Source organism: Arvicanthis niloticus, chromosome 2, assembly GCF_011762505.2.
Source record: "Arvicanthis niloticus isolate mArvNil1 chromosome 2, mArvNil1.pat.X, whole genome shotgun sequence".
Classification (NCBI taxonomy): domain Eukaryota; kingdom Metazoa; phylum Chordata; class Mammalia; order Rodentia; family Muridae; genus Arvicanthis; species Arvicanthis niloticus.
In genome coordinates, this window is record NC_047659.1 from 143,955,709 (window position 1) to 144,027,797 (window position 72,089).

General features: G+C 40.6%; 2 protein-coding genes across 2 annotated transcripts; both read right to left on the reverse strand.

Annotated features, from left to right (window-relative positions):
• Positions 1-14,436: 14,436 nt before the first annotated feature.
• On the reverse strand, positions 14,437-44,158 carry LOC117703660 (uncharacterized). Its single transcript, XM_034495431.2, has 6 exons — positions 41,391-44,158; positions 40,495-40,607; positions 26,567-27,320; positions 20,457-20,583; positions 20,190-20,250; positions 14,437-19,049 (listed from the first exon to the last, which is right to left on the reverse strand). Exons 3-6 carry the CDS (start codon positions 26,567-26,569, stop codon positions 17,921-17,923), a joined length of 1,320 nt encoding a protein of 439 aa, XP_034351322.1. The 5' UTR covers positions 26,570-27,320; positions 40,495-40,607; positions 41,391-44,158; the 3' UTR covers positions 14,437-17,920.
• A 1,495-nt stretch (positions 44,159-45,653) lies between these two features.
• LOC117703661 (uncharacterized) lies at positions 45,654-58,718 on the reverse strand. The gene is made up of 4 exons (XM_034495435.2): positions 58,580-58,718; positions 52,067-52,193; positions 51,799-51,859; positions 45,654-50,637 (listed from the first exon to the last, which is right to left on the reverse strand). Exons 1-4 carry the CDS (start codon positions 58,580-58,582, stop codon positions 49,677-49,679), a joined length of 1,152 nt encoding a protein of 383 aa, XP_034351326.1. The 5' UTR covers positions 58,583-58,718; the 3' UTR covers positions 45,654-49,676.
• Positions 58,719-72,089: the final 13,371 nt, after the last annotated feature.

Here is a 72,089-nt window from a genome sequence, read left to right on the forward strand (position 1 = left end):
TAATTTGTTGTAGTTGAATAAATAATGAGGTCAATTCACAATTATCTTGAATAAGTTCAGCAGTCTCTATGTGTAAAACAACCCTTTCGGCATATTGAGAGTCAGTTACTATATTAAGGGATTCTTGAAAATCTGACAATACCATGAATATTGCATATAATTCAGATTTTTGAACTGACTTATAGGGACTCTCAGCCACCTTACTTATGTCTTCTGATTTATACCCTGCCTTTCCTGATTTACTAGCATCAGTGTAAAATGTAGGGGCTCCAGATATCAGAGTTCCTTTTAAAATGCGAGGGATAATCCAATTAGTTCTTTTTATGAACTGAAGCCACTTGCTTTTAGGATATTTGTTGTTAATCTCTCCCAAAAAGTTACTACATGCTCTTTGCCAATGTTCATCTTATGCCCATAACGAGGTAATTTCTGCATTAGTAAAAGGTACAACAATTTCAGCCGGGTCCATTCCAACTAATTGTCTAAGTCTCATTTTTCCTTTCAGTATTAATTCAGAAACCTTCTCAACGTAGGTTTTTAACCTTTTACTCTGTTTATGAGCTAAAAATATCCACTCTAGGATATAATCTTCTCTCTGCATAAGAATTCCAGTAGGAGAGTGAGTAGAAGGTAAAATAACTAAGATGCAGGCCATTTTTGGATCAATATGATCTAGATGTGTATCCTGCAGTTTTCTTTCTACCAAGGCTAACTCCTTCTCAGCATCAGGAGTCAATTTCCTAGGACTATTTAAATCTTTATCACCTTGTAAGATTTGAAATAAATTACTTAGTTCTTGAGTGGTCAAGCCAATTGCTGGCCGCAGCCAGTTTATATCTCCAAGTAGCTTCTGAAAATCATTTAGGGTTCTTAAGTGGTTTCTTCTAATTTGTACCTTTTGTGGCTTAACCGTTTGTAGACTTATCTTATACCCTAGATAATTAATAGAATCTCCTCTTCGTATTTTTTCGGGGGCTATTTGCAATCCCCAGCAAGGCAAGATTTTCTTTACTTCATTAAACATTTTTTCCACGATATTAATATCTGAATCAGCCAACAAAATATCATCCATATAATGATAAATAATGGATTTGGGAAACCTTTTGCGAATTATCTCCAATGGCTGTTGTACAAAGTATTGACACAAGGTAGGACTATTTACCATTCCTTGTGGTAAGACTTCCCAATGATATCTTTTTACTGGGTGACCTCTTATTGAAGGTAGGTACTGAGAAAGCAAACCTTTCTTTATCACATTCATGTGGAGAAATTGTGAAAAAACAATCTTTCAGATGAATCACTATGATGGGCCATTCCTTAGGCAACAAGGAAGGCAATGTGATAACAGGCTGCAAGGAACCCATAGGCTGAATAATCTTATTAATTGCTCTGAAATCTGTCAACATCCTCCATTTGCCAGATTTCTTTTTGATGACAAATACTGGAGAATTCCAAGGACTGGTAGACTCTTCTATATGCTGAGCCTCCAGCTGCTCCTGAACTAGCTGTTCTAATACCTGTAATTTTTCTTTTGTCATAGACCACTGCTCAATCCAAATGGGTTGATTAGACAACCACTTTAGTGATAATGTTGTTGGTGTCTTGGTAGCAATGGCTCTTTGGGGTAGAGCTAAATTGTCAGCCTCTACCATATGTTGTTTATGAACAGCTTGGACAGTGTGAGACTGCCTTAAATAATGTTTCTTAACAAATTTTAAAATTTTATTAGGAGCCTGATGAATTTCATGATTAAACATTGACACTGAGGGGATATTAATCTGGGTTTTCCACTGTTGTAATAGATCTCTTCCCCAGAAGTTAATGGCTATATCAGCCACGTGTGGCCTCAATTTTCCTAGCTGACCTTCTGGTCCTATACATTTAAGCCATCTGGTGCTTTGTTTTATTTTGGATAAAGTTCCAAGTCCTTGAAACTGGATGTCTACTTTATGAAGTGGACAACTTTCAGGCCAAGAATTTGGAGAAATAACAGTGACATCTGCTCCAGTGTCAACCATCCCCTCAATCTCAATATTATTCACTAGTATTCTTAGTTTTGGTCTTTGATCTTCTATAGAAGTTTGCCAAAATATTTGCTTTTGACTCCCTGTGAGGCCTTCTGAATTGTCTATAAAACCTTCCTCAGCCTTACCTGGTCTTACAACATTTGTTTTTGAAGCAGTGACATTTAATTTTTCTGGGAAAGAGAACTCTCTTTGTTTGGCATTTGGGGCCTTCAAGAGGCCCCCCTGAAAGTTTTTTGGCAGGGTATTTCCCCATTTGTCTGTTGTTGCTCTACAATCCTTAATCAGATGTCGGCCTTTGCCACATCTTTGACAAAGTTCAGAAAGCTTAGGCCCCCATTTAGTATTATTATTTGTCCTGTTGTCGTTTCTGAGATGACCCCATTTACCACAATTAAAACATTTGAAATCCGGGGTCAATTCTAGGTTACTAGTTGCAGCTTTTCCTATAACTGACATATCAGCTGAGTGAGATCCAACATCAGCTGTGTATCTAATCTACTCATCTATTGATGCTGACCTTGACCTCAGTGGTCTGATTACTTTCTTGCATTCAGCAGTTGCATTTTCAAAGGCTAAAGACTCAATTATTGCCCTTCTTGCTACTGAATCTGATATACTCCTTTCAACAACTGGGGTTAGCCTTTGTAAAAAGTCAGGGAAGGTTTCTTTTGGCCCTTGTATGACTTGAGTAAATGGTTCAAGTCTCTTCCAGGATTCTGCAACTTTGTCCCAGGCATTTAAAGCTGACAATCTACACAATGCTAGAGTTTCTTCATCATATACAGCCTGCACCTCTATTTCAGCAAAACGACCTTCACCAAGCAGTTGGTCTATAGAAATCTCTCTTCCTCTGGCTCTATTTTGTCGTGCTATCTCCTCCGCCTCATCTCTCCACCATGCAACCCATTGTAAATTTGCGGCAGGTTCTAATATAGCTCTTGCCATATCTTTCCAGTCTTGGGGAATTATTCTATTTTTAATAGCCCAAGAAGTCAGAATTTGTTTAACAAATGGTGAGTGCATACCAAAATTCGTGACACTTTCCTTAAATTTTCTCAGATCTAACACATCCACAGGTTGCCATTAAAATTCTTCATAACCCTGTGGGTAAACAACGTTCGGAGGTCTTTGTTGTATAGTAACCGGATAGACCAAGGTGTGTTTTCTAATAACTCTTGGTTGATTTTCTCTATTTACTTCTGTCTTAACCTCAGTATTTTCCTCAGCTGAAAATTTAAATTCCTCCCTTAAAGTTTGTATACATGCTTCATATGTTTCTTTATATTGTAATTGTTTCCATTCCTCATTATTTTCTATCTGTTTCTCCATCTGATCTGTGAGCTGTTGTATGCTCTGTTTGATCATCTTTTCTAGCTCCTGTAACTTCTGTTCTAAGCCCTGCTTCCATTCCTCATTATTTTCTATCTGTTTCTCCATCTGATCTGTGAGCTGTTGCATGCTCTGTTCGATCATCTTTTCTAAGGCAAAGAATTTTTTATCTAGAGCTCTGTCTTTTGAGAAGACATAGAATATCAAAAAAAAATAAATATAGCAATACTGATAAATAATAAAGTGTTCCCTAAGTTGATTTCTGTCAAACCATTTGAAATATCATCATATAAAACCCAAAAGATATCCATTGTTTTTGTCATCTTTAAGTATCAAAATATGTTTCTTTTTTATATTAAAAAATAATATAAATATTTTTTAAATATTAAAAAAATGGTCTGGAGCCCTCAATTCACTGTTTCTACCTGAAAACTACCTTGCAGGCAGTTGTGTTTTAGGATCAGCAGTCCCTCCTTACAATTCGTTACTATAACCTTTCTATTTATCTATTTGGCTCTCTTGACTCAGAGCAGCCTGAAATTTACTCCTCGCAACCTTAAAACTTTTTACATCTATTTATCTGTGTCTATTCACCCTTTTTTAAAATTTATTTTTTTAATTTTTTAATTTAAATGACCTACTGGTCTGGCTACAATAACTTTTGTTTTACTGTTGAATTTTTAGAAGACCGTTCTTTCAGTTTTCACAGGGCAGTGAGCAAGCCCAGCTGTAAGCTGAGTGTTGCTACTGACCTTGGCCGTTGGGGAAGTTTTTGTGCTTTGTAACTTTTTGCTATTTGTAGGTCCTCAGACCTATTCAGCTTTCAATACACTTTCATCTCAAGTTAGTTGAGTTCTAAATAATTAGTTGGACTCCAATTTGTTGCGGTAAATCTCTTGCCCATAGGGAGTCCATAGAAGAAAAGACACAAGTCAATAAATATCAAATGAATGTTGTATGCCTAGATTGGGCAGATTTACCATTAAAATACACTATTCCCCGGCTATGAGAGCTCTTAACAACTTGCGATTTCTTAGGTCAAGGTCTTCTATATCTTCCCTCCTTCCAGCAACCACCAACCTCCTAACTCCAACAGCTCTTCTCCTCTTATCCTCTTTCCCTGCCTCTGGCTCCTCCCACTCTTCTTCCACTGCCCAATCACTGGCTGTAGCCTTTATTTAACAAATTTGATTGGACAGAAGGTTTACAAGATTCACTCCTCCTTCACAGCACCTCCCAGGAGTGGAATTACCATGACAACAAGAGGCTAGGGATATCCACCACAGACCAGCTCCATTTGTTGAAGATATTTTCTTTTTTTCCATTGTATTGTTTTGCCTTTTTGAAATCAAACATCAAGTGTACATAGATGTATGTGTTTATTTCTGGGTCCTCAGTTGCTATACAGCAATTTTTTATTACCAATCTAAGGCAGCTGGAGACAGGTACCCTCATTGTCTGGAACCACAGCTTTTGGGAGCCACATTAAGACACAGCATTGCAATATACCCCTAACCCAGGCACACAGGCATGGGTTTTGAACATTCAGATGGATTCACTTTGAAAGAGTGCAGCTGGTACCAGGCTGAGAATCAGCTACAGAAATGCCCAGTCTATTCCAGATACCTTCTAATTAATGATGTTTTATGAAAGCTTTGGATTTGTTTTCATACAAATTGATGGCTAAGGATAATTTTTTGAAATGAAAATGTAATTGTGAAGAAGAAATATATTGTTAACTCCTAAGTCATTTTTCCAGCACCCAGATTTTTTTTCAGAATTCTATATGTACGTACAATGTACCGTGATTATATACAACCTTATTTTTCCAACTACAGCCCCTAGATCTTTCCTACACAGCGATCTCCTAGCTACATCATCTCCTCATCCTCTTTCTCCTCCTCCTTCTCTACCTTCTTCACTTCTTCTCTAGGTACATTTAGCAATGTCTACATCTGCATGTACCTTCATTTGAGGCTGTTTACTGTAGAATGGAACATCTCCCAGTGACCTCATCCTCAAAAAGAACGACTCCTATTTCTGAGCTCCCAATAGCCCCTCATTTGAGAGTGGATTATGAGATAGTAGGTTTTTGCCTGGATTTTCTACACAGCCATTTTTGGCTTAACCCTTTTGCCCCATTCCCCACCCCCTTTGACTTACCCGACTCTCTTCTACCTGCTCTTCTTATTTATTAAGATCCTGTGAATTTGTGCAGTTGTATCTGGATCTTCAATTCAAGAGGATCAGTCTGTGTCTGGTTATGTGTTGGTACCATGCTCATTAGTTTTATTAACACCTCTGTAGCATAATTTGAAATCAGGTAATGTGATGCTCCTGTAATAACACAGAACACAGTGGTAGTTCATAAAACTACAATCATGGGTAGATTATTTATTAATATGTTGCACTAAAATGAAATTTCTATGTGGAGAGCTTTTGGGGCTACTTCTAGGAATTTGGCTGGAATTTGACATTGGGCTAGGACAATCAAGTAAGCTCAAGGCAAATACAGCTGAAGAATATACTGTATTCCTTGTATCTTGGTCATCTTGATAAACCCCTAAACCTAGTGACCACAGGACTTTGTTTATTGCCTTGTTTGGTTACTTTGATAATTGTCTTGTTTCTTCCTTGACTACTGACCATATTCTTTGTATGTACCTAAAAGGCTACAAAAGCACACTAGGGGATGGGGGAGGGACCCCCTGCCTTCAGCTTCAGAACATGTTATAGTGTTGTCTTTTTCTTTTCCAACCTTGCTCCCTCCCTTGAGAACCCATTGACTGACTGAGCTGGTTTGGTCATTTATAGAATCAAAGACAATTTGGAAATAATTTTACTTCACATCTTGTTTCAATCTGGGTACCACCTGCTTCACACACCCAGGAAACACTGAGCAATACTGGAGGTGGCCAAAAGAGGGCAACAAGCACTTTCCTGACCCACAGTTTCCCAGGGGAATTGGCAAGCTAGCACCTTATGGAGAAGTCCCTGCCTTGTTCTTCTTTGTATGAACACTGTCATGTTGGTCCTTGTTACCCTTGCAGCTACTTTTGTACTTGGGCAGAAAAAAGAAGTCTTCCTATTTAGCACCTGTGCTGACATCCCAACACTGAGTTGGGTACCTGGCTCCATGGCAGTGAGAGCTCACAGAATGTTCAGGGAGCTTCTTATATGTCAGCTACCCAAGAAATTGTCTTTAGGTCAGGCACTGACCAAAAAGGATGGTTACAGCAAGTGATGAGTGGGGTGTTTGTTGCTGTGTTTCTTGGAGAGATGTAAAAAGACTTCATTTTCTCCAGGATAGGGCATGGTAAGAGAAAAGGAGATGGTGCATCAGTGGCTTTTCTTTTTGCTGTAAATAAATACCCAAAAGTATTTTAGAAGTATGGAAAGGAAGGGTTTATCTTGGCTCATAGTTTGTTGGAAGTCCATCATGTTGGGAAAGGCAGGGTGGGAAGTCAGAGACAGGATGGGGAGGAGTGGAAGGCAGGATGGGGAGGAGTAGGAGGTAGGTAGGAAAAAAGTAGGAGGCAGGTCAGGAGGAGTGAGAAGCAGGTTGGGAAGAGTGGGAGGCAGGTGGGGAAGAGTGGGAGAAGGGTAGGAGTGGAAGGTGGCTGTCACATTGGATCTGTGGTCCAAACCAGGGGGGAGATGAAATGTGTTCCTCTCACCTTCTGCCTAAGCTGGGCCTCCAGTTTCAGCCATCACATGCAGGTGGCTCTTCCTTTTTACTTCAGGTTCTCTCAAAACTCCCAAACACACCCAGAGCTGTACCTCCTAAGTGATTTCAAGCCCAGCGAAGGGGAGAATGTTTATTGAGGTGGCAAGAACATGGTTAACATAGTGAGCTAGCTACATCACTAACAAAGCCACCCATGCTGTCCAACAGAGGTGATGACTTGGGGAAGCTGAATCCCTGGAGTTCTCTACACAGATGGCAGGCAGCTCCACCAGAGAATTTTCCTCTCTGTCAGCAATCAGTTATTGCTTATAAAACCCCAGAGAGAACCCTTTGAGTCCCATAACCTCCTTCTGAGTTAGTTTCAGATTGGAGGGTGTGCCTGCTCACCAACACTGCTGTGAGCTATGTCAGAGTTAGCAGAATAGGAATCTGCTGTCTCCTGGCTGGAGAAATGAAGATTGCCTGACAGAAGCTGAGACTGAGGGATGCTATCAATCAAGAGCTAGACCATTGAGCAGACATTGTATCAGAGCTAGTGTTCAGGCCTGTATAGCAGGGAGATGCCCCACAATCCTGATGGTGCCTTCTTAAGCCAGCACACATGTAGTGAATCTAAAATAGGCCTCAGAGCACACTGCCTGACCTGCACTCATATGTCTGTCAGGCATTTGATTTATGTGTTCAGTCTTCAGGGAAATTTGTGATTCAGATGGAAGGACTAACCCTAAAAGTCATAGCTGAGATTTGAACCTGGTACCTATGAAATAGTTATTAAACTTATCACCATTTACCTTTAAGAGAATGAGATTTGTTTATTAGGCTGTGTGTAATTGCTGGGGGATTAGTCCTAATCAAAATCTCTAAATGCCCATCTGGCCCCTGTCTCAACTGTGCTTCATAAAAACTTGTGATTTGAAATTCTCTGAGTTATTTTTGCCACAAGAGTTTGGCATCCTGGGAGATATATCACTCTGGTATGTGCTGTTGGTCCATCAGAAATCATGGAGGCCTTCTGGTCTCTAATGCTCTCCTCCTACTCCTCTTCTTCCTTTTCTCTTTTCTTCTCCTTGTAGAGTCTACCTAAGAAGCACAGACCAGTAATTCAAACCCTACTTCTCTCTATTGCACCCAGTCATTGGCTTTTGTCTTATTTAACCAATAGTTTTAATTGGTAAGAAAGGTTTACATACCATCACTTGGAGTACATGAGGATCTGTTATGGGGGCAACAAGATCTTGAGAGGCAGTAAATAGCATTAGAATACAAGTAGGACCAGAACAACTGCTACTGGTACCTACTTAATGCCTCCAGTGCTGTGGTGAAGTATTGTGGGAGGGATGACTGGGAGGTGAGCAGTGAGCAGTTTGTAAAATGAATAATAATAAATAATAAAATTTAATAAAATTAAATTTTAAAAATGGTTCATTTGTACAATGAAACACTATTCAGTTATTAAAAGCAAGGACAACAATGTATGGAACTATAATTTATCATCCTGAGTGAGGTAACACAGACTCATAAGGATATGCAGATTATATCTTCAATTATAAGTGGATTGTTTCCACAAAGTACAGAACATCCATATTGCAATCCAGAAACCTAATGAAGCTGAAATACAGGGAGGTCAAAACAGATGATGTTTGAATCCCATTCAGAAGGGAAAATAACAGTCTTGAGACGTCGATGGACAGAGGTAACACTGTGAGAAGGTGAAGAGAATGTTGGAAGATCTTGTATGTGGAAAGAAGTTGTAGAGAGTGAATGGGAATCAGCAGCAGGCTGGAAACAGGCATTTCTAGAATGTAACAGAGACCTGGAATGGGGGAGGCTCCAGGGATTCTATGAGGATGACTGTAGCTGAGACTCACTCCTCGCAGTGGGTGATATGAGCTGAAGTGACCACCACCTGTAGCCAGGCAGAACTCCCAGTGAAGGAATGATGATACTAACTCAGATACAAAACCTTCTTGCCTACAGATAGTGTAGAGACAGAGAAGGAAGAGGGTCTGAGGGAATGAACTACCAATGACTAGTCCAACTTCAGACCCATCCCACGGAAAAGAACCAATCCCTGATGCTATTATTGATACTTAATCATGCTGACAGACAGGGGCCTATCATATTTGTCCTCTTAGAGGCTTCAGACAGTAGCTGTCGAAAATGGAAGTTGAGACCGACAGCAAAACATTGGCGGGAGCTCCAGGAGTCTTGTGGAAGATTTGCAGGTGCAAATGAAGGATCTGTAAGGGACAAGAACTTTACAAGTAAACTAACAGAGCCCACTGGCCTTGATCCTTTTGTTTTGTTTTTATTAGATATTTTATTTACATTTCAAATGTTATCCCTTTGCCCCAATCCTACTTCCCCCACCCAGGAACACCCTATCTTATCCCCCCTCCTACTACTTTTGTGAGGATGTGCCAGCACCTACTCCCGCCCCCCACTCCCATTTACCCACTGTTGAGAACTGCTGTAGCCCGCCTTGGGGGGAAAAATGACAGGGACCCCTCTGGCAATGTTGGAACCCACACTGCCAAAAGCCTTGGGGGCTAAATTGTTAGAGCCTGCACTGCCCTAAGCTGCTCCAGTACGAGGGGTGGGGTTCAGCAAGAGAGAGTGAGTGAGGAGGTACAGTGAAGAATGGAGACCAGACAGAGTGTGATTCAATCCCATTTATGCTTCAGTCTCTTTTACTCTCTCCAAGTCCCTAGTTCCAAGTCTAACTCCCAGGTCTCGAGTTCCTAGTCCCGTGTTCCAGCTATAAAAAGTCTCAAGTTCCAGTTCCAAGTTGCTAGTCTCTTGTCCCTAGTTCCTAGTCTTCTACCAAGTTACCTTCCACATGTCTGTCTCGAGTACATGTGTCTAATCTCAAGTGTCTAATAATTTCTTCTGTCTACCTCTCACCTTTTATATATCTCACTTCTAAGGAACGCCTTTAATTCATGCCTTTAAGTCACACCTTGAAGTTTTTTTTTTTTTTTCTAAATCACACCTCTAAGTCTCACACACCCAAGAAAAAACCTGGGAACAAAATCTGGCGGGCGGGGGGAGGGGGAGGGAGTCCGGCGACAGAGTCTCAGGGCGGTCCGGCACCAGAGCTTCCCATGCCGCCAGCGGTGGATCCCACATTCACACAGCTGTCGGTGGGCTGGCCGGCGGCTACATCGGCAAGGTTCCAGGGTTCCAAAAGCTGGGAATCAGGCGGAGAAACCATGGACACGTGGAGTTCGGTTTTCCAAAGCTTTTATTGTTCATGGCATGGTGAATGGATGCAGGTGTTGTGCGCTTCCCCCGCCAAAAACCAGGGGAGACCAGTCTTATAGGGAAGGGAGAAAGGGGAGGGAATAACTTAATTAGCTACGCCCCTGGCCTTTTGATAATTTATTAATATTTAAATCTCTGGAGGTAGAGACTTGTTAATCACGCCCTCTACCTGTCCTACGTGACTGAAAATAACAGGTTAAATGGAGTTACCTCGTCCAAGGCCCAACAGGTATCTAAATTAATATGTTATCAGAGTGTGCTCAGCTGTTGTAGGCTACTGTAAACAAGTCTCTTGTAAGGGTATATGGCTCAAGATGGCTGCAGGCTGATAGCTGCCTTCTGTTAGCTCCCCACAACCCACCCTAAAACTCCCTCACACACAGATTTCAGCCTTCATGGGATCAAGTATATTTCCTTTCCCACCTATGCCCAACAGGGCCATCCTTCTTTACATATACAGCTGGAACCATAGGTCCCTACCTAAGTGCTTTCAGGCTGATGGTTTATACTCTGAGATCTCTGGTTGGTTGGTATTGTTGCTCTCCTCATGGGGCTGCAAACCCTTTCAGCTTCTTCAGTCTTCACTCTAACTCCTCCATTGGGAACCCCTTGATCAGTTCAATGGTTAGCTGTGAGCATCTACCTCTGTCAAACTCTGACAGACCCCTAAGGAAACAGCTGTATCAGGCTCCTGTACACATGCACTTCCTGATATCCACATTAGTGTCTACCTTTGGTGACTGCACATGGGATGGATACTCAGATGAATGGTCTCCAGATGACCCTTCCTTCAGTTTCTGTCCCACACTTTGTCTCCACATTTGCTGCCTTGAGTATTTTGTTACTTCTTCTAAGAAGGACTGAAGCACCCCCACTTGGTCTTCCTTCTTCATGAGCTTCATGTGGTCTGTGATTTGAATCTTGGGAAACCTGTCAGAAGACTGAGCTATGCTACACAATTGGGGATGGGGGCACAGGTCCAAACCATGAATGCTCTTTGATTGATGGTTCAATCTCTGGAGACCCTTAAGAATCTAGGCCAGCATCCTAGAGGAGCCACTGCACTCAGAATAGCAGGTAAAAAACCTTTCCCACTACCCTATGCCCCAGGGTTACAACTGGAAGCCAGGGGTGCTCAGGATCCATCAGCCGCTCAAACGCCACCCCTCCAGAATACTACTTCCCTTCTGCCCCTCGCCCGGTCCTTTGGGCTGGGGCAGACACTTAGCTGGTCTGCTTCTGTGGAGACACCGTATCCTGAGCCACCCTAGAGGAGCGACTCCACTCAGACCAGTGAACACCTAGCTGGTCTGTTCTTGTGAAGGCACCACATCCTGAATCATCTGAGAAGAACCACTGCACTCAGAGCAGCAGGATTTCAGGATCCCAGAGGCAGCCTGAGTCCCAGGAGTTCTTCCACCCAGGAGCATAGGATCACAGGATCACAGAGACATCTGGACTCTGAGGAGTTCTGACACAAGCAAGATAACTGGATAGAGAGGCTTCAGTCAGACACAGTGAGTGCAGGTAGCACTAGAGTTAACCAGATGGTGAAAGGCAAGCTCAAGAACATAAGCAACAGAAACCAAAGTTACTTGGCATCATCAGAACCCAGTTTTCCCACTATAGCAAGCAGTGGACACTGCATCACACCGGAAAAGCAGGATTCAGAATTAAAATCACTTCTCATGATGATGATAGAGGACTTTAAGAAGGACATAAGTAACTCACTTAACGAAGTACAGGAGAACACAGGTAAACAGGTAGAAGCCCTTAAAGCTGAAACACAAAAATCTTTTAAAAATTGCAAGAAAACACAACCAAATAGGTGAAGGAATTAAACAAAACCATCCAGGATCTAAAAATGGAAATAAAAACAATAAAGAAATCTCAAAGGGAGACTACTCTGGAGATAGAAAACCTAGGAAAGAGATCAGGAGTCACAGACACAAGCATCACCAACAGAATACAAGAGATAAAAGAATCTCATGTGCAGAAGATACCATGGAAAACATTGACACAACTGTCGAAGAAAATGCAAAATACAAAAAGCTACTAACCCAAAACATACAGGAAATCCAAGACACAATGAGAAGGCCAAACCTAAGGATAATATGTATAGATGAGAGTGAAGATTCCCAACTTAAAGGGCCAGTAAATATCTTCAACAAAATTATAGAGGAAAACTTCCCCAACCTAAAGAATGAGATGCCCATAAACATACAAAAGCCTACAGAACACCAAATAGACTAGACCAGAAAAGAAATACCTCCCGTCACATAAACAAAACATCAAATGCTAAAACAAAGAAAAAATACTGAAAGTAGTAAGGGGAAAAGTCAAGTAATATATAAAGGCAGACATATAAGAATTACACCAGACTTCTCACCAGAGACAATAAAAGCCAGAAGATCCTGGACTGATATCATACAGACCCTAAGAGAACACAAATGCCAGCCCAGACTCCTATATCCAGCAAAACTCTCAATCACTATAAATGGAGAAACCAAGATATTCCATGACAAAACCAAATTTGCACAATATCTTCCCACAAACCCAGCACCTCAAAGGAGAATTAATGGAAAATGCCAGCACAAGGAAGGAAACTACAACCTAGAAAACACAAGGAAGTAATCTTCCAACAACCCCAAAAGAAGATAGCTACACAAACATAATTCCACCTCTAATAACAAAAATAATAGGAAGCCACAATCATTTTTCCCTAATATCTCTTAACATCAATGGACTCAATTCTCCAATAAAAAGACGTATACTATCAGACTGGATACATAAACAGGACCCAGAATTTTGCTGCATACAGGAAACATACCTCAGTGACAAAGACAGACACTACCTCAGAGTAAAAGGATGGAATACAATTTTCCAAGCAAATGGTCCCAAGAAACAAACTGGAGTAGCCATTCTAATATCAAATAAAATCAACTTTCAACCAAAAGTAATCAAAAAAGATAAGAAAGGACACTTCATACTCATCAAAGGAACAATCTACAAAGATGCACTCTCAATTCTGAACATCTATGCTCCAAATGCAAGGGCACACACATACATAAAAGAAACTTTACTAAAGCTCAAAACACACATTGCACCTCCCACAATAATAGTGGGTGATTTCAACACTCCACTCTCAGCAATGGACAAATCATGGAAACAGAAACTAAACAGAGACACACTGAAATTAACAGAAGTTATGAACCAAGTGGATTAAGCAGATATCTATAGAACATTTCATCCTAAAACAGAAGTATATGCCTTTTTCTCAGCACCTCATGGTACCGTCTCCAAAATAGACCATATAATTGGTCACAAAACAGTCCTCAACAGATACAAAAAGATTGAAATAATTCCTTGCATCAGATCACCACGGACTGAAGCTGGTCTTTAATAATGACAAAACTAATGGAAAACACACAAGCACATGGACACTGAATAATGTTCTACTCAATGATGACTTGGTCAAGGAAGAAATAAAGAAAAAAATTAAAGAGTTTTTAGAATTTAATGAAAATGAGGACACATCATACCAAAACTTGTGGGACTCCATGAAAGCAGTGCTAGGAGGAAAACTCATAGCTCTAAGTGCCTATAAAAAGAAACTGGAGAGAGAGCATACACTAACAATTTGACAGCACACCCAAAGCTGTAGAACAAAAAGAAGCAAATACACCCAAGAGGGGAAGACTACAGGAAATAATCAAACTCAGGGCTGAAATCAACAAAAAAAATGTATCCTTGAGCAGAGAAGTGGTGGTGCACGCCTTTAATCCCAGCATTGGGAGGCAGAGGAAGTTGAATTTCTGAGTTCAAGGACAGCCTGTCCTACAGAGTGAGTTCCAGGACAGGCAGGGCTATACAGAGAAACCCTGTCTCGAAAAACAAAGAAAAAACAAAAACAAACAAAAAATGTATCCTTCAGTAATGACTGACATCCAAATATACTAATATAACAAATCACAACATCTGAAGGGAATTTGTAGCACTTGTGTTGTGACATCTCATGTGATCTCCTACCCCACTAAAGCCATATGCCAAATTAAATTCTTTAAAAAGTTGATTTAGACATTGGGTTTTAGCACAGCAACAGAGAATGCATCAATACACAGCCATAAATTGTGACAATTGCTTAAGAACTTTTATGTAATTAAAGAAAAATAAGATTACATTCTCAAACAAAATATAGAGGTACATCTCATTATACAGCTTGAATAGATTGTTGACACATTTCTTCTCCTGAAAAATAATCTTGTGTGTTGGCTCTATGTCTTATCAAATCCTTTAGAGTTATAGATGCACTTCAGTGTGGTGCCTTATGTCCTCAAAGGCTACTGTGACGGCAAAGAATTTAAGATTGATTATACACTGAACATATTACACTTGTACAAAGGAACCTTAAATTGCAAAACGTTCCCACACTGACTTCAAATATGGATTCTTCTGCAGTATGACTTTCTCATGGTATTTGAGAATATGGCTGCATGCAAATGATTTTCCAATTGCTTATTCAGAGGATTCCTGTCCAGTATGTGTTATGCATTTGTGGATAACTGTGTTGTAAAAAGGCCTTATCACATTAATTTCATTGGTAGGGTTTCTCTACAAGATGGTTATTTTCTTATTCATTGAAAAATGACTGCTAGGCAAATATTGGGCATATCAGGAACTTCCTCTGCTCCCTGACAGTGGCTGTGCAAGTCTACCAATTAGAACCAGCTGAGGATAGAATGCACATCATCACAAATGCATGGTTCTTGGACAATTTGGGAACTGACTTAAAACAAGTAGCAATAGAACCAGTACAAAACATTTCACCAGTTTCTTCCAGCATCAGGAGGCAGGTAGCTGGATCAACAGGTCATCTCAGGATCCCCACCAATAAATCTTGTCAAAAGGGGGACATTCTGCAATATATGAATCTTACAAAAAGGATTTCAGTACTATTAAGATATTCCTATGGATTGTGCAAGATACACTGTTCAGTTAAGGATGAATTTTTGATTCTGATTTGAGCAGGTACAAGAAAATTATACTTTTGAGTTAATTTAATCAATAAGCAATTGTAATAAATCTTCACTCATGCCATAGGAATGATGGCATGTTGAATAGTAAGTGTTCCATAAACAACAATATGAATCGTCTACTTTTATCTGAAGGTTTGTCTACAGACTTTTTATGTCTAGGTTAGTTATAGGGCTGTTCCCATATGGAGGAATCAGCAAATCATGACTCCTGCTCGTTTGATTTTTCTGAAACTTTTTTTCCTTTAGCCAAGATTTTCAGGGGACTTCTCCTGTCATATCTGATCCATATCACTCTGGAAGGGGTCCAAAGCCTTTTCTTCTTTCCTACTAACACAATTATAGAGTCTCTCTCCCTTAATAGCATGTCCTTGTTCCAGTAACACACAATCATCAAAGGTAGAGATCGATTCAATTAACAGCTCTTTCCTGTTCAAGTTTGCCCTATTTCAACCTCTATCCTAGAGGGGTTTTAATATTATAACCACCAAACGTATTTATCTATGCATACATAAATTCTGCCTTCCATGGAGATTAATATCTCCATGGATATATATCCTTTCCCTTTACATAACTTGAACAAACATCTTTTCATATGTATTTAACTTCAATTAAATTTCCTTCTGCTTACGATATAAGCCAATTTCCAGGCTCTCAAAACATAACACCCGATCTTTACCACCAAAGAACAAATCCATATGATTGTTTGAACTGTAAAACCCACATTCTATAACAGTTGATAACTGTCAACTACATAAGCCCCTATCCCTAAACCCTGATTGTTGGAAAAAATCTACGTGTAATTTGGCACAGAAATTTCTGGTGTTCTCTCCTTATTTTCATTTTTCTTATTCATTTATTGTTCAATCTTTTTTTTACAATTCATATTTTATACCCCTGCTTATCCACCCTCCAACTCTTCCTCATCTTACTCCTCCTCCCCCTATCTTCAAGATGTTCCTATGCACAACCCCCACCCCACAAGTCCTCCCCACTACCTGGGGCCCCAAGATTCTGGAGGGTCATGTGTATCTACTCTGACTGAGTCCAGACCCAGTAGTCCTCTGCTCTGTATCAGGTGGTTTATGCTACTTGGTTGGTGGCTCAGTGTGTGAGAGATCACAGGGGTACACGTTAGTTCAGACTGCTTGACTTCCTATATAGTTGCCCTCCTCCTAAACTTCTTCCAGGTTTTCCCTATTTCAACCTCACGAGTCACCAGTTTCTGTCCACTGATTGGGTGTAAATATCTGCATCTGACTCTTTCACCTGCTTATTGAGCTTCTTGGAAGTCAGTCATGACAGCCCTCTATTTGTAAGCACACTATAGCATCAGTAATAGTGTCAGACTTTGGGGCTTCCCACTGACATGGACCTCAACTTGGGCATGTCACTGGACCTCCTTTTCCTCAGGCTCTTATCTGGTTTGGTTCCTGTAGTTCTTTCAGACATTAATAATTGTGGGTTAACCTTTTGGACTGCAAGATGCCAGCTCTGAAACATTCTGGCTCACCTGGGGAAATGTGTGTGTTACAAGTCACACATTATGTTCCAAGTATGTCATGAACCAGCAGCAGCTTTGTTACCATAAACTCCTGTCACTTGCATTACCTGAGACTGAGTGGTGTTGGATCTGAGAGGACCCCACACCAGAAAGGCTCTACCACATCGTTTACACTCATAGACTTTCTCTCCATTATGAGTACTTTCATGATGATGAAGACAGTAAAAATGTACAAAGGCTTCCCCACATTGAATGCATTCATGGGATTTCTCTTTCATGCTGATGAAAACTTGGGAATTTTGAAAAGGCTTCACAATATTAAATGTATTCATAAATTTCTACATAGTATGGGTTGTTTTATGGTGATGAAGACTATAGAAGTGTGCAAAGGCTTCATCATATTGAAAACACTCAAGGATTTTTCTACATTATGGTTTCTTTTGTGCCTCTGAATATGACTGACATATGAAGGTTTTACCACATTGTTTACATTCATAGAGATTCTCACAGGTATGTCTTCTTTTACATATTTGAAGAGGATTCCAATGTACAAAGGCTTTATCCTGTTGATGACATTCACAGGGTTTCTCTTGAGTGTGTCTTCTTTTATTTACTTGGAGAGTACTGTGACTTGCAAACGTTCTAAAACACTGCTTATATTCATAGTGTTTCTCTTCACCGGGTATCATTTGATGTACTAGGAGATGAATCTTTTGTGCAAAGGCTTTACCACTTTAGTTACATTCAGAGTTTTCTCCAGTACATGTCCTTTTATGTATTTGAAGATGATTGGGACATAGAAGAGCTTCAGAACATTGATGATATTCAGTGTTTCTCTCCAGTATATGGTCCTTTATATATTTGGGGGACACTGCTTTGTGAAAAGTTTTAAAACCACACTGCTCACATTCAAAAACTGCTCGCTTGTTTGTGTCCTTTTATGATTGTGATGACCACTGCTTTGTGAAAAAGTTTTACCACATTGAATACACTCAAAGGGTTTCTCTAAAATATGTGTTCTTCTATGTATATTAAGGCTACTGATTTGTGAAAAAGTTTGACCTGATTGGTTACATTAATCCATTTTCTCCCCTGTATGTGTTCTTTTATGTATTTTAAGGTCACTGCTTCCTGCAAAGGCTTTACCACATTGGTCACATTCATAGGGTTTCTCTCCAGTATGTGTTCTTTTATGATATTGGAAAGCAGTGACTCCTGCAAAGGCTCTACCACATTCAGTACATTCATAGGGTTTCTCCCCTGTATGTGTTCTTTTATGTATTTTAAGGTCACTACTTCCTGCAAAGGCTTTACCACATTGGTCACATTCATAGGGTTTCTCTCCAGTATGTGTTCTTTTATGATATTTGAGAGCAGCGACTCCTGCAAAGGCTTTACCACATTCAGTACATTCATAGGGTTTCTCCCCTGTATGTGTTCTTTTATGATATTGGAGACCACTGCTTACTGCAAAGGTTTTACCACATTGGTTACATTCATAGGGTTTCTGTCCTGTATGTGTTTGTTTATGTTTTCTAAGATGACCTCTTTGTACAAAGGCTTTACCACACTGGTTACATTCATAGGGTTTCTCTCCAGTATGTGTTCTTTTATGTATTTGGAGTTCAGTCCTCACTGCAAAGGCTTTACCACATTGGTTACATTCATAGGGTTTCTCCCCTGTATGTGTTGTCTTATGATATTTGAGAGCAACACCTCCTGTAAAAGCTTTACCACATTGGTTACATTCATAGGGTTTCTCTCCTGTATGTGTTCTTTTATGATATTTGAGACCACTGCTTCCCGCAAAGGCTTTACCACATTGGTTACATTCATAGGGTTTCTCTCCAGTATGGGTTCTTTTATGATATTTCAGAGCACTTCTTGCTATAAAGGCTTTACCACATTGGTTACATTCATAGGGTTTCTGTCCTGAATGTGCTTGTTTATGGCTTCGGAGATAACTGCTTCGTACAAAAGCTTTACCACATTCGTTACACTCAAAAGGTTTCTCTCCTGTATGTGTTCTTTCATGATTTTTGAGATCATTTCTTCGTACAAAGGCTTTGCCACATTGGTTACATTTATAGGGTCTCTCTCCATTATGAGTTCTTTCATGCCTTTGAGTATGACTCTGATATTCAAAAGCTTTACCACAATGAGTAATCTCAGAGGGTTGCTCTCCAGTACCACTTATTTCATGCCTGCAAAGAAATTGGCAAATGTAAAAGCTTTCTCATATTAATTATACCAAGGAGTGCTTTTATCTGTATGAATTAATTTACAATTTGACTAAATTGTAAAGGGTAATCTAATTTTAACGTAATGTCACTTTGTTAACATTCAAAGGTATTCTTCATGGTTGGTTTGCATCTTTAAAAATGCATTAAATGGGAAGAGTATTGATTACCTGGCTCACATTAATAGCATCCTTTTTTTAAAATAAGAGGTTATTCACATATCTTAAGAGAACAGGAAGAATTCAGAGCTTTTGCACACTGATTGCATTCACAAATTTTGCTATCATGTGAATAATACTGCACTGGTAATATAAACCACTGCTAACAGAGAAAAATGTCTACTTCCCTAATTCTCATAAAGGTTTTCAACAGTTTGAGTTGGTAAGTATCCTCAATAATATTGGGAAACTAATTATTTATAAACTTTTAGCACATTTAGAAATGTCTACTCAAAGTGGACAGTGCTATACATCTTCTAATTGTTCTGGAAAAGAGAAAGGTATGTTGCTTGTTTCAATACCCTATGCTCAGATGCTTGTATTTGTCAAGACCTATGACATCCATATTTAAAAAAAGAACAACAAATGAAAGAGTTCACAGCACTTGACTTTTCCCCTCATATTGATGTGGTACAGGGATTAAAGTTTCTCCACAAAACCATCCTTAAACTCATAAACTGTCCATCTCAATAAATTTAGCAATGTTATTACAAGTATATGATTAACAAAAGATTTACTAAGGATTATTTGATTATTATAAGGCTTTAGACATATACTTATCACCTAATAAATGTGTTTCCCTTTTGCAATAGCTAAGTGGTATGAGACTGAACAGACTGGCAGTTCTAGAGCATGGCTCTACTGAGCTTGACACAAATAGTGACGTATCTGTTAAGCCCTTCTTTCTGTATTTTTGAAATTAAAGGAACACCTTGCATATATAAACTGGATGTCTGCCATCAACATTCATGGTTTTGTGAAGTTTAATAATCATGTATAACTTAAAGCAGTGCATATTTTACCCTATTGCTTTTGTTTACAACTTGTATCAAATATTAAACTTTAATCATAGGCATTATCTTATCACCTTGCACATGAAAATTACCTTCCATGTCTTCTAGAACTTTGAAAATGTTCACCAATAGAATAGTCTTCCCAAACGTAGCCTAAAATATGGTACCAGAGAAAGTAGGTTACATTATTGGAAAATAGGCAACATTTAAGTTATTGAGTTGCGGGAACTTTAGAACCATCTCTGATTCATTCACCTCATTCTTCCTCATTCTCAACTGAAACTACAAAAACAAGTAACAATAACAAAGAAACAGATGTGCCTACATTTTAAAAGTGAAAAAAAAAATCACTGTATTACCTATAGTTGTGAGATTCCTATAGGTCTCCAACATCACATCTTTGTAGAGACTCTTCTGAGAAGGATCCAGCAAAGCCCACTCTTCTGGAGTGAAGTCCACATGCAAGTCATCAAAGGTCATTACATCCTAAAAGGTCCAGTATATATGTACATAAGAAAGCATGATTCCAAAGACAGTGTAACTGTGTACTTCAAAATGAATAGTTGCTAACTTTCCTGCCACCCACATAGGATTTTTTATGCAATAAGCAAACAGTCTTTCACAGTTAAAAAGAAAACCCAAAAACTTAAATGTAGAAGCAAATAAATGATCTCTGGGAACCTGATGCCTCTGTACTAAGATGTTGGTTATGGACCCATGTTGGATCCTGCCAGACCTACTTCACTTTATGTTCTCTGAGACCCAATTCCCAAGGGTGCCCTTAGGACTGCAGTTTCTTCTCACCTGTCCAGGCCTCCTGTAGATACAAAAGACCATTTCCGTCTTCCCTTTCCTTCTTACCCCATCTCTGTGTCTGAGCTCTGAACTATGTGCAGAAACTCACTAGTCAACCACAGTCCAGTCCTCCAGAAGACTAAGCAGTCTTTCCAAAGACCCATCCCACTATCTGTTACCTGAGACCAAATTCTCACAGTTGCCCAACTCTCTGAAGCACAATATCAGGGAAACCTTCCTCTGCCTATTTCCATGTGACCAGTTTTCAAGTTCTCTTCAAAACAACTGAAGGAACTAAACCAAAAAATGAGAACTTCACCAATGTTACCTGTGCTTGTACACAAATAACGTAAAAACAGCACCATACACACCTGAGAGACTTCTACATCTCAGAAGCTCCTTTTGTAACCAAGAATTGAATTTTTGTGTACCAGGCCATTATTACTGGAGGTAATAGAATGTCTAAAGGAGTCTAGTTAATGTTTCTGAAGTATGATCCCTAACACCTCTTTTATTATTAATTTCTTTTTTTAGATATTTTATTTACACTTCAGATGCCATCCCCTTTCCCCATTCCCCCCCCCCCCTTAGAAAACCCCTATCCCATGCCCCCTTTTCCTTTTTGCATTTATACATTTTTTTTAAAAAATAATGTTAATCATAAGCTTTCTAAGTTTGGAATTGTTCAATCAGAGGTGTAACCCACTAACCAACCTAGATATAACAACTATCTTTGACTGGTGGAGATACATGAATATCTGACTCCCTGTCTCCCCCCTCTTTTTATTATTAATTTCTAAATTAGTTATAAAATGAGTCACACAAAACTGAATATAGAAGGTTCACAAATTCTAGAACTCAAACCTCCACTTTTGCAATGTCATCCTACTGCACACAAAAAGCAATGCCTATGTGTACACACTGGATAGTGATATTTAAGTTTCACACCTTGCTACTCAAAGGGCTACAGACCCTCCCTGGTAATCCACCCTCAGGAAGGGTCAAAGGACAGGAGCCTCTGCTATTATCACTACATGGGACAACAGAACCACACTCTGAACCATGGTCCCTCTTAGTACCAGTAGATCTGAGTTCAATACCTCAGCTGACTTGTTCCTCCTGTCCTGGTGATAGAGATGGCCACAACCACCAGGGCATGGCTTGTGGTCTCCTGCATAGCTTGTAACACATGCATCTGAGGTGAATCTTGTAAAGAACCTGTACGTGGAGAACTGCACTGCCCCACGTTTTGGGGCTAAAATGTTGAGAACCACTCTGTCAATGTTGGAAGGAGCACTGCCAAAAGCCTTGGTGGCTAAATTCTTAGAGCCCACACTGCCCCAAGCTACTCTGGTCCGCAGGTCCGGGTTCAGGAAGAGAGAGAGCGAGGACAGACAGGAGGAAGGGAGACCAGACAGAGTGTGATTTCATCCTGTTTATTCTTCAGTCTCTCTTTCTCTCTCCAAGTCCCTAATTCCCAGTCCTAAGTCTGAGGTCCTAATCCTACTTCCTTGTCCCTAGTTCCTAGTACCAAGTTGCTAGTCTTTTTCTCAGTCACTAGTCTTTTCCGAAGTGCCTAGTTACTAGATGTTTTCTTCTGGTGTCAAATCTGAAGTACTCTTCCAAGTGCAAGTGTCTAATAATTTCTTCTGTCAGCCTCTTGCGTTTTATATGTCTCACTTCTAAGCCTAGCCTTTAAGTCATGCCTTTAAGTCACACCTTTAAGTCTTATTTCTAAATTACACCTTTAAGTTACACCTTTAAGACTCACACACCCTAGGGAAAATCCTGGGTATCTAAAACAAGATGTTATCAGAGTGTGCTCAGCTGTTGTAGGCTGTATACTCTTGTCAGGGTATATGGCTCAAAATGGCTGCAAGGATGATAGCCACCTTGTGTCGGCTCCCCACACCTGTAAGCCATTTTCCACTTATGCTCCTGATTGACAGGCCTGCCAGAGTCTCTCATTAGGTTGGAAAACTCAGCTGGGCATCAGGACAGTAAGTAGCAGATGCTCTACCTGGAGACCAGAGAGCATATGACTCAGACAGCTGAAGTCATCCAAGCCCTGCTGTTAAACCCTAAATGCAGACATAGCCCTCGTCTTGGAAATTTGCATTTATTAAGATGTTCCAGTCTCCCAGAGCACTTATTTTCCTTGTTAAAGGCACAGGGTCCTTTCTTTGCATATTCAATTATACATGCAATGTCCAATGCAGCCATCTCTGCTTCAAACTTGGGAAGACCTGCAGCCAAACTGCAATGAAATTCATAGAGTGACAACAATTAAAAAGAATGAGTTGGTATGAATTTTAAAGCTTGGAATGGGAGAGAAATAAAAAAAAGGAGAAATAAAAATTATAGAACATCACTGCTCCTAAGTATGGTTGAGTAGAAAATTTATTCTACACAAAAGAGAGTACATAGACAGACCCAGTTATATCTGGGATAGTTTAGAGTAGACATTGCATTGAACCTTGTGGAGAGGTAGGATGGGAGAATGAAGAGCCAGACCAAGAAATTAGAATGAAGAAGACAAGTATGAAAAAGACCAGAATGAAAAAGATGGCCAGTATGGAATTTAACTCACTGTCTAAAATTGCTTACTTGATTGCTCATGGTTAAAGCCAACTACAGCAAAAGCAAAACAGCCTCACCTTCCTTCTTCCTCCTCCTTGTCTGTGCTGCAATTATTCCAGCTTCATCTGTGGTCACTGAACTCAGTTCTTATACAGGTCCCTCTTTATTTGTAATCCCCTCACCCCTAATCCGGGGAGGTTGGACAACACTCATTCCCTGGTGGTTTTGTCTCACTGATCAATCTGCAGCCAGACTGAAAGGAGTTGTAGGACTGTTTTCCAAGCACTGGGCAGCAGAGGCAGGTTCAGGTGTTCAAAGGAAGTCCTACCTGCATGGCATAAGGAAAGCCTGAGCTACAGAAGATGTTGCTCTAAACAGACAGATAAAAATCTCTTTAGAATAAGGAATGAAATTCTTAATTTCTTAATTAAATTCAATGTTCCAGGAAATATTGGATAATCGAAACAAGTAAGAGATCAGAGCACCTATGAATAAAGAAAATGAAATTTAAAAACTAATAACAAAATTGAGTTTTTAAAAAGATAAATATAAATGAAAAACCATATTGGTATACTGACTTCAAAAAAGAGCAGACCCTTCCTGGTAGAGGTAATGGCATTAATAGGATAGTGACTGTCCTTGCCCCATGTGTAGTGTTAAGTGCTAAGATCTATAAGGTGACACACACAGCTACATCTAATAGCGTGTGTTTTAAATTTCTGAACCAACATAAATATGTCAGCTAGGATTGCTCATATCTATATAATACCAGTCCTAAAAACAAAACTCACTATCCACTGGCTCAAGCTAAGCTGCCCAAATGAAACACCCACCAATCTAGTTTAATGTAATCCTATGTAATATTAAATATACACTGTGAAATTATAAAATTATTCACCCTACCTGAATCAGGTCCTACTCTAGAATTCTGACACGTGCAGCTGACTCTCATAAACTTTAGTCTGTGATCCAGCTATTGCCTGCCCTGTGTCACCTGACAGTGAATAAAGTAAACCATCCCTCCTGTTCTCATCTGAAAATGGAAGAAATGGACAGTTCATTATATGATTCAAATGAGCACATTTACAATGCTGTTGTGCTGCATTCTTTTAATTCAACAATTTATGAATTTTCATCAAGCAAAAAGCAAGGTCATTGCCCTGGGGAGCAACAGACAGAGATCAAGGCCACCTGAGTCAACAGAGCTTGTCTTAGAAACATCTCTATAAAAGGAAAAGATGCAGCTCTCCAGAATTAATATATCATCCCCAAAAGAAATCACTCCACAAACAACATTAAAACATTAATTAGTAAAAATCTCCTAAGGACAGCATGGATTCAACTCTGACTAATGCTCAAAGAGGAGCCAACCAAAAACAGATTTTGGATACTGTCATCCATAAGTTTGTTTCCTGTTCAGGCCTCAGGTTATTCTGAACAATTTCAGCATGGACTAGAGACTGTAAGTCCTACTTGAGATTTACACAGCAAAGATCCCCAGAATCATTGATTAAGTGCACCAGAGCCCTGAAATGGCAGGTCAGTTTTCTTTTCTTTTGAGTTTTTTGAGACAGGGTTTCTATGCATAGCAATGGCTGTCCTGGAACTCACTCTGTAGACCAGGCTGGCCTTGAACTCTGAAATCGGCCTGACTCTGTCTCCCAAGTGCTGGGATTAAAGGCATGTGCACCACTGCCAGGCTTGCAGGTCAGTTTTCAGTGATGGGCTCCTGAGTTGGAAGTGGAGATGAGAAAGATAGGAAACGTAGAAGGTAGAATGCACAGCAGCTGTGGTGGGGAGACCTTGCACAGGCTCTGTCCATGTCAAGTAAGCTTCTTAATAGTAGCATCTTGTGTGTTACTTACAGGGGAGAAAGGGAACGAGATGGAGACTTCTAGGAAGGCAGCAGTGACTATCATACACTGGGACAAACTCACGAGAAGTGGAATAAAACAACTCTGCACAAGGGAATCCATTACTGACCAAGCCCACAGTGGACTTGGGACTGATACCCATATCACCCTATGCTGGAAAGTGTTGGAAGCTCAGGATCTGAAGCTTCTCCTCCCCAAACACCCTGGTTGCAAAGCATCCAACCTCTTCCAACCCTAACCCTGGCTTAGGAGAAAGAGCACTGCTTTCTATTCAATACCCCAGGTCCTTAGGTAAAGCTCCTGAAGCTTAAGGCTCCAGGCTGTTAAGGGGCTAGACTTCAGGAAGGAGATATGCAATTCTCCATACATTAGGATCAAGACTTATTTGATTGGACCAGCCCAGATCATACAGTGTTGTCCTTTTCAAAGGGATGTCACCAGGTGTAGTCCTGCCCTTGTGCCAAAACTATGCTTTTTACCCCAAAACTGGATTTTTCCGGGACATCAGGCCTTAATGTTGGCTGTGACCCTGTAATGCCACATTGAGCAGCTTGTCAGGGGCCTGTTCTTTGATATCAGTATGAGCCTAATGGCTGACTGGAGGTCAGATTTGTCCCCTTTGTTACGGTTGGAGACAAATGTCTGGACAATCCTGGTAAGCAAACATGTATACTACAATACTGACTTTTAACAAGACTGCATATTTAGCATGCTACATACTTGTCAGGTGTTTACAGGCAGTGCTTCCTCGGATAAATTCCACTTAGTGTGACTTACTATTTCCTAAATGTTGGTAATTCCTTATATCATCAGTTCTACACTTGTACATCACAGCTCAATATTAGAGTGATACCCAACACAGGAGAGTTATTTTTACAGCCTTCACAATACCAACTCCAAGTGGAACTTACACCTACAACTTCATTGCTAAGAGCAGAACTAGGAGAAGAAACTGGAGAAACCAGGGCTCTCAGGTTTGGCATCATGCCGAGTATATTTCTACACACAAGCCACTGCTGCCCAGTTTTGTGCAGATGCTCCCATAACAAAGTTATTCAGAGGCCACAGCCGGGTACAAGGAGAGACCACAAAGGACCTCACAGGAGGCTGCAAGTGTCTGGCTGCTGTTTACCATCCAGACACCGGGAAGACCCACGACACATGCGTACTTTCCTAAGCCGCTTCCGCCTCCCGGTCGTGGGAGATGAGCTTGCACTTACCATGTCTGCAGTTCTGAGCTTGCCGAGCTCCGCTCACAGCACCCAGCAGAGTCACCCAGAAGGTTTCACCCAGAAACACTCAAGCCGGCTGAGTTACAGGAAGACACTCGCAGGTTTGTTACCCGGAAGTGCCGCCTCCTCTTCTGACCGGCAGGTTCATGTGGAGGTTCCGATTTGCTAGCGACACTTGAGTGACATAATCACTACTCTTAGGGTTAGAGTCTCTTAAAGAGACATCGCATGCATAGTGGTTCCAGCTTTGGCCAATCGTTTTCCAGATCTGCAGATTTGAAGTTCAGAAGCACAAGTGCCTCTCCTCCAGTACCTTATTTGTCCTCCCATCAAGCTCCTGGGAGAAAGTAAGAGTTCACAACCCTGCTTCTCAACTGCCTGCTTCTACCCATGTGGGCAGTCACACTGTGTTCATTGCTTTGCAAATTTGGAGCTTTCCTGAACTCCCATCACAGCACTCAGGAGGTACTTCCACTTCCTCCTGGATTCAGTTGGATGACTCTCACAGTCAGTAAGTCAGATCACAATGGAGTTACTAATCTGTCCCACAAGTGGACAGGTGCCCAGAATATTAAAAATTAAGAACGATTTTAGAAACCTTTTTTTTTCTTCAGGCTGGATTCAGGTAAACTGCAAATTCTTTTCACTTGATGTTTATGAGACAGGCCTGAGAGCACAGCAGGGAATAAGTGACAGACACCTTGGAGCACTCTTCTTAATCAGCTGAAAGTCCTCAGTGAGTCTGTAAAATGAAAATAGCAACAACAACAATCACAAATCCGCAGGTATATTATATGTAGTAAAGTTTCTCCAGATGACCAGAGCTGATAGAATGAGTCTCTATTATGTAGGAAATGCATTTATTAGATGACTCACAGGCTGCGGTTCAAGTAGTCTAACAATGACTATCTACAAATGGAAAGATTAAGAATCCAATAGTGGTTCAGTCCATGTGGCTGGATGACGCAGCTGGTCTCAGTAAATACCTTAAGTTTGTAATATAAGTGCTATTGCCAGAAAATAAAACAAATAAACAATAAATACAAGAAAAAGTTGCTAACAAGAGGTAGGTAATAAGACAAAGCAAAAGAGCTACCATCTTCAATGTCCTTTATATATGTAGGCTGTCACCACAAGCAGTAGCCTAGATTAAAGGTGGGATCTTATCACCCCAAATGACCCAAATTAAAGATACTTTCCCCAGTTTGAAAACTTTAATTACAAAAAATCCTGCACAACTACTTGAGTTTTATTTAATTCCAGATGTGTTCAATTTGAATACCAAGAATAGCTAGCACAACAGAGAAGACAGAACAGCTGGGAAAGATTTTTTTCCTGTATCAGGTGAGGAGAGCATAGGAGCCATTTCCAAAGCAATTCCTTTCTTCAAGAAAGGGAGCATTGAGATTTTCCTTAGGTGTTCTGCATACATTTACACATAGGTTTGCCTACTCCTATGAATGTTAAGTTAAATCCTTTTCTGAACATGATCAAATGTGAAAGCTGAGATATTTAAGGGCATTCTTACCTCAAAGTCATCCAGAAATATATGTAAATAATAAAAATGGTGGACAGAAAGGCATCTGGAAAGTTCTTCTTGTATTACAAGATCTTAGCTGAAAATCAAGGGACAGCTGAGAGCTCATATTTTGAAGTCCAGACAAGAGGGAGCTACCAATATGGACATGGTCAGAAGATATTAAAGCCAGAAAATGCACCCATGTGTCACCCCTCTTCCAAAAAGGCCACACCTGTGCTGCTTCCCAAATAGTTACACAAACTAGGAAATATGTATTAGAACATTTGAGTCTATGGGAGTCTAATTCATTTAACTACCACATGTTTCCTGAAAAGTGAAACTAACTTTTTATCTGATTTCACTGTATCATATCGTTAAGAGAGACTCTTATGTTTTCAACCTACAATGTTAAAAATGAAACAACCTTTACCAGAAAAAATCACAGCATTGTAAAGAATGAACAGACCAAACGGGGACAAAATTCAACAGGGATAATATCAAAAGTCATAGCTTCTTGTTCAGCAACCTGAGATTATGATGAAATGTTCTTAACCACAAGGTCTTAGGAATTTCCACTCTTCTAGCTCTGACACCTGAAACACACACAGCTTCATTACCAGAAACTCCACTATCTTCCTGCAGCTTTTGTCAAAGCTGGTCTTTGTATCTCAAGTCTGCTATGTGTAGTATTCTCTTTTATTTTATTGAAAGTGGGTGAGTGGACTACAGGGACCATTCAGTTGTTAAGAGCACTGTCCAATCCCGTTCATATCCTCCACTCAAATGGCAGTTCACTAGCTACACTTCTGTTAAATCGTTGGATATAAGCTGGTACGTCGAATTGACTTGGATGGTTACATAAATGATACATCTTCTGTAAGTCCTAACATCTAGATTTAAAAATTAGTGGTATCAAAGCAAACCTCTGTTGCCAAGGACCAAGCCTGGGCTTGGAGTGGAGAAGAGAAAGAGGGGGTATCTGGGAGCAGAAAAACAAAGGACTGGCAGTCACATTGTCAGTTCAAGCTATCCATCTATGCTCTGGAGACAGCTTTCCAGCCTGCTTTCCCTATGTTCTGCCTTTGCTCTGGAGAGCTCCAGACAGCTCTCTGTATATGTTCTGCTAGAGACTGTTCACCAAGTAGTTCTCTCCTGCCATTCTTCAAAACTCACTCCATAGCTCCTCTTTTGCATACCATAAAAGCAATCTGTCATTTTCCCTATCACCCCGACAGTTACTCCTTTTATTAGCCTCCCCTGCACACAGGCCCCTAATTCTTAGGAGACAGCAAACAAACCTTTTCTTTTAACTTTGCAAAAGCATTCAGTTATCTGCCTGCCTCTGTTAAACACAAATGCTAAGGTGGCTGGTTGGGACCCAGTCCTGAAATTACCGTTTCTACCTCACCTGTCCCAAAGTTGCTCTGTCCCAGGCTGATCCTGAAATCAGGAATGTGTCAGCCTTTCTAAGCATGACAACAACAGCAACAAAATAATTATTAGTTGAGTGGGTTCTTCTGTGAACACCACTCCCCACATCTCTCTCTCTTTTTATTAACAGATCTTTCCTCAAGTTTCTTTGTAACAGCATAGAACACTAGTCATCTGTGAATAGTGTGTGGGTAGGTGTGTCACAGCAGTCCATCTGTATTCTCGTTGGTAGGAGCCTTTTCTATGGGGCCTTCTCAGGGGTCTGAGCACCTTGGGAAGCCTGGGCTGGAGCAGAAACCTGGGCCTTAGCTGGAGCTTTGGCCTCTGCTTTGGTTTGAATCCTGGGCTTTGGTGGCAGAGCCTGTGCCCCTTGGCCATGTAGCTTCGAATCCACTTCCCAAGCTTGGAGTGAGCAATGAGAGCCAGACAGCTGAGTTTGCAGCTTGGGCCCTATGGAATCTTGGGCTGGAAACCCTGAGGCTTCACAAAGGCCTTGATGGTCTCTGCACATGCACTCTCTGCCTTTGCATTGTTGGTCTGTGGGGATCCTACAGAAGGCGGTTATCATCCTGGGTATGTCCCACTCTAGAGGACCTCTAAGGAGACAGCCCTATCAGTCTCCTGTCAGCATGCACTTTCTGTCATACATATCAGCGTCTATTTTTGGTGACTGCACATGGGATGAATACCCAGGTGGAATGGTCTCCAGACAGCCTCTCCTTCAGTTTCTGACCCACACTTTGTCTCCATATTTGCTCCCTTGGGTTTTTTGTTACTCTTTCTAAGTAAGATCTAGGCATCCATACTTGTTCTTCCTTCTTCATGAGCTTCATGTGGTTTGTTAGTTGAATGTTTGTTGTTTCAAACCTTTGGGCTAATATCCGCATATCAGTGAGTAAATACCATGTGTGTTCTTTTGTGATTGGGTTATCTCACTTAGGATGATATTTTCTAGTTCCGTCCATTTACCTAAGAATTTCTCAAATTCATTATTTTTAATAGCTGAGTAATATTCCATTGTGTAAATGTACCACTTTTTTTGTATCCATTCTCTGTTGACGGGCATCTGGGTTCTTTCCAGCTTCTGGCTATTATAAATAAGGCTGCTATGAACATAGTGGAGCGTATGTCCTTGTTATATGTTAGAGCATCTTCTGGGTATATGCCCAGGAGTGGTATAGCTGGGTCCTCAGGTAATACTATGTCCAATTTTCTGAGGAACCACAAGACTAATTTCCAGAGTGGTTGTACCAGCTTGCAATCCCACCAACAATGGAGGAGTGTTCCTCTTTCTCCATATTCTTGCCAGCATCTACTATCACCTGAGTTTTTCATCTTAGCCATTCTGACTGGTGTGAGGTGGTATCTCAGGGTTGTTTTGATTTGCATTTCCCTGATGACTAAGGATGTTGAGCATTTCTTAAGGTGCTTCTCAGCCATTCGAGTTTCCTCTGTTGAGAATTCTTTGTTTAGCTCTGTACCCCATTTTTAATGGGGCTCTTTTGTTGTCTGGTGTCTAATTTCGTGAGTTCTTTGTATATATTTGATTTTAGCTCTCTATTGGATGTAGGATTGGTAATGATTTTTCCCAATCTGTTGGTTGCCATTTTGTTTTATTGACAGTGTCCTTTGCCTTACAGAAGCTTTGCAATTTGATGAGGTCCCATTTGTCAATTCTTGGTCTTAGAGCATAAGCCATTGGTATTCTGTTCAGGAACTTTTCCCCTGTGCCTAGGTGTTTGAGGTTCTTCCCCACCTTCTCTTCTATTAGTTTCAGCATATCTGGTTTTATGTGAAGGTCCTTTATCCATTTGGACTTGAGCTTTGTACAAGGGGATAAGAATGAATTAATTTGCATTCTTCTACATGCCGACCTCCAATTGAGCCAGCACCATTTGTTGAAAATGCTGACCTTTTTCCACTGGATGGTTTTAGCTCCTTTGTCAAAGATCAAGTGACTATAGGTTTGTGGGTTCATTTCTGGATCTTCAATTCTATTCCACTGATCTTCCTGCCTGTCTCTGTACCAATACCATGCAGTTTTTATCACTACTGCTCTGTAGTACAGTTTGAGGTCAGGGATGGTGATTCCCCCAGAAGTTCTTTTATTGTTGAGAATAGTTCTTGCTATCCTAGGTTTTTTGTTATTCCAAATGAATTTGCAAATTGCTCTTTCTATCTCAATGAACAATTGATTTGGAATTTTGATGGGGATTGCATTGAATCTCTAGATTGCTTTTGGCAAGATGGTCATTTTTACTAAGTTAATCCTGCCAATCCAGGAGCATGGGAGTTCTTTCCATCTTCTTCGATCTTCTTCGATCTTCAGAGACTTGAAGTTCTTGTCATACAGATCTTTCACTTGCTTGGTTAGATTCACTCCAAGATATTTTATATTATTTGTGGCTGTTGTGAAGAGTGTCATTTCCTTAATTTCTTTCTCAGCCTGTTTATCCTTTGAGTAGAGGAAGGCTACTGATTTGTTTGAGTTGATTTTATATCCAGCCACATTGCTAAAGTTGTTTATCAGGTTTAAGAGTTCTCTGGTGGAAGTTTTAGGGTCACTTAAGTATACTATCATATCATCTGCAAATAGTGAAATTTTGACTTCTTCCTTTCCTATTTGTATCCCTTTTTACTTCCTTTTGTTGTCTAATTGCTCTAGCTAGTACTATATTAAATAGATAAGGTGAGAGTTGACAGCCTTGTCTAGTCCCTCAGTGGGATTGCTTCAAGTTTCTCTCCATTTAGTTTGATGTTGGCTACTGGCTTGTTGTATATTGCTTTTACTTTGTTTAGGTATGGGCCTTGAATTCCTGACCTTTCCAAGACTTTTAACCTGAAGGGATGTTGAATTTTGTCAAATGCTTTCTCATCATCTAGTGAGATGACCATGTGGTTTTTTTCTTTGAGTTTATTTATGTAGTGTATTACATTGATGGATTTCCGAATATTGAACCATCCCTGCATTCCTGGGATAAAGCCTACATGATCATGATGGATAATTGTTTTGATGTGTGGTTGGATTCGGTTTGCGAGAATTTTATTGAGTATTTTTGCATCAATATTCATAAGAGAGATTGGTCTGTAGTTCTCTTTGTTGGTTCTTTCTGTGGTTTAGGTATGAGCGTAATGGTAGCTTCATAGAATGAATTGGGTAGTGTTCTTTCTGTTTCTATTCGATGGAATAGCTTGAAGAGAATTGGTATTAGGTCTTCCTTGAAGGTCTGATAGAATTCTGCACTAAAACCTTCTGGTCCTAGACTTTTTTTGGTGGGGAGACTGTTAATGACTTCTATTTCTTTAGGGTTTATAGGACTGTTTAGATGGTTTATCTGCTCCTGATTTAATTTTGTTATCTGCTACCTGTCTAAAAAATTGTCCATTTCATCCAGATTTTCCAATTTTGTTGAATATAAGCCTTTGTAGTAGGATCTGATGATTTTTTTTAACTTTCTCAATTTCTGTTGTTATCTCTCTCTTTTCAGTTCTGACTTTATTAATTTGGATACTGTCTCTGTGCCCTTTGTTTAGTCTGGCTAAGGGTTTATCTATCTTGTTAATTTTTTCAAAGAACCAGCTCCTGGGTTTGTTGATATTTTGTATAGTTCTTTCTGTTTCTACTTGGTTGATTTCAGCCCTGAGTTTGATTATTTCCTGCTGTCTACTCCTCTTGGGTTTATTAGCTTCTTTTTGCTATGGATCTTTCAGGTGTTCTGTCAAGTTGTTAGTGTATGCTCTTTCCAGTTTCTTTTTGTGGGCAATTAGAGCTATGAGTTTTCCTCTTAGTACAGCTTTCATGGAGTCCCACAAATTTTGATATGATGTGTCCTCATTTTCATTTAAATCTAAAAAGTCTTTCATTTCTTCCTTTATTTCTTCCTTGACCAAGTTATCATTGAGTAGAGCATTGTTCATTTTCCACGTGTATGTGGGCTTTCCGTTGTTTTTGTCCAAGTCAAAGACAAGTCTTAGTCCATGGTGGTCTGATAGGGTACAAGGCATTATTTCAGCCTTTTTGTATCTGTTGAGGCCTGTTTTGTGACCAATTATATGGTCTATTTTGGAGAAGGTACCATGAGGTGCTGATAAAAATGTATATTCTTTTGTTTTAGGATGAAATGTTCTATAGATGTCAGTTAAGTTCAATTGGTTCATAACTTCTGTTAGTTTCAGTTTAGTTTTTGTTTCCATGATCTGTCCATAGCTGAGAGTGGGGTGTTGAAATCTCCAACTATTATTGTGTGGGGTGCAATGCATGCTTTAAGCTTCAGTAAAGTTTCTTTTATGTATGTGGGTGCCTTTGCATTTGGGGCATAGATGTTCAGAATTGCGAATTCCTCTTGGTACATTTTTCCTTTGATGAATATGAAGTGTCCTTATTTATTTTTTGATTACTTTTGGTTGAAAATTTATTTTATTTGATATTAGAATCGCTACTCCAGCTTGTTTCTTGGGACCATTTGCTTGGAAGATTGTTTTCCATCCTTTTACTCTGAGGTAGTGTCTGTCTTTTTCACAGAGGTGCATTTCCTGTATGGAGCAAAATGCTGGGTCCTGTTTATGTATCCAGTATGATAGTCTATGTCTTTTTACTGGAGAATTGAGTCCATTGATATGAAGAGATATTAAGGAAAAATGAATGTTGTTTCCTGTTATTTTTGTTATTGGAGGTGGAGTTATGTTTGTGTAGCTATCTTCTTTTAGGGTTGTTGGAAGATTACTTTCTTGCTTTTTCTAGGTTGTAGTTTCCCTCCTTGCATTGGAGTTTTCCACCAATTATCCTTTGAAGTGCTGGGTTTGTGGTAAGATATTTTGTAAATTTGGTTTTGTCATGGAATATTTTAGTTTCTCCATCAATACTGATTGAGAGTTTTGCTGGGTATAGTAGTCTGGGCTGGCATTTGTGTTCTCTTAGGGTCTGTATGATATCATTCCAGGATCTTCTGGCTTTTATTGTCTCTGGTGAGAAGTCTGGTGTTATTCTTTTAGGTCTGCCTTTATATGTTAATTTACCTTTTCCCCTTAGTGCTTTTAGTATTTTTTCTTTGTTTTGTACATTTGATGTTTTGATTATTATGTGGCGTGAGGTATTTCTTTTCTGGTCTAAACTATTTGGAGCTCTGTAGGCTTCTTGCATATTTATGGACATCTCTTTCTGTAGGTTAGGAAAGTTTTCCTCTATAATTTTGTTGAGGATATTTTCTGGTCCTTTAAGTTGGGAGTCTTCCCCCTCATCTATACCTATTATCCTTAGGTTTGGCCTTCTCATTGTGTCTTGGATTTCCTGTATGTTTTGGGTTAGTAGCTTTTTGTATTTCGCATTTTCTTCGACAGTTGTGTCAATGTTTTCCATGGTATCTTCTGCACATGAGATTCTCTCTTCTATCCCTTGTATTCTGTTGGTGATACTTGTGTCTATGACTCCTGATCTTTCCCTTAGGTTTTCTATCTCCAGGGTAGTCTCTCTTTGTCATTTTTTTTAATTGTTTCTACCTCCATTTTTAGATCTTGGATGGTTTTGTTTAATTCCTTCACCTGTTTGGTTGTGTTTTCTTGCAATTCATTAAAGGATTTTTGTGTTTCCTCTTTAAGGGCTTCTATCTGTCTACCTGTGTTCTCCTTAAATTCTTTGAGAGTGTTATTTATGTCCTTCTTAAAGTCCTCTATCATCATCATGAGAAGTGATTTTAATTCTGCATCCTGCTTTTCCGGTGTGATGGGGGTGTTCAGGGCTTGCTATGATGGGGGAACTGGGTTCTGATGATGACATGTAACTTTGGATTCTGTTGCTTACATTCTTGCGGTTGCCTTTCGCCATCTGTTTAACTCTAGTGCTACTCGATGTCTCTGACTGAAGCCTGCCTTTCCAGTTATCTTGCTTGTTTCTGATCTCCTTCGGGTCCAGATGCCTCTGTGATCTTCTCCAGTTGCTCTGAGTACAGTGGCATCTCTAGGATGACTCAGGATATGGTGTCGCCAAGAGAGCAGACCAGCTAGGTGTCCGATATTTTGGGTGCAGTGTCTCCTATAGAATGTCTCAGGATAAGGTGTCCACTGTTCTGAGTGCAGTGGCTCCTCTAGGATGTCTAGGGATATGTTGTCTGTCGCTCTGAGTTCAGTTGTTCCTCTGCCACTCTGGGTTCAGTGGTACCTCTGCCATTCTGGGTTGAGTGGACCTTCCAGGATGTCTTGGGGGGAGTCCGGTGACCATACAGGAGCAGACTGGGCAGGGATCTGCACCAGGCCTCAGATCCAGGAGAGGGGTGGAAGGGGAGTGCTATTCCTCAGGGGCGGGGGTTTGGGTATCTGCTGGAATCTGAGCGCTCTCGGCACCCAACTATGGGTGTAGGGCAGTATGTGGGTCATCCTACTAACGCTCTGGGTTGAGTGGACCCTTCAGGATGTCTTGGGAGGAATCTGGTGACCACACAGGAGCAGACCGGGCAGGGAACATTTACCATTTTGCTGAGACATTAGCCACACCTTTGCCTCTAGAACTTGTCCTGTCTCTGATCCACATGGATTCATTAATGTTGACATGGAGAACATTCCTTAAAGGATGAATGTAAAATACGTACATTAGTTTGCAAACAAGCCTATGTTCATAGCTGCCATTGACACTCTCGAAGGCCCACATCCACTGTTCCTGTTCTAAGGGCAGGAAACATGTCATTCTGTCCCCACCAAGTCCATTTTGTACCTGGCACTCTGTTGTAAAAGGGAACATGCAAAGACTGTTTGGTGATTACTGTCTTTAACAGTCAGTTGCAACATGTGATACAAAGAATGAAAGTATATTCCAGTAGTATATATAGTCAGGAGAAGTATTCCATCACATTAGGCAACTTTGGGGACAGTGTTGGGAATCTAGCTTCATAATTGGGTATGAGGTAAAGAATTAGTCATCAAATAGAAACATAAAATGACTATAAAATGTGAGTACTTGACAGCAATCTATTTCTTAAAGGAGCCTCTATTTTTTATAAGCTGCACACATCTGCAAAACAGTACTGTCATTTTGGGATCCATGATCCTTGAAACATATAAACTCTGGGGGTTTGAATGGTCAAACCTACACCATCTTGGGACTGGCCTCCATCTTAAAGAAAAGAAGAAAATTCTGAGAACTTGGCCTGCAGTAGAACACAAGCTGCAGCCTCATACGAAAAAGGACCTCTCTAGCCAGGCAGTGGTGACACACACATTTAGTCTCAGCACTTGGGAGGCAGAGGCAGGGGATTTCTGAGTTCAAGGCCAGCCTGGTCTACAGAGTGAGTTCCAGGACAGCCAGGGCTACACAGAGATGTGTTCTTGGATTCTGTTCATGAGAATTTTATTGAGTATTTTTGCATCAATATTCATTAGGGAGATTGGTCTGAAGTTCTCTTTCTTTGTTGGGTCTTTGTGTGGTTTAGGTATGAGCATGATTGCGGCTTCACAGAATGAATTGGGCAGTGTTCCTTCTGTTTCTACTTTGCGGACTAGTTTGAAAAGAATTGGTATTAGGTCTTCCTTGAAGGTCTGATAGAATTCTGCACTGAAACCATCTGGTCCCAGACTTCTTTTTGGTGGGTAGACTTTTGATGACTGCTTCTATTTCTTTCAGGGTTATGGGACTGTTTAGATGGTTTATCTGCTCTTGATTAAACATTGGTAACTGGTATTTGTCTAGAAAGTTGTCCATTTCATCCAGATTTTCCAATTTTGTTGAGTATAGGCTTTTGTAGTAGGATCTGACGATTTTTTTGGATTTCCTCGATTTTTGTTATGTCCTCCTTTTCAGTTCTGATTTTATTAATTTGAATACTGTCTCTCTGCCCTCTGATTAGTCTGGCTAAAGGTTTATCTATTTTGTTGATTTTCTCAAAGAACCAGCTCCTGGTTTTATTGATTCTTTATATAGTTCTTTTTGTTTGTATTTGGTTGATTTCAGCCCTGAGTTTAATTATTTCCTCCTGTCTACTCCTCTTGGGTGTATTTGTTTCTTTTTGTTCTAGAGCTTTCAGGTATGTTGTCAAACTGCTAGTGTATGCCCTCTCCAGTTTTTTTATAAGCACTTAGAGCTATGAATTTTCCTGTTAGCACTGCTTTCATTGTGTCCCATAGGTTTTGGTATGATGTGTCTTCATTTTTATTAAATTCTAAAAAGTCTTTAATTTCTTTCCTTATTTCTTCCCTGACCACATTATCATTTAGTAGAGTATAGTTCAATTTTCATGTGAGTGTGGGCTTTCCCTTGTCTTCCTGTTTGTGTATCCAGCCCGTTAGCCTATGTCTTTTTATTGGGGAATTGAGTCCACTGATGTTAAGAGATAGTAAGGAGAGGAGATTGTTGCTTCCTGTTATTTTTGTTAACAGTGGAGGCATTGTTTGTGTGATTATCTTCTTTTGGGTTTGTTGGAAGAGGCTTACTTTCTTGATCTTTCTGGGGTATAATTGCCCTCCTTATATTGGTGCTTTCCTGCTATTATTTGTTGTAGTGCTGTGTTTGTGGAAAGATATTGTGTAAATTTGGTTTTGTCATGGAATATCTTGGTTTCTCCATCTATGGTAATTGAGAGTTTTGCTGGGTTTAGTATCTTGGGCTGGCATTTATGTTCTCTTAGGATCTATATGACATCTGTCCAGGATCTTCTACCTTTTATAGTCTCTGGTGAGAAGTCTGGTGCAATTCTGATAGGTCTGCCTTTATATGTTATTTGGCCTTTTTCCATTACTGCTTTTAAAATTCTTTGTTTTGTGCGTTTTGTGTTTTGATTATTAATTATGTGACAGGAGGTATTTCTTTTCTGGTCTAGTCTATTTGGCGTTCTGTAGACTTCCTGGATGATTATGGGCATCTCATTCTTTAGGGTAGGGAAGTTTTCTTCTATAATTTTGTTGAAGATATTTATTGGCCCTTTAAGATGGGAATCCTCACTTTCTTTTATTCCTATTATCCTTAGGTTTGGTCTTCTCATTGTGTCCCGAATTTCCTGGATGTTTTTTGTTAAGAACTTTTTGCATTTTGTGTTTTCTTTGACAGTTGTGTTAATATTTTCTATGGTATCTTCTGCACCTGAGATTCTCTCTTCTATCTCTTTTATTCTATTGGTGATGCTTGCATCTATGACTCCTGATTTCTTTCCCAGGTTTTCTATATCCCTGGTAGTCTCCCTTTGTGATTTCTTGATTGTCTCTACTTCCATTTTTATGTCCTGGATGGTTTTGTTCAATTCCTTCACCTGTTTAGTTGTGTTCTCTTGTAATTTTTTAAGGGCTTTTGGTGTTTCCTCTTTAAGTGCTTTCACCTGTTTATCTGTGTTCTCTTCAATTTCTTTGAGGGTGTTATTTATGTCCTTCTTAAAGTTCTCTATCATCATCATTAGAAGTGATTTTAGATCTGACTCTTGCTTTCCTGGTGATATGGGTAATTCAGGACTTTCTAATGTGGGAGAACTAGGTCCTGATGAAGCTGAGTACTCTGGGTTGCTGGTGCTTGTGTTCTTGAGCTTGTCTTTCACCATCTGGATCTCCTCGGTGCTACCTGAGCTGCCTCTGACTGGAGCCTTGTCTTTCCTATTATCTTGGTTGTGTTAGAACTGTTTGGGATGAGTGTTGCTGCTGGGGTTAGAGCTGAGGTCCAAGATCTGCTCAGTGTTCAGGCAGAAACAGGAAGGAACCAGTGCTCTGGGCCAGGAGTGAAATCCTGGGTCCCTATGGGTCCCGGTGAAGACCCCCAAACTCAGGAGGCCCTTTACTCAAGTCTCAGGAAATCACAGTCACCCAAAAATTGCAAGACACCATACCTGCATGCAATCAGCAGAGGTTTATTAGGGAGAGTTGGCCAGCCAAGGTCAAACTGGTTGCCCACACAGGAGCAGAATTTTGACAAAAGACCAGCAAGCTGAGGGGCTTTTTATACCATGGGGTGGGGAAAGGGAAGAATTTTCGCGAGGTTACAGATGATTGGTTGCTTTACAATTTTTGAACATCAGCAGGCTGTATCAGTCAGTGAGGGTGGAGGGCAGTTCCTGTAGGCAGAAGCTTATCTGGGTTAGCAGAGCATCTAGTTAGACTTAAATTACAGCTTTCTGGAACACTGGGAAGATTTCAAGTGGGGGGAGGGGTAACCAAGGAAACATAACATAAAAATAGTAGAAAGTACACTTATCTTTTGTAAGGATGTAACCTCGCCCAACCATTCATCTTGTGGTCAGCCAGTTCCTGGAGCCCCCCCCACCCCCAGATGACTTGCATCTTTCTTTGTAGTCAGGAATGTGTCTTTCTGCTTTGGGCCTTCCCTACTCATGGGTGGGTTCTCTTCCCTGAGGCTTGAGGAATTTTAGTTTAGCAAGTGTCCTCTGGCTCAAAGATAATGTACTCTTCCTGGAATGTATCCTGGGGCAGTGAAGGCCTGAAATCTTACATTCAGTTCCACTTTCTGGAACCTGCATTCTTTTGCTCAGGTCTAGAGGTTAAGAAAAAATCTGTATATATTTTATAAAATGGTCTTTATAATTTTTCACTCTACCCTGGTTACTTCCTGTTTGGGTAGAATATTGCTGTCTCCTGACCTGAGATACTGCCCAGGTTAGAACTCCTGGGAGCCCTGCCACCTCTGAGTTTTGCAAGGTTGGGTACAGAGCTGCCTCCTGGGATCTGCTCTGTGTTCCGGGCCCAGACAGGAAAGAACTGGTGCTCCTGCCCAGGAGTGAATTCCTGTGTCCCAGTGGGTCCCAGATACTTTCTATGTGGTGTGAGTGTTGCTGCTTCCTTACCTAAGATACTGCTGGGCTTAGAGCTCCTGAGAGTCCCATTTCCTCTGGATTCTGTGAGATTGGGTGCAGACCTATCTCCCAGGTTCGGCTGAGCGCTCAGGCCCAGACTAGAAGGTACCAGTGCTCCTGGCCAGGAGTGAATTCCTGGGTCCCTGTGTGTCCCGGCTACTACCTGTTTGGGGTGAGTGTTGCTGATTCCTTACCTGAGATACTGCTGCCCTGGTTAGAGCTCCTGGTAGCCCTGCTTCATCTGGATTTTGTGAGGTTGGGTGCTGCCATCGGTGATCCACTCAGTGCTCGAGCCCAGACCAGAAGTCTGAAAAGAAACTTCTATGTGGAGAGCTTTTGGGGCTACTTCTAGGAATTTGGCAGGAATTTGACATTGGGGTAGGACAATCAAGTAAGCTCAAGGCAAATACATCTGAAGAATATACTGTATTCCTTGTATCTTGATCATCCTGATAAACCTCTAAACCTAGTGACCACAGGACTTAGTTTATTGCCTTGTTTGGTTACTTTGATTATTTTCTTGTTTCTTCCTTGACTACTGACCATATTCTTTGTATATACCTAAAAGGCTATAAAAGCACACTGGGGGAGGGAAGAACACCTGCCTTCAGCTATAGAACATGTTATTGTGTTGTCTGATTGTCCTTTTCTTTGCCAACCTTGCTCCTTTCCTTGAGAACCCGTTGACTGACTGAGCTGGTTTGGTCATTTATAGAATCAAAGACATCTTTGAAATAACTTTACTTCACTTCTTGTTTCTATCTGAGCAATACTGGAGGTGGCCAAAAGAGGGCAACAAGCACTTTCCTGACCCACAGTTTCCCAGGGGAATTGGCAAGCTAGCACCTTATGGAGAAGTCCCTGCCTTGTTCTTCTTTGTATGAACACTGTCACGTTTGTCCTTGTTACCCTTGCAGCCACTTTTGTACTTGGGCAGACATATCCCTGAAGTCTTCCTATTTAGCACCTGTGCTGACATCCCAACACTGAGTTGGGTACCTGGCTCCATGGCAGTGAGAGCTCACAGAATGTCCAGGGAGCTTCTTATGTGTCAGCTACCCAAGAAATTGTCTTTAGGTCAGGCACTCACCCAGAAGGATGGTTACAGCAAGTGATGAGTGGGGTGTTTGTTGCTCTGTTTCCTGGAGAGATGTAAAAAGACTTCATTTTCTCCAGGATAGGGGATGGTGAGAGAAAAGGAGATGGTGCATCAGTGGCTTTTCTTTTTGCTGTAAATAAATACCCAAAAAGTATTTTAGAAGTATGGAAAGGAAGGGTTTATCTTGGCTCATAGTTTGTTGGAAGTCCATCATGTTGGGAAAGGCAAGGTGGGAAGTCAGAGACAGGATGGGGAGGAGTGGGAAGTAGGTAGAAAAAAGTAGGAGGCAGGTCAGGAGGAGTGAGAAGCAGGTTGGGAAGAGTGGGAGGCAGGTGGGGAAGAGTGGGAGAAGGGTAGGAGTGGAAGGTGGCTGTCACATTGGATCTGTGGTCCAAAGCATAGGGAGATGAAATGTGTTCCTCTCACCTTCTGCCTAAGCTGGGCCTCCAGTTTCAGCCATCACATGCAGGTGGCTCTTCCTTTTTATTTAAGGTTATCTCAAAACTCCCAAACACACCCAGAGCTGTACCTCCTAAGTGATTTCAAGCCCAGCGAAGGGGAGAATGTTTATTGAGGTGGCAAGAACATGGTTAACATAGTGAGCTAGCTACATCACTAACAAAGCCACCCATGCTGTCCAACAGAGGTGATGACTTGGGGAAGCTGAATCCCTGGAGTTCTCTACACAGATGGCAGGCAGCTCCACCAGAGAATTTTCCTCTCTGTCAGCAATCAGTTATTGCTTATAAAACCCCAGAGAGAACCCTTTGAGTCCCATAACCTCCTTCTGAGTTGGTTTCAGATTGGAGGGTGTGCCTGCTCACCAACACTGCTGTGAGCTATGTCAGAGTTAGCAGAATAGGAATCTGCTGTCTCCTGGCTGGAGAAATGAAGATTGCCTGACAGAAGCTGAGACTGAGGGATGCTATCAATCAAGAGCTAGACAATTGAGCAGACCTTGTATCAGAGCTAGTGTTCAGGCCTGTATAGCAGGGAGATGCCCCACAATCCTGATGGTGCCTTCTTAAGCCAGCACACATGTAGTGAATCTAAAATAGGTCTCAGAGCACATTGCCTGACCTGCACTCATATGTCTGTCAGGCATTTGATTTATGTGTTCAGTCTTCAGGGGAATTTGTGATTCAGAGGGAAGGACTAACCCTAGAAGTCATAGCTGAGATTTGAACCTGGTACCTATGAAATAGTTATTAAACTTATCACCATTTACCTTTAAGAGAATGAGATTTGTTTATTAGGCTGTGTGTAATTGCTGGGGGATTAGTCCTAATCAAAATCTCTAAATGCTCATCTGGCCCCTGTCTCAACTGTGCTTCACAAAAACTTGTGATTTGAAATTCTCTGAGTTATTTTTGCCACAAGAGTTTGGCATCCTGGGAGATATATCACTCTGGTATGTGCTGTTGGTCCATCAGAAATCATGGAGGCCTTCTGGTCTCTAATGCTCTCCTCCTCCTCCTCTTCTTTTCTTCTTTCCTTCTCCTTGTAGAGTCTATCTAAGAAGCATAGACCAGTAATTCAAACCCTACTTCTCTCTATTGCACTCAGTCATTGGCTGTTGTCTTATTTAACCAATAGTTTTAATTGGGAAGAAAGGTTTACATACCATCACTTGGAGTACATGAGGATCTGCTATGGGGGCAACAAGATCTTGAGAGGCAGTAAATAGCATTAGAATACAAGTAGGACCAGAACAACTGCTACTGGTACCTACTTAATGCCTCCAGTGCTGTGGTGAAGTATTGTGGGAGGGATGACTGGGAGGTGAGCAGTGAGCAGTTTGTAAAATGAATAAGTAAAACAATAAAATTAAATTTTAAAAAATGGTTCATTTGTACAATGGAATACTATTTAGTTATTAAAAACAAGAACAACAATGTATGGAACTATAATTTATCATCCTGAGTGAGGTAACGCACTCATAAGAACATGCAGATTATATCTTCAATTATAAGTGGATTGTTTCCACAAAGTACAGAACATCCATATTGCAATCCAGAAACCTAATGAAGCTGAAATACAGGGAGGTCAAAACAGATGATGTTTGAATCCCGTTCAGAAGGGAAAATAACAGTCTTGAGATGTCGATGGACAGAGGTAACATTGTGAGAGAGAAGGTGAAGAGAATGTTGGAAGATCTTGTATGTGGAAAGAAGTTGTAGAGAGTGAATGGGAATCAGCAGCAGGCTGGAAACAGGCATTTCTAGAACATAACAGAGACCTGGAATGGGGGAGGCTCCAGGGATTCTATGAGGATGACTGTAGCTGAGACTCACTCCTCGCAGTGGGTGATATGAGCTAAAGTGACCACCACCTGTAGCCAGGCAGAACTCTCAGTGAAGGAATGATGATACTAACTCAGGTACAAAACCTTCTTGCCTACAGATAGTGTAGAGACAGAGAAGGAAGAGGGTCTGAGGGAATGGACTACCAATGACTAGTCCAGCTTCAGACCCATCCCATGGAAAAGAACCAATCCCTGATGCTATTATTGATACTTAATCATGCTGACAGACAGGGGCCTATCATATTTGTCCTCTTAGAGGCTTTAGACAGCAGCTGTCCAAAATGGAAGCTGAGACTGACAGCAAAACATTGGCGGGAGCTCCAGGAGTATTGTGGATGATTTGCAGGAGCAACTGTAGAATCTGTAAGGGATAAGAACTTTACAAGTAAACTAACAGAGCCCACTGGCCTTGATCCTTTTGTTTTGTTTTTATTAGATATTTTATTTACATTTCAAATGTTATGCCCTTACCTCATTTCCCCCTCTCATCCCCACCCATGAATCCCCTATCCCATACCCCCTCCTACAGATTCTGTGAGGATGTGCCCGGGCCTACCTCACACTCCTACCTACCTACCCTCGAATTCCCCCACGTGTGGTGTCCAGCCTTCATGAGATAAAGGATATCCTTTCCCACCTATGCCCGACAGGGCCATCCTCTCTTACATGTACAGCTGGATCCATGGGTCCCAACCTATGTGCTCCCAGGCTGGTGGTTTAGACCCTGGGATCTCTGGTTGGTTGGTATTGTTGCTCTCCTTATGTGGCCACAAGCCCTTTCACTTCCTTCAGTCTTCACTCTAACTCTTCCATTGCGAACCCCTTGATCAGGTCAGTGGTTAGCTGTGAGCATCTGCCTCTGTCAAACTCTGGCAGACCCCTAAGGACACAGCTGTATCAGGCTCCTGTCAATATGCACTTCTTGACATCCACAGTCATGGAAAACATTGACACAACTGTCAAAGAAAATACAAAATGCAAAAAGTTCCTAACCCAAAACATCCAGGAAATACAGGACAGAATGAGAAGACCAAACCTAAGGATAATATGTATAGATGAGAGTGAAGATTCCCAACTTAAAGGGCCAGTAAATATCTTCAACAAAATTATAGAGGAAAACTTCCCCAACCTAAAGAATGAGATGTCCATAAACATACAAAAGCCTACAGAACGCCAAATAGACTAGACCAGAAAAGAAATACCTCCTGTCACATAATAACCAAAACATCAAATGCATAAAACAAAGAAAAAATACTAAAAGCAGCAAGGGAAAAAGTCAAGTAATATACAAAGGCAGACATATAAGAATTACACCAGACTTCTTACCAGAGACAATAAAAGCCAGAAGATCCTGGACTGATATCATATAGACCCTAAGAGAACACAAATGCCAGCCCAGACTACTATACTCAGCAGAACTCCCAATCACTATAGATGGAGAAACCAAGATATTCCATGACAAAACCAAATTTGCCCAGTATCTTCCCACAAACCCAGCACTGCAAAGGAGAATTGATGGAAAATGCCAGCAGAAGGAAGGAAACTACAACCTAGAAAAAACAAGGAAGTAATCTTCCAACAACACCAAAAGAAGATAGCTACACAAATATAATTCCACCTCTAATAATAATTTCTGAGTTTAAGCACAGCCTGGTCTACAGAGTGAGTTCCAGGACTATATATAGCCAGGGCTATAAAGAGAAACCCTGTCTCAAAAAACAAAGAAAAAAATACAAACAAAAAAAATGTATCCTTGAGTAATGACTGACATCCAAGTCATACTACGTAACAAATCACAACATCTGAAGGGAATTTGTAGCACTTGTGTTGTGACATCTCATGTGATCTCCTACCCCACCAAAGCCATATGCCAAATTAAATTTTTTAAGAAGTTGCTTTAGACATTGGGTTTTTAGCACAGCAACAGAGAATGCATTAATACACAGCCATAAATTGTGACACTTAAGAAATTTAATGTAATTAAAGAAAAATAAGATTACAATCTCAAACAAAATATAGAGGAACATAGCATTATACAGCTTGAATAGATTGTTGACACATTTTTTTCCTGAAAAATAATCTTGTGTGTTGGCTATAGATCTTACCAAATCCTTTAGAGTTATAAATGCACTTCAGTGTGGTGCCTTATGTTCTCAAAGGCTACTGTGACGGGCAAAGAATTTAAGACTGATTATACAGTGAATATATTACACTTGTACAAAGGAACATTAAATTGCAAAACGTTCCCACACTGACTTCAAATATAGGTTCTTCTGCAGTATGACTTTCTCATGGTATTTGAGAATATGGCTGCATGCAAATGATTTACCAATTGCTTATTCAGGGGATTCCTGTCCAGTATGTGTTATGCACTTGTGGATAACTGTGTTGTAAAAAGGCCTTATCACATTAATTTCATTGGTAGGGCTTCTCTACAAGATGGTTATTTTCTTATTTATTGAAAATGACTGATAGGCAAATATAGGGCATATTAGTAACTGGTTAACTTCCTCTGCTCCCTGACAGTGGCTGTGCAAGTCTACCAATTAGAACCAGCTGAGGATAGAATGCACATCATCACAAATGCATGGTTCTTGGGCAATTTGGGAACTGATTTAAAACAAGTAGCAATAGAACTAATCCAAAATATTTCACCAGTTTCTTCCAGCATCAGGAGGCAGGTAGCTGGATCAACACGTCATCTCAGCATCCCCACCAATAAATCTAGTCACAAGGGGGACATTCTGCAATATATGAATCTTACAAGGATTGTGGGAAGCGGCTCTGCTCTCGCCATTACAAGGTGGCACTTTGCATAGGCATTGCTTGAGAGAAAATATATGGAGTTGTATGCGCTGCGAGGTGTGGTTACCCAATCACCCCACCTTGCATCATTGAGAGTGGCCAATTAGTGACTTTGTGGCAGCTGCTGATAGGATCAAGGCAATGATTATCAGGGGCTGCAGGAGCTGGGGAAAGAGACAAAAGAAGAGAAGAGAAGGAGAGAGGGATAGCTGAATAAACAGGGATAGCTGAATAAACCGCTTGAAGAAGAACACGGTTGCCGTTGCCTTATTCCGCGGGTCGGACATGGGTAGCAATAAAGGATTTCAGTACTATTAAGATATTCCTATGGGCCCGGCACACACCTTTAATCCCAGCACTTGGGAGGCAGAGGCAGAGGCAGAGGCAGAGGCAGAGGCAGGCGGATTTCTGAGTTCGAGGCCAGCCTGGTCTACAGAGTGAGTTCCAGGACAGCCAGGGCTACACAGAGAAACCCTGTCTTAAAAAAAACAAAACAAAACAAAAAAGATATTTCTATGGATTGTGCAAAGTGCACTGTTCAGTTAAGGATGAATTTTTGATTCTGATTTGAGCAGGTACAAGAAAACTGTACTTTTAAGTTAATTTAATCAATAAGCAATTGTAATAAATCTTCACTCATGCCATAGGAATGATGGCATGTTGATCACAAGTGTTCCATAAACAACAATATGAATCGTCTACTTTTATCTGAAGGTTTGTCTACAGACTTTTTATGTCTAGGCTAGTTATAGGGCTGTTTCCATGTGGAGGAATCAGCAAATCATGACTCCTGCTTGTTTGATTTTCTGAAACTTTTTTTCCTTTAGCCAAGATTTTCAGAGGAGTTCTCCTGTAATATCTGATCCATATCACTCTGGAAGGGGTCCAAAGACTTTTCTTCTTCCCTACTAACACAATTATAGAGTCTCTCTCCCATAATAGCATGTCCTTGTTCCAGTAACACACAATCATCAAAGGTAGAGATCGATTCAATTAACAGCTCTTTCCTGTTCAAGTTTGCCCTATTTCAACCTCTATCCTAGAGGGGTTTTAATATCATAACCACCAAACTTATTTATGTATGCATACATAAATTCTGCCTTCCATGGAGATTAATATCTCTATGGATATATATCCTTTCCCTTTACGTAACTTGAACAAACATCTTTTCATATGTATTTAACTTCAATTAAATTTCCTTCTGCTTATGATATAAGCCAATTTCCAGGCTTTCAAAACATAACACCTGTTCTTTACCACCAAAGAACAAATCCATATGATTGTTTGAACTGTAAAACCCACATTCTATAACAGTTGATAACTGTCAACTACGTAAGCCCCTATCCCTAAACCCTGATTGTTGGAAAAAATCTACATGTAACTTGGCACAGAAATTTCTGGTGTTCTCTCCTTATTTTTATAATTTTCTTTTTTCTTATTCATTTATTGTTCAATCTTTTTTTTACAATTCATATTTTATACCCCTGCTTATCCACCCTCCAACTCTTCCTCATCTTACTCCTCCTCCCCCAGTTTTCAAGATGTTCCTATGCACAACCCCCACCCCACTAGTCCTCCCCACTCCCTGGGGCCCCAAGATTCTGGAAGGTCATGTGTATCTACTCTGACTGAGTCCAGACCCAGTAGTCTGCTCTGTTATCAGGTGGTTTATGCTACTTGGTTGGTGGCTCAGTGTGTGAGAGATCACAGGGGTACACGTTAGTTCAGACTGCTTGACTTCCTATATAGTCGCCCTCCTCCTAAACTTCTTCCAGGTTTTCCCTATTTCAACCTCACGAGTCACCAGTTTCTGTCCACTGATTGGGTGTAAATATCTGCATCTGACTCTTTCACCTGCTTATTGAGCCTCTTGGAAGTCAGTCATGACAGCCCTCTATTTGTAAGCACACTATAGCATCAGTAATAGTGTCAGACCTCGGGGCCACCCACTGACATGGACCTCAATTTGGGCATGTCACTGGACCTCCTTTTGCTCAGGCTCTTATCTGGTTTTGTTCCTGCAGTGCTTTCAGACATTAATAATTGTGGGTTAACCTTTTGGACTGCAGGATGCCAGCTCTGAAACATTCTGGCTCACCTGGGGGAAATGTGTGTGTTACAAGTCACACATTATGTTCCAAGTATGTCATGAACCAGCAGCAGCTTTGTTACCATAAACTCCTGTCACTTGCATTACCTGAGACTGAGTGGTGTTGGATCTGAGAGGACCCCACACCAGAAAGGCTCTACCACATCGTTTACACTCATAGACTTTCTCTCCATTATGAGTACTTTCATGATGATGAAGACAGTAAAAATGTACAAAGGCTTCCCCACACTGAATGCATTCATGGGATTTCTCTTTCATGCTGATGAAAACTTGGGAAATTTGAAAAGGCTTCACAATGTTAAATGTATTCATAAATTTCTACACAGTATGGATTGTCTCATGGTGATGAAGACTATAGAAGTGTGCAAAGGCTTCATCATATTGAAAACACTCAAGGATTTTTCTACATTATGGTTTCTTTTGTGCCTCTGAATATGACTGACATATGAAGGTTTTACCACATTGTTTACATTCATAGAGATTCTCACAGGTATGTCTTCTTTTACATATTTGAAGAGGATTGAAATATACAAAGGCTTTCTTTTGCTGATGACATTCACAGGGTTTCTCTTGAGTGTGTCTTCTTTTATTTACTTGGAAAGTACTGTACTTGCAACAGGTTAACCACACTGCTTATATTCATAAGGTTTCTCTTCAGTGTGTATCATTTGATGTACTAGGAGATGATTCTTTTGTGCAAAGGCTTTACCACTTTAGTTACGTCCAGAGGACTTCTCTCCAGTACATGTCCTTCTAAGTATTTGAAGATAATTGGGACATAGAAGAGCTTCAGAACATTGATGATATTCAGTGTTTCTCTCCAGTATATGGTCCTTTATATATTTGGGCGACACTGCTTTGTGAAAAGGTTTAAAACCACACTGCTCACATTCAAAAACTGCTCGCTTGTTTGTGTCCTTTTATGATTGTGATGACCACTGCTTTGTGAAAAACCTTTACCACATTGGATTCACTCAAAGGGTTTCTCTAAAATACGTGTTCTTCTATGTATATTAAGGCTACTGATTTGTGAAAAAGTTTGACCTGATTGGTTACATTAATCCATTTTCTCCCCTGTATGTATTCTTTTATGTATTTTAAGGTCACTGCTTCCTGCAAAGGCTTTACCACATTGGTCACATTCATAGGGTTTCTCTCCAGTATGTGTTCTTTTATGATATTTGAGAGCAGTGCCTCCTGCAAAGGCTTTACCACATTCGGTACATTCATAGGGTTTCTCCCCTGTATGTGTTCTTTTATGACATTGGAGACCACTGCTTGCTGCAAAGGTTTTACCACATTGGTTACATTCATAGGGTTTCTGTCCTGTATGTGTTTGTTTATGTTGTTTGAGATGACTGCTTTGTACAAAGGCTTTACCACACTGGTTACATTCATAGGGTTTCTCTCCAGTATGTGTTCTTTTATGTATTTGGAGTTCATTCCTTCCTGCAAAGGCTTTACCACATTGGTTACATTCATAGGGTTTCTCCCCTGTATGTGTTGTTTTATGATATTTGAGAGCAGCACCTCCTGTAAAGGCTTTACCACACTGGTTACATTCATAGGGTTTCTCTCCTGTATGTGTTCTTTTATGATATTTGAGACCACTGCTTCCTGCAAAGGCTTTACCACATTGGTTACATTCATAGGGTTTCTCTCCAGTATGGGTTCTTTTATGATATTTCAGAGCACTTCTTGCTATAAAGGCTTTACCACATTGGTTACATTCATAGGGTTTCTGTCCTGAATGTGCTTGTTTATGGCTTCGGAGATAACTGCTTCGTACAAAAGCTTTACCACATTCGTTACACTCAAAAGGTTTCTCTCCTGTATGTGTTCTTTCATGATTTTTGAGATCATTTCTTCGTACAAAGGCTTTGCCACATTGGTTACATTTATAGGGTCTCTCTCCATTATGAGTTCTTTCATGCCTTTGAGTATGACTCTGATATGCATAAGCTTTACCACAATGAGTAATCTCAGAGGGTTGCTCTCCAGTACCACTTATTTCATGCCTGCAAAGAAATTGGCAAATGTAAAAGCTTTCTCATATTAATTATACTGAGGAGTGTTTTTATCTGTATGAATTCATTTACAACTTGACTAAATTGTAAAGGGTAATCTGATTTTAACGTAATATCACTTTGTTAACATTCAAAGGTATTCTCCTTCATGGTTGGTTTGCATCTTTAAAAATGCATTAAATGGGAAGAGTATTGACTACCTGGCTCACATTAATAGCATCCTTTTTTTTTTTTTTTTTTTAAATAAGAGGTTATTCACATATCTTAAGAGAACAGGAAGAATTCAGAGCTTTTGCACACTGATTGCATTCACAAATTTTGCTATCACGTGAATAATACTGCACTGGTAATATAAACCACTGCTAACAGAAAAAAATGTCTACTTCCCTAATTCTCATAAAGGTTTTCAGCAGTTTGAGTTGGTAAATATCCTCAATAATATTGGGAAACTAATTATTTATAAACTTTTAGCACATTTAGAAATGTCTACTCAATGTGGGCAGTGCTATCTATCTTCTGATTGTTCTATAACAGAGAAAGGTATGTTGCTTCTTTCAATACTCTATGCTCAGATGCTTGTATCCGTCAAGACTTATGACATCCATATTTTAAAAAAGAACAACAAATGAAAGAGTTCCACATTACATTCACAGAGCTTGACTTTTCCCCTCATATTGACGTGGTACAGGGATTAAAGTTTCTCCACAAAACCATCCTTAAACTCATAAACTGTCCATCTCATTTAGCAATGTTATTACAAGTATATGACTAACAACAGATTTACTAAGGATTATTTGCTTATTATAAGGCTTTAGACATATACTTATCACCTAATAAATGTGTTTCCCTTTTGCAATAGCTAAGTGGTATGAGACTGAACAGACTGGCAGTTCTAGAGCATGGCTCTACTGAGCTTGATTCAAATAGTGACATATCTGTTAAGCCCTTCTTTCTGTATTTTTGAAATTAAAGGAACACCTTGCATATATAAACTGGATGTCTGCCATCGACATTCATGGTTTTGTGAAGTTTAATAATCATGTATAACTTAAAGCAGTGCATATTTTACCCTATTGCTTTTGTTTACAACTTGTATCACATATTAAACTTTAATCATAGGCATTATCTTATCACCTTGCACATGAAAATTACCTTCCATGTCTTCTAGAACTTTGAAAATGTTCACCAATAGAATAGTCTTCCCAAACGTAGCCTAAAATATGGTACCAGAGAAAGTAGGTTACATTATTGGAAAACAGGCAACATTTAAGTTATTGAGTTGCGGGAACTTTAGAACCATCTCTGATTCATTCACCTCATTCTTCCTCATTCTCAACTGAAACTACAAAAACAAGTAACAATAACAAAGAAACAGATGTGCCTACATTTTAAAAGTGAAAAAAAAAAATCACTGTATTACCTATAGCTGTGAGATTCCTATAGGTCTCCAACATCACATCTTTGTAGAGACTCTTCTGAGAAGGATCCAGCAAAGCCCACTCTTCAGGAGTGAAGTCCACATGCAAGTCATCAAAGGTCACTACATCCTAAAAGGTCCAGTATATATGTACATAAGAAAGCATGATTCCAACAACAGTGTGAATGTGTACTTCAAAATGAATAGTTGCTGACTTTCCTGCCACCCACATAGGACTTTTTAATACAATAAGCAAACAGTCTTTCACAGTTAAAAAGAAAACCCAAAAACTTAAGTAAATGTAGAAGCAAATAAGTGATCTCTGGGAACCTGATGCCTCTGTACTAAGATGTTGGTTATGGACCCATGGATTCTGCCAGACCTTCCTCACTTTATGTTCCCTGAGACCCAATACCCCAGGGTGCCCTTAGGACTGCAGTTTCTTCTCACCTGTCCAGGCCTCCTGTAGATACAAAAGACCATTTCTGTCTTCCCTTCCCTTCTTACCCCATCTCTGTGTCTGAGCTCTGAACTATGGGCAGAAATTCCCTAGTCAACTGCAGTCCAGTCCTCCAGAAGAGTAAGTAGTCTATCCAAAGACCCATCACACTATCTGTTACCCAAGACCAAATTCTCACAGTTGCCCAACCCTCTGTAGCACAATATAAGAAAAACCTTCCTCTGCCCATTTCCATGTGACCAGTTTTCAAGTTCTCTTCAAAACAACCGAGGGAACTACACCATAAAATGTGAACTTCACCAATGTTACCTGTGCTTGTACACAAATAAAGTAAAAACAGCACCCAACACACCTGAGAGACTTCTACATCTCAGAAGCTCCTTTTGTAACCAAGAACTGAATTTCTGTGTACCATGCCATTATTACTGGAGGTAATAGAATGTCTAAAGGAGTCTAGTTAATGTTTCTGAAGTATGATCCCTAACACCTCTTTTATTATTAATTTCTAAATTAGTTATAAAATGAGTCACACAAAACTGAATATAGAAGGTTCACAAATTCTAGAACTCAAACCTCCACTTTTGCAATGTCATCCTACTGCACACAAAAAGCAATGCCTATGTGTACACACTGGATAGTGACATTTAAGTTTCACACCTTGCCACTCAAAGGGCTACAGACCCTCCCTGGTAATCCACACTCAGGAAGGGTCAAAGGACAGGGGCCTCTGCTACTATCACTACATGGAGCAACAGAACCACACTCTGAACCATGGTCCCTCTTAGTACCAGTAGATCTGAGTTAAATACCTCAGCTGGCTTGTTCCTCCTGTCCTGGTGATAGAGATGGCCACAACCACCATGGCTCGTGGTCTCTTGCATAGCTTGTAACACATGCATCTGAGGTGAATCTTGTAAAGAACCTGTATGTTGAGAACTGCACTGCCCCACATCTGGGGGCCAAAATGTTGAGAACCACTCTGTCAATGTTGGAACGAGCACTGCCAAAAGCCTTGGGGGCTAAATTCTTAGAGCCCACACTGCCCCAAGCTGCTCTGGTCCACAGGTCCAGGTTTAGGAAGAGAGAAGGAGAGTGAAGACAGACGGGAGGAAGGGAGACCAGAGTGTGATTCCATCCTGTTTATTCTTCAGTCTCTCTTTCTCTCTCCAAGTCCCTAGTTTCCAGTCCCAAGTCTCGGGTCCTAATCCTACTTCCTTGTCCCTAGTTCCTAGTACCAAGTTGCTAGTTTTTTTTCTCAGTCACTAGTCTTTTTCCAAGTGCCTAGTTCCTAGTTGCTTTCTTCTGGTGTCGAGTCTGAAGTACTCTTCCAAGTGCAAGTGTCTAATAATTTCTTCTGTCAGCCTCTTGCGTTTTATATGTCTCACTTCTAAGCCAAGCCTTTAAGTCATGCCTTTAAGTCACACCTTTAAGTCTTATTTCTAAATTACACCTTTAAGTTACACCTTTAAGACTTACACACCGTAGGGAAAATCCTGGGTATCTAAAACAAGATGTTATCAGAGTATGCTCAGCTCTTCTAGGCTATTGTAAACAAGACTCTTGTCAGGGTATATGGCTCAAAATGGCTGCAAGGATAAGAGCCGCCTTGTGTCAGCTCCCCATACCTGTAAGCTACCTTCCACTTGTGGTCATGATTGATAAGCCTGCCTGAGTTCCTCATTACCTAGGAAAACTCAGCTGGGCATCAGGATAGTAAGTAGCAGATGCTCTACCTGGAGACCACAGAGCAAATGACTCAGAAGGCTGAAGTCATCGAAGCTCTGCTGTTCCACCCTAAATGCAGACATAGCCCTTGTCTTGGAAATTTGCATTTATTAAGATGTTCCAGTCTCCCAGAGCACTTATTTTCCTTGTTAAAGGCACAGGGTCCTTTCTTAGCATATTCAATTATACATGCAATGTCCAGTGCAGCCATCTCTGCTTCATACTGGGGAAGATCTGCAGCCAAACTGCAATCAAATTCATAGAGTAACAACAATTAAAAAGTTGCTATGAATTTTAAAGCTAGGAGTGGATAATAGGAGAGAAATGAAAAAAAGAAGAAATAAAAATTATAGGACATCACTGCTTCTAGATATGGTTGAGTAGAAATTTTAGTATACACAAAAGAGAGAACATAGGCAGACCCAGTTATATCTGGGACAATTTTAGAATTGACATGATATTGAACCTTGTGGAGAGGTAGGATGGGAGAATGAAGAGCCAGACCAAGAGACCTGAATGAAAAAGACCAGGCCCCAAATGGATGGATGGCATAGGGAATGACAGCTGGGAGATTGGCAGCCCTACTCCTGGCTAGAGGGTGAGGTATGTCATCAATATTCTGTAACAGGTAGGGACTGTGGTCTGTTGAGAGAACCCAGCCAGCCAGGTTTGCTTTGATTTGTTAAATGGGCCCCTCAGCTCCTTGTCCCAGAGCTTCAGACTTAACACCAGAGAGAAAGCAGAAGAAAGAAATGATGATTATACTCTCAAAGCTTATTTTTAAGAGTTAAAACACACTTTATGGTCCAGTATTTTTGAGAAACTAAACATACATACTAGAGTGCACCAAGTAGCACTCACATCTTTTCTCTTACACTGTGTCTGTTCACACAGGAATAATAACAATCCTGTTAGGCACAGCCACACCAGTTTGTCTAGATCTTCTTTTGTTTGAACTAGTGAAAATACAGAAATTTGGTTTCTAGATATAAGTTCTGTTCCTCATTTAGATTCCTCGTTATCCTGATCTGAGAAGTCAAGATGGCCAGTGTGGAATTTAACTCACTGTCTAAAATTGCTTACTTGACTGCCCATGGCGAATGACAACTACTGCAAAAGCAAAACAGCCTCACCTTCCTTCTTCCTCCTCCTTGTCTGTGCTGCAATTATTCCAGCTTCATCTGTGGTCACTGAACTCAGTTCTTATACAGGTCCCTCTTTATTTGTAATCCCCTCACCCCTAATCCGGGGAGGTTGGACAACACTCATTCCCTGGTGGTTTTGTCTCACTGATCAATCTGCAGCCAGACTGAAAGGAGTTGTAGGACTGTTTTCCAAGCACTGGGCAGCAGAGGCAGGTTCAGGTGTTCAAAGGAAGTCCTAACTGCATGGCATAAGGAGAGCCTGAGCTACAGGAGATGTTGCTCTAAACAGGCAGATAGAAAATCTCTTTAGAATAAGGAATGAAATTCTTAATTTCTTAATTAAATTAATGTTCTGGGAAACATTGGATAATCAAAACAAGTAAGAGATCAGAGCACCTATGAATAAAGAAAATGAAATTTAAAAACTAATAACAAAATTGAGTTTTTAAAAAGATAAATATAAATGAAAAACCATATTGGTATACTGACTTCAAAAAAGAGCAGACCCTTCCTGGTAGAGGTAATGGCATTAATAGGATAGTGACTGTCCTTGCCCCATGTGCAGTGTTAAGTGCTGAGATCTATAAGGTGACACACACAGCTACATCGAATGGCATGTGTTTTAAATTTTTGGACCAACTTAAATATGTCAGCTAGGATTGCTCATATCTATATAATACCAGTCCTAAAAAGAAACTTCATTATCCACTGGCTCAGGCTAAGCTACCCAAATGAAACACCCACCAATCTAGTTTAATTTAATTTTATGTAATATTAAATATACACTGTGAAATTATAAAATTATTCACCTTGCCTGAATCAGGTCCTACTCCAGAATTCTGACGCCTGCAGCTGACTCTCATAAACTTTAGTCTGTGATCCAGCTATTGCCTGCCCTGTGTCACCTGACAGTGAATAAACCATTCCTCCTGTTCTCATCTGAAAATGGAAGAAATGGACAGTTCATTATATGATTCAAATGAGCACATTTACAATGCTGTTGTGCTGCATTCTTTTAATTCAAGAATTTATGAATTTTCATGAAGCAAAAAGCAAGGTCATTGCCCTGGGGAGCAACAGACAGAGATCAAGGCCACCTGAGTCAACAGAGCTTGTCTTAGAAACATCTCTATAAAAGGAAGAAGATGCAGCTCTCCAGAATTAATATATCACCCCAGAAAGAAATCACTCCACATACAACATTAACATATCAATTAGGAACAATCTCCCTAAGGACAGCATGGAATCAGCTCTGACTAATGCTCAAAGAGGAGCCAACCAAAAACAGATTTTGGATACTGTCATCCATAAGTTTGTTTCCTGTTCAGGACTCAGGTTATTTTGAACAATTTCAATATGGACTAGAGACTGTCAGTCCTACTTGAGATTTACACAGCAAAGATCCCCAGAATCATTGATTAAGTGCACCAGAGACCTGAAATGGCAGGTCAGTTTTCTTTTCTTTTCAGTTTTTTGAGACAGGGTTTCTATGTATAGCAATGGCTGTCTTGGAACTCACTCTGTAGACCAGGCTGGCCTTGAACTCTGAAATCGGCCTGCCTCTGCCTCCCAAGTGCTGGGATTAAAGGCATGTGCCACCACTGCCAGGCTTGCAGGTCAGTTTTCAGTGATGGGCTCCTGAGTTGGAAGTGGAGATGAGAAAGATAGGAAATGTAGAAGGTAGAATGCACAGCAGCTGTGGTGGGGAGACCTTGCACAAGCTCTGTCCATGTCAAGTAAGCTTCTTAATAGTAGCATCTTGTGTGTTACTTACAGGGGAGAAAGGGAACGAGATGGAGACTTCTAGGAAGGCAGCAGTGACTATCATACACTGGGACAAACTCAGGAGAAGTGGAATAAAACAACTCTGCACAAGGGAATCCATTACTGACCAAGCCCACAGTGGACTTGGGACTGATACCCATATCACCCTATGCTGGAAAGAGTTGGAAGCTCAGGATCTGAAGCTTCTCCTCCCCAAACACCCTGGTTGCAAAGCATCCAACCTCTGCCAACCCTAACTCTGGCTTAGGAGAAAGAGCACTGCTTTCTATTCAATACCCCAGGTCCTTAGGTAAAGCTCCTGAAGCTTAAGGCTCCAGGCTGTTAAGGGGCTAGAATTTAGGAAGGAGATATGCAATTCTCCATACATTAGGATCAAGACTTATTTGACTGGACCAGCCCAGATCATACAGTGTTGTCCTTTTCAAAGAGATGTCACCAGGTGTAGTCCTGCCCTTGTGGCAAAACTATGCTGTTCCCAAGAAAAGTGGATCTTCATGGCATACCAGGCCTTAATGTTGGCTGTGACCCTGTAATGCCTCATTGAGCAGCTTGTCAGGGGCCTGTTCTTTGATATTACCATCAGCCTAATGGCTGACTGTAAATCAGATTTGTCCCCTTTGTTAAGGTTTGAGGACAAATGTCTGGACAATCCTGGTAAGCAAACATGTATACTACAATACTGATTTTTAACAGGACTGCATTTTTAGCATGCTACATACTTGTCAGGTGTTTTACAGGAATTCCTCCTACCTCAGATAAATTCTACTTACTGAGCTGGGCATTGGTGGTTCACTGCTTTAATCCCAGCACCTGGGAAGCAGAGGCTGGCAGATTTCTGAGTTCAAGGACAGCCTGGTCTACAGAATGTGTTCCAGGGCAGCCAGGGCTACACAGAGAAACCCCGTCTCGAAAAACAAAATAAAACAAAACAAAACAAAAATCTACTTAGTGTGACTTACTATTTCCTAAATGTTGGTAATTCCTTTTATCATCAGTTCTACACTTGTACATCACAGCTCAATATTGGAGTGATACCCAACACACGAGATTTCTTTTTACAGCCTTCACAATACCAACTCCAAGTGGAACTTACACGTACACTTCATTGCTAAGAGCAGAACTAGGAGAAGAAACTGGAGAAACCAGGGCTCTCAGGTTTGGCATCATGCCGAGTATATTTCTACACACAAGCCACTGCTGCCCAGTTTTGTGCAGATGCTCCCATAACAAAGTTATTCAGAGGCCACAGCCGGGTACAAGGAGAGACCACAAAGGACCTCACAGGAGGCTGCAAGTGTCTGGCTGCTGTTTACCATCCAGACACCGGGAAGACCCACGACACATGCGTACTTTCCTAAGCCGCTTCCGCCTCCCGGTCGTGGGAGATGAGCTTGCACTTACCATGTCTGCAGTTCTGAGCTTGCCGAGCTCCGCTCACAGCACCCAGCAGAGTCACCCAGAAGGTTTCACCCAGAAACACTCAAGCCGGCTGAGTTACAGGAAGAAACTCGCAGGTTTGTTACCCGGAAGTGCCGCCTCCTCTTCTGACCGGCAGGTTCATGTGCAGGTTCTGATTGGCTAGCGACACTTGAGTGACATAATCACCACACTTCGGGTTAGAGTCTCTTAAAGAGACACAGCATAGTGGGTCCAGCTTTGGCCAATTGTTTTTCCAGATCTACAGATTTGAAGTTCAGAAGCACAAGTGCCTCTCCTCCAATAGCTTATTTGTCCTCCCATCAAGCTCCTGGGACAAAGTAAGAGTTCACAACCCTGCTTCTCAACTGCCTGCTTCTACCCATGTGGGCAGTCACACTGTGTTCATTGCTTTGCAAATTTGGAGCTTTCTTGAACTCCCATCACAGCACTCAGGAGGTACTTCCACTTCATCCTGGATTCAAGTTGGATGACTCTCACAGTCAGTAAGTCAGATTACAATGGAGTTACTAATCTTTCCCACAAGTGGACAGGTGCCCAGAGTATTAAAAATTAAGAACGATTTTAGAAAACTTTTTTTTTCTCCTTCAGGCTGGGTTGAGGTAAACTGCAAATACTTTTTACCTGATGTTTATGAGACAGGCCTCAGAGCACAGCCGGAAATAAGTGACAGACACCTTGGAGCACTCTTCTTAATAAGCTGAAAGTCCTCAGTGAGTCTGTAAAATGAAAATAACAACATTAACAAATCCACAGCTATATTATATATAGTTTAGTTTCTCCAGATGAACAGAGCTGGTAGAATGAGTCTTCCTTATGTAGGAAATGCATTTATTAGATGGCTACAGGCTGCAGTTCAACTAGTCTAACAATGACTGTCTACAAATGGAAAGATTAAGAATCCAATAGTGGTTCAGTCCATGTGGCTGGATGTCTCAGCTGGTCTCAGTAAATACCTTAATTTTGTAATGTAAGTGCTATTGCCAGAAAATAAAACAAATAAACAACAATAATAACAACAACAAAAAGTTGGTAACCAGAGTTAGGGAATAAGACAAAGAGAAAGAGCTACCATCTTCAATGTCCTTTATATATGTAGGCTGTCACCACAAGCAGTGTCCTAGGTTAAAGGTGGATCTTATCACCCCCAAATGACCCAAAATAAAAATACTTTCCCCCATTTGAAACCCCTAATTATGAAAAATCCTGCACAACTACTTGAGTTTTATTTAATTCCAGATGTGTTCAATTTGAATACCAAGAATAGCTAGCACAACAGAGAAGACAGAACAGCTGGGAAAGATTTTTTTCCTGTATCAGGTGAGGAGAGCATAGGAGCCATTTCCAAAGCAATGCCTTTCTTCAAGAAAGGGAGCATTGAGATTTTACTTAGGTGTTCTAGATACATTTACACATAGGTTTGCCTATTCCTATGATGTTAAGTTAAATCCTTTTCTGAACACAATCAAATGTGAAAGCTGAGATATTTAAGGGCATTCTTACCTCAAAGTCATCCAGAAATATATGTAAATAATAAAAATGGTGGACAGAAAGGCATCTGGAAAGTTCCTCTTGTATTACAAGATCTTAGCTGAAAATCAAGGGACAGCTGAGAGCTCATATTTTGAACTCCAGACAAGAGGGAGCTACCAATATGGGCATAGTCAGAAGATATTAAAGCCAGAAAATGCACCCATGTGTCACCCCTCTTCCAAAAAGGCCACACCTGTGCTGCTTCCCAAATAGTTACACAAACTAGGAAATATGTATTAGAACATTTGAGTCTATGGGAGTCTAATTCATTTAACTATCACATATTTCCTGAAAAGTGAAAATACCTTTTTATCTATTTTCACTATTTTCATATCCTTAAGAGAGACTCTCACGTTTTCAACCTGCAATGTTAAAAATGAAACAACCTTTACCAGAAAGAATGACAGCATTGTAAAGAATGAACAGACCAAACGGGGACAAAATTCAACAGGGATAATATCAAAAGTCATAGCTTCTTGTTCAGCAACTTGAGATTATGATGAAATGTTCTTAACCACAAGGTCTTAGGTATTTCCACTCTTCTAGCTCTGACACCTGAAACACACACAGCTTCATTACCAGAAACTCCATCATCTTCCTGCAGATTTTCTCAGAGCTTGTCTTTGCATCTCAGGTCTGTTATGTGTAGTATTCTCTTTTATTTTATTGAAAGTTTGTGAGTGGGCTATGGGGACCATTCAGTTATTAAGAGCACTGTCCAATCCCTTTCATATCCTGGCACTCAAATGGCAGTTCACTAGCTACACTTCTATCAGATAGTTGGATATAAGCTTGTACCTGGCATTGACTTGGATGGTTACTTAAATTATACATCTTCCAGAATTCCTGACATCTAGATTTAAAAATTAGTGATATCAAAGCATTCCCTTGTTGCCAAGGAACAAGCTTGGGCTTGGAGGTGGGAAGAGAAAGAAGGGGTATCTGGGAGCAGAAAAACAAAGGACTGGTAGTGAAGACCCCCAAATTAGGGAGACCCCCACTCAAGTCTTGAGAAGTCATAGCCACCCATAAACTCTCTCAAGACACCGTACCTGGATGCAATCAACAGAGGCATTATTAGGGGAAGTTGGCTGGCCAAGGTCAAACCGCAAGCTCTCTCAAGAGCAGAGTTTGACCTCGAGTGACGGGCTAATTGGTCTTTTAAAGAGGAAAACCACAAACCAGTGGAGTGAGGAGGGGGTGAGTGGTTGCCAAGGATATATAACATAAGAATAGCGAAACATTCCAGCGAAACCTACCCTGAATGGTTAATAGCCATGGAAATTACTCATTACACTCATTCTTCTCAAAAATGCTGGTTTACCATGTCACTGTGCACTACCCTGTCATTTACCAACTATTTATTAACTATTTCTCACTTGTTCCTGCCATAGGGCTGTTGGGAGCCGCAGTGCCAAGATGGCGAGGACATCCTGTCCTCCCACTTGTAAAGAACTGACTGCGCAGGTGCAAAAGGCAAAAGGCTTGCCAAAGTCACTGCCCATCCCGGGGCGTAATATGGGGTGATGAGTGAACAGCCAATCAGAAGTGAACACGCCACTCTAGGGTATATATAGCAGTGCCTTTCCCAGGCTTGGGGTCTTTTCTGCTTTTGCTGTTACAAGAAGTAAAGCCTCGTCTGTAGTAACTACCCGATTACTGCCTCCGTGTCCTTATTCGCGGGCGAAGGAGACACAGAAGAGGTGCGCGCAACATAGGGCCACAGCCCAGTCATTGTGTTTCGCCACCTGAATGACTTTCATTCTTTATAGCCAGTTCCTGAAACTGGCCTGGCTTGTTTCAGAGAAAATTTTCCACGTCCCTAAAAGAACTTAAAAAGCATATATATATATATATATATATATATATATATATATACTATAAAAATTATTTTTATAATTTTTCATTCTTCAGTAGTCACATTATTGGTTTAAGCTATCAATCTATGCTCTGTGGAGACAGCTTTCCAGCCTGCTTTCTCTATGATCTGTTTGCTCTGGAGAGCTCCAGACAGCTCTCTGTGTATGTTCTGCTAGAGACTGTTTACCAAGCAGTTCTCTCCTGCCATTCTGCAAAACTCACTCCATAGCTCCTCATTTGCATACCATAAAAGCAATCTGTCATTTTCCCTATCACCCCGACAGTTACTCCTTTTTATTAGCCTCCCCTGCCCACAGGCCCTTAATTCTTAGGAGACAGCAAACAAACCTTTTCTTTTAACTTTGCAAATGCATTCAGTTATCTGCCTGCCTCTGTTAAACACAAATGCTAACGTGGCTGGGTGGGACCCAGTCCTGAAATTTCCATTTCTACCAGACCTAGGCTAAAGTTGCTCTGTCCCAGGCTGATCCTGAAATCAGGAATCTGTCAGCCTTTCTAAGCATGAAAACAACAACAGCAACAACAACAAAATAATTATTAGTTGAGTGGGTTCTCCTTTGACATCACTTCCCACATCTCTCTCTCTTTTTATTAACAGATCTTTCCTCAAGTTTCTTTGTAACTATGCTACATAGTGTCCTATGTAGCATAGGACACTAGTCATCTGTGAATAGTGTGTGGGTAGGTGTGTCACAGCAGTCCATCTGTCTTCATGTTGGTAGGAGCCTTTTTTATGGGGCCTTCTCAGGGGCCTGGGCACCTTTGCAAGCCTGGGCTGGAGCAGAAACCTGGGCCTTAGCTGGAGCTTTGGCTTCTGCTTTGGTTTCAAGCTTGGGCTTTGGTGGCAGAGCCTATGCCCCTTGGCCATGTAGCTTTGAATCCACTTCCCAAGCTTGGAGTGAGCAATGAGAGCCAGACAGCTGAGTTTGCAGCTTGGGCCCTATAGAGTCTTGGGCTAGAAACCCTGAGACTCCACAAAGGCCTTGGTGGTCTCTGCACATGCACTCTCTGCCTTTGCATTGTTGGTCTGTGGGGATCCTACAGAAGGCGGCTATCATGCTTGCAGTCATACCTTGACAAGAGTCTTGTATACAACAGCTTACAACAGCTGAGCACACTCTGATAACATCTTGTTTTAGATACCTAGGATTTTCGCTCTAGTGTGTGAGACTTAAAGGTGTGATTTAGAGACAAGACTTAAAGGCGTGACTTAGAAGTGAGACATATAAAGGGTGAGAGGCAAACAGAAGAAAGTCTTGAGACTTGAGACTCAGAGGAAGGAAACTTGGGACTGGGAAAGAGACTAGCAACTTAGAACTAGGACTTGAGACTTATTACAGCTGGCAGTAGGAATTAGGACCTGAGTCTTAGTACTAGGAACTAGGGACTTGGAGAGAAGAAGAGAGACTGAAGAATAAATGGGATTGAATCACACTCTGTCTTGTCTCCATTCCTTGCATTCATCCTCACTATCTCTCTTGCTGAATCCTGACCCACAGACCTGAGCAGCCTGGGGCAGTGCAGGTGTAACAACTTAGCCCCCAAGGCTTTTGGCAGTGCGGGTTCCAACATCTACAGAGTGGTCTGTGACCTTTTGGCCCCCAAACCTGGGGTAGTGCGGTTCTCAACATTGGCCTGCATCTTTTTCAGGCCTTTCTTGTTGTGGTCCTTGGCAAAGTGCATGTTCCTCAGGAACTTGAGGTCAACCACCTCAAGAGATCCATATCTTTGTGTTTCTTGATGCTATTTCTGCACCATTTGTGGGGCTGGTTGTGTGTGGTGTGGTTGTTGGACTTGGACATGTCTGCTGGTAACCTGTGGCACCTGCAGTGCCTGGGACAGCAGAGCTCCCCACATCTCTTTATCTCCTTCCTCCATGTCTCTCTGAGAAGTTGACTTACAGCACACCTGCTTTTGATTTTTTATACTCCCGAAGTTCCTCATAATTTATATTACATCATTATTTACTGAGGAAAAAAAACTTTAAAGCATTGTTTTTACAGGTCTTTTCTACAGTTTTAAGGGCTGTCCTGAAGGTTGCAGCATTTACCATTTTGCTGAGACATTAGCCACACCTTTGCCTCTAGAACTTGTCCTGTCTCTGATCCACATGGACTCATTAATGTTGACATGGAGAATATTTCTTAAAGGACGAATGTAAAATACATACGTTAGTTTACAAACAAGCCTATGCTCATAGCTGCCATTGACACTGTTGAAGGCCCACATCCACTGTTCCTGTTCTAAGGGCAGGAAGCATGTCATTCTGTCCCCACTAAGTCCATTTTGTACCTGGCACTCTGTTGTAAAAGGGAACATGCAAAGATTATTTGGTGATTACTTTCTTTAACAGTCAGCTGCAACATGTGATATAAAGAAGAAAAGTATATTCTAGTAGTATATATATTCATGAGAAATATTCCATTATAGTAGGCAACTTTGGGGACAATGTTGGGAATCTAGCTTAATAATTGGGTATGAGGTCAAGAATCAGACATAAAATAGAAACATAAAATGGCTATAAAATTTGAGTACCTGACCGCAATCTATTTCTCAAAGGAGGCTCTATTTCTTATAAGCTGCACACATCTGCCAAATAGTACTGTCATTTTGGGATCCATGATTCTTGAAACATATGAACTCTGGAAGACTGAGTGGTCAAACCTACACCATTTTGGGACAGGTCTCCATTTTAAAAAAAGAAGAAATTCCTGAGAACTTGACCTGCAGTAGAATACAAGCTGTACCCACCTACCAGAAAGGACTTCACAGCTTGTCCTTAGTCAGAGTTACTCCCTCACTACTTCCTAGCAACAGTTAGTTAAAGATTAATGTGGTTGTTTCTGATATACTTTCAGATCATTTCTGATTTTATATGGTTTTGTATTAGAGCACCTACCTTTGGCTCATGTCATTCTATTAAATGGATCACAGGCTGTGGTTCAACTAGTCCAACAATGGCTGTCTATCAATGGAAAGATGAAGAATCCAATAGAGGTTCAGTCCATGTGGCTGGATGTCTGGGATGGTTTTCAGTACACACCTGAACTTTAAAAAATTGGCTCTAATGCAAAAAATACAAAAAAAAAAAAAACCAAGAAAACAAACACACTGACAAATGACAACAAAAAATTCACTAGCTATCGGTAGGGCAACAAGTCAAAGATATAGAACTACCATCTCCAATGCCCTTTATATATGTAGGCCTGGCCTAGATTAAAGTTGCATCTTATCACCCCAAAACTCCCAGATTAAAAATAGTCTTTCCAGGTCTACAGCTATGATGAAGAAAAATACCTCACAGTTCCCAACTCTTTGGGTTTTAGTTAATTCCACATGTGTTCATTTTGAGTGCCAAAAGTATCTAGCCAACAGTCAAGGTAGAACAACTGAGAAAGTCCTTCCTGTGGCAGGTAAGGAGAGCATAGGAGCCATTTCCAAAGCAATGCCTTTCTTCAACAAAGGGGGCATTGAGATTTTACTTAAGGAATGTGGATATGTTTATACATAGTTTTGCCTGCTTCTGTGAATGTTTTGTTTGACCAAGCCAGCTCAGTCAGTCAACAGGTTCTCCAGTGCAGGAGTGAGGATTAAAAAGAAAAAAGATGATTAGACAACATTGCAGCATGACCCCAGCCAGTTCTGAGACTAAAGGTAGTTTTATTTTTTCCCAATTTGCTTTAATACCATTTTAATTAAGGAAGTATTTAGGTCAGTTTTAGGTTGAGGAACTAGCAATACAATAAATGCAAATAGTCAAGAAACAAGCAAGGTGATAAGCAAAGTCCTGTGATCACTGTTTCTAAGGGCGTATGAGGATGAGCACAGTATCTGAGCCTGCTTCCCTGTCCTAGCCCAAAGTCATATTCAATGGCTGAGGCCTACTTCTTTGTTGTAGCCTAAGATTTAGATTCCTGACTTGATGTGTTTATAAAAAGGTAAAGAGAAAGAAAGTGTGGAGTGTGTCCCATGCCAAGGCATCTCTTCCCCCTGAGGGGTGAGCCAGACACTGGTATAATAAAGAATAAAGTTTATTCAAGGCATGGGGAGGGGAGTTAAGTGGGTAGTAGAGGCAAAGAGACAGACAGAGCAAGACAGACAGACAGACAGAGAGAGAGAGAGAGAGAGAGAGAGAGAGAGAGAGAGAGAGAGAGAATGATGGCTCACGCGTGGGCCCATTGGCACATGGGTTCTTGGATCTTGGGGACTGAGTTTTGGGTCCCATGCATCTTCCACTTGTTGCCTTCGCCTCAGGGTAGTGCACCTCTGGAGAGAAGCAGAAGCGTGGGAGTTTTGACTGGTCCCTTCCACACTGGGATGCTGGGCTGTGGGAGGCCCCAGGGATGCCACCGGCTGGGAAGAGAACTCAGCCTGAGGTTCCAGTGGGTTGGGCAGGGCTCTTGAGTGGACCTGGAGAGAGGGCTGCTGCCCGCAGGCTCCAGGGCACTTGGGCAAAGAGGCAGAGTGGCCGAGGCAGGCTGGGGGCCTCCATTCCGATGCTGGGAGATTGCTGCAGAACAGACTCCCGGGTGTGTGACTAGCCTGCACACTGTGAGAAGTGAGGAAGGGAGAGGGAGAGCTCTGGACTGGGCCAGTGGAAATGGGATTCTTTGGTTACATGTTTGGCTGAGAGGTGGCTTGTTTGAAGAGGTGGTCTCAGTGGCTGGAACTCAGAGAGGTCCTCAGGGAGGCTATAGTGACTTATTAAAGGCCTTTTCCAAGGTTCCCCCATGGTGGGACCCCAAAAGACATGAGGAAATCCATGGTTCCAAAAAGCTTTATTTTCAAGGCAGGAAATAGATGGTCTGGTGGGTCTCTCACTTAGGTCAGGGCAGACCTGACTTAAATAGAAAGGGAGGGGGAGGAGGGTTTAGGGTTTCTGGGAAAAAGATTACATAATTGGCTACGCCCTCTAGCCTTTAGGTATCTCATTAATATGGAACTCTCTTGAGGCTGAGGCCTGTAGAGATGCCTCTACCTGTGCTCTTTGGGAGGGGCTGCATTGCACCATGTGACTGAATGGTGCAGATCACATGGAGGTCTTAGACTGTGTGTCAGGAGTCTGGAATCCGGGGGCATGGTGAGATATGTGCCATCTCTCACAGGCAATGGACACCTGTTGGGTCTCCGGCTATCTCTAAGCCAATGCTCTACTGGGAACCAAATCATCCTTTTATGGTCCACACACATATTCATACATTCTCACAATTCCATACTTACACAGGAACATCCATACTTACATATGTATATGAGACAAACATCAAGCACCAGTGCAGAAAGAACTCATATATTCTGAATGAAGAGAATATGTGCTCCAATATTTATTGCATAAAGAAAAAGCTTCCACCCATTTAATGCTAAATGATTTAAACCCAACTTCATAATATGAAGACAGCTTTGTTTTCTTAATACGACTAAGCCTGCCTTGTTAGTAAGAAAAGACCTGTTCTATCCCATGGTAAGGAGAAGCCTACCTGCTCCTTTTGCTCTCTCTGTAGCTTCTTCTTTTTTCCTCTTTACCTCTGCATTCTTCACATTGCTGTCTTAGTTTTTTATGTTAGCTACGTTTTCTAAGTTATTCCACGCTACATTCTTTCTAATCTTGCTCCCTCCTCTTGCTCTGATGTCACAATAATGCTCTTACTCTCAATTCCTTTTTCTCCCAATGCCATGTCTATACTTCTAAGTTCTTCTTGAGGTCAGTTCTGTCTGAAAATTGTTCTGTCTAAAAAGTTCTCCTCAGCTCAGTTCCTCTCAGTTCAGTTCTCCTCAGCTCAGTTCTGACTTTTCTCTTTGTCCTGCACACTTAAAAGCATCTTTCAGAATTCATAATAACATGTTAAAAAGTTCATCACCAATTTACACATAAAAACAAACTATAAATTGAAATAGATGTTTACAACAGAGAATGCTTATATGCATATCCATTAGGAGTGATTATTTGGCTAAACTCCATGGGCTTATTGAAAGTTTAAAACCATAACTAAATTATTAGTGAGGTTTTGTATAGATAAACCCAGTCAATATTTTACTTTCTGTCCCAGCACTAATGATAATAAATCATCAGTTCCCTTTCAATGACCTTTGGTTAATTGATTTACAACATCTTGGAATGTGCTCTGAGTAGAAGAAAGTCTAGTTACTATCTAAGAGGCAAGTAACTGGTGACACATGGGAGACTGATAGAGCTTTCACTACAGTTTTGACTATCACATAAGGATTTAATATCAGCCATACTATAAAGCAGCTTAATAATCACAGATATAAAATTCAGTAAAAATCCTAAATAGGATTATCATTAAGACTTAAGGAGTCATCTATTTGTCTGTATAGCATCACTATATATAGCATCATATTTGTAGATCTGTAGAGATCTGCTCAAAGGGGTGGGCTAATAACTACTGATTATTATATGTTTGATAATAACAGGAAAAACATATTAATAGCAGGAATCTTTCCTAAAATGAATTCTCCTGGGACTTGTCTGTGTGAACAAATCTGTCTCAGATTATATTATAATCCGAAGCAGAACATCTCAGGAAGCTCACCTGCTAGTTATTAATTTGTCCTATTATTGCTCTGTCAAGGCAGATGCAGAAACCCACAGCCAAACAGTGGATGGAGATTGGGTACTCTTATGGGAAAATAGGAAGAAGGATTGTGGTTCCTGAGATGAATAGGAATTCTATAGGAAGACCAACAGCATCAACAAACCTGAACCTTTGGGACTCCCAGAGTCTGACCCAGCAACCAAAGAACACATATGCACTGGACCTAGTCCTCCCAGCTCATATGTACCAGACTTGCAGCTTGGTCCTCCTGTGTATACTGAATAACTAGAACAGAGGCTATCCCTAAAGTTGTTGCCTGTATTTGGGATATACTCTACTACTTGCATTGTCTTTTCTGGCCTCAGTGACAAAGGAAGTGATTAGCCTGGCAGAGACTAGAATTGACAAGGGAGGGTAGGGGTACCCATGTGGTCCCACATGCTCAAAGGAAAGAAGGAAAGAGAGGTGAAAAATAAAAGTTCATGAAAGGGGGTGAATTGGAAGGGGCACTGAGTGGGATACAAAGTGAATAAGTAAAACAAAAAATTAAATATAAAAATGGGGTTTGTTGTACAGTAGAATACTACACACTTATTAAAAACAAGAATGACAAATGTATAGAACTATAAATTATCACCCTGTATAAGGTAACACAGAGTAAGGATATGCAGAGTATGTACTCACTTATAAGTGGATTTTACCCACAAAGTACAGGAAAATTGTGGGACAATCCACAGACATAAAATATGCAAAAATACAAAGAGGGAACAACGCTGGATGATTGAAACACACTCAGAAGGGGAAATAAGTCTTTAGGAGTGGATGGAGGGAGGAAACTGTGTGGGAGAGGGTAAGGTGAGGGGAATGTTGGAAAAACCTTTTTGTCAAGAGAAGGTGGAGAGAGTACATGAGAATCAGCAGCAGGCATGGGAAGGGCATTTTTAGGATGTGTCAGAGACCTGGAATGGGGAAGGCTCCATGGAGTCTATGATTTTGATTGTAGCGTGTGGTATGGAGTCTGAAGTGATGACTCCTGTAACCAGGCAGGACTCCTGGTGAAAGAATGATGATACTAACCCAAGATACAAGATCTTGCCTAAAGGAGGAGCAGAGATAACGAAGGGGTGGGGTCTGAGGGAATTGCCTACCAATGACTGGTCCAACTTCAGACCCATCCCATGGACAGGGATCAATCCGTGACACTGTAAGTGATACTCTGCCATGCTTACAGACAGGAGCCTAGCATAGCTCTCCTCTAAGAGGCAGCAGACAACAGCTGTCCAAATGGAAGCTGAGACTCACAGCCAAAATTGGAGGGAGCTGGAGGAGTCCTGTGGAAAGTTTGCGTGAGGGACTGAGTAATGTGAAGGGGAAGAGAACTTCACAAGTAGACCCACAGAGTCAACTGACTTCGATCCTTAAGGTTTTCCTGAGACTTAACCACAAACCAATGATCATTCATTGGCTGTACCTGTGCCACCACCCAGAAACATGTGTAGCGTATGTGCACTTTGGAGCTTGTTACTCAGAAAGGTGCTACAACAACTGGAGAAGAGAGTCCCTGACTCTGTCGCCTGCCTTTGGAGTCTGTTCTCCTAAGTCTGTTGCTTATTCTTATGGAAATGGCAAAAGCAAAAATAAAAAGACTTGCTATTTTGCAATCTGAAAGGAAGCAAATATTTTACTAATGTAATATTACAGCTAATTTTATTTCCACATCAGAGAGATGGCTCAGTAGGAAAGGTCTAGAATATGCAATGCTGACAATTCGAACATTATTACTGTATAAAGAAAGACAAGTAGACCCAACAATGTTTTCATTCAGTCTCCACATATCTTTCTGGGCTTAAAAACCCATAACACATTACACACACACACACACACACACACACACACACACACACACACCAGAAATACTTATTAAAAATACATGTTATTGCTGTTACATTACTGAGCATCTCAGATAATCCCCGTGGATGGCATACTCCAAGATGAAGTACCAGATGGTAACTAATGGGAACATAAAGAAGCATGGAACATCAATATATATTCACATATTGATAACAATCACGATATGCTGTAAGATAGTTAGTTGCTGATTATCCAATTTTATTCTATCTCTAACAGATACATGAAAAGGCTGTTAGATACATATGAAGTATTTCATGATTGTTATATTCTCTAATCTTCAGCATTTTAACATTAACATTGTGAAAATATGTTGACAAAAAAGGACACATTAGGGTGCATCTTCTATGCTACAACTTGTATTCAATAGGCTGACACATGAGAATCAAGAGGTAAAATGTATCTTTGACTAATGACTGACATATAAGTCATACTACATAACAAAACACAAAATCTGAAGGGAACTCCTAACACTTGTGTTGCCACATCCCATGTGATCTTATACCCCACTAAAGCCATATGCCAAATTCAAATTTTTTTATAAGTTGCTTTAGACATTGGGTTTTATCACAGCAACAGAAAAAGCATTAATACACAGCCATAAAGTGTGACACTTGCTTAAGAAATTATATGTAATTAAAGAAAAATAAGATTATAATCTCAAACAAAATATAGAGGAACATCACATTATACAGCTTGAATAGATGGTTGACACATTTTATTTTCCTGAAAAATCATCTTGTGTGTTGGCTATAGATTTTACCAAATCCTTTATAGTTATTGATGCCCTTCAGTGTGGCACCTTACATCCTCAAAGACTACTGTGATGTGGAAAGAATTTAAGATTAATTATACACTGAACATATTACTCCTGTATAAAGAAACCTTAAATTGCAAAATGTTACACTACCGACAAATATGGATTCTTGTGCAGTATGACTTTTTCTAATGGTATTTGAGAAAATGGCTGCATGCAAATGAGTTAGTAATTGCTTATGCATAGGATTCCTGTCCAGTATGTGTAATGTATTTATGAATAACTGTGTTATAAAAAGTTCTTATCACATTAATTCCATTGGTAGGGTTTCTCTCCAATGTGGTTCTGATAGGCAAATATTGGGTCTAACAGTGACTGGTTAATTCCCTCTACTTCCTGAGAGTGGCTGTGCAAGTGTACCAATTCAAACCAGCTGAGGACAAAAATGCACAACATCACAAATGCATGGTTCTTGTGCAATTTGGGAACTGATTTAACACAAGTAGCATTAGAACCAACCCAAAATATTTCACTCGTTTCACCCAGCATCAGGAGGCAGGTAGCTGGAACAACAGGTCATCGCAGCATCCTCAGCAATGGGTCTTGTTAGAGGGGCACATTCTGCAATATATGAATCTTACAAGAAGAATTTTAGTACTATTAAGATATTTCTATGGATTGTACAAGGTGCACAGTTCAGGTAAGGATGAATTTTTGCTCCTTGTTTGAGCAGGTACAAGAAAACTATCCTTTAAAAAGTTAATTTGATCAATAACTAATTGTAATATATCTTCATTTATGCCATAGGAATGATGACATATTGAATCTTAAGTGTTCCATAACC

Excerpts from the sequence above, each read along its gene's own strand:
- LOC117703660 (XM_034495431.2), bottom strand. Across the intron at positions 20,251-20,456 it reads TAGGAATCTCACAACTATAG|GCTACGTTTGGGAAGACTAT; the intron begins GTAATACAGTGA and ends ACCATATTTTAG. Across the intron at positions 19,050-20,189 it reads AGTTCTAGAAGACATGGAAG|GCATGAAATAAGTGGTACTG; the intron begins GTAATTTTCATG and ends ATTTCTTTGCAG.
- LOC117703661 (XM_034495435.2), bottom strand. Across the intron at positions 51,860-52,066 it reads TAGGAATCTCACAGCTATAG|GCTACGTTTGGGAAGACTAT; the intron begins GTAATACAGTGA and ends ACCATATTTTAG. Across the intron at positions 50,638-51,798 it reads AGTTCTAGAAGACATGGAAG|GCATGAAATAAGTGGTACTG; the intron begins GTAATTTTCATG and ends ATTTCTTTGCAG.